Raw genomic sequence first — 72,089 nt, 5'->3', positions numbered from 1 at the left:
AAAAACTTATTTGGCACATTTAACATGGATATATATGAGAACTATAATGTGAATAGTGTTTTTTTTGTCTTTTTCTTAAATATGACCATACGGCATCTATATATGCTTGGTTGAAAAGAGCTCTTGAATCATCCAATTTGCATCCTAAATGCTTGGTTTTAAAGTGGCAACTCTTGAATCATCCAATTGCAATGCATAAGCAGTAAAAAACAGCAACTCAGAAATTTCATAAATATTCAAGCATCCAAAAGTCAGTTTTTTGGTCTAAAAAAGCAATTCAGATCCAACAGTCGATTCCTAGAAAATGGATCATGATGAGGGTCTACTAATAAATATCTGATTCACACTTTAGTTTTTAGATTCTAGTGTGCGTGCATGTGTGCACGCACGTGTGTGTGGGTGGGTGTAACTATGGATGCCCAAACAGTGGATGCAGGCGTCAGACGAGTGCACGTGATCAAGGGCTCATCTGTGAATTTGTGAAAGCGTGCATTCATCAATTTTACCCTTCACTATTATTCTCTATCTCTTTATATATATATATATATATATATATATATATATATATATATATATATATATATAGAAAAAGCTGTAGTTGCGCACTGTTTTTCTGGCTTACCACGAGCAAACAGTGATTTTGGGTTGTTTTCTCAAATTTGATCCTGCAGATGTGTTTGACATGGCTGATTTGCTTAGAAACAACACTTGGATCATATTTTTTTGATAAAAAACATGATTTTTTAGCCTTGAATATTTATGAAATCTTAGAACGTTAATTTTTAAATCTTATAAAAACCTACCAGCTAGACAATCTAAGAGTTGATTCCTATAAAATCAAGCATGTACAATGCATATGTATTGTGGGATTTAAGGAAAACATGAAAAAAAAATTATTTAAAAGTCTGGTAGGCAAGAAAAGTGGTAGCAACTACCACCTACTATATACGTGATAGCTGCTAACCACATTTCTAGCTGATCGCCTTGCTAATTAGGGTTTTGAAGGATTTTTTCATTTTTTTCTTAAATCTGTCCGTATAGATGTGTACGTCCTGGTCGATTTACTAGGAATCAAAACTTGGATAACATTTTTTGGGATAAAAACATGCTTTTTAAGCCTTGAATATTTAAAACAATCTTAGGTCGTTGATTTTTTAAAGCTTCTAAAAAACTGTCTGCGTCGAATGATTCAAGAATTTGTTACTATAAAATCAAGCATGCAAAATACATTCATGCGATCAAATTTAAGAAAAATATGTAAGAACTCTTCAATCTTAACATGAAAATGATTGTACTAACCTTATAAAAATGACATGTTTGACAAAATACCTAGCAATTTAACAAAATCTCTTGCATATCTAAAATTTTGATTCTCGATTTTAGGATATTTTTACCCCTTTGTAAATACAATACGACCTTCACAACTCTTGGGAATGCCTCCAAAATGTGCGAACCTCCTTTAAAAAAAATGGCACAAGCCAGAGAACATTTACAAATGCAGCATGACATTCACAACTATGAGTATTTTAATAATGTCGCCCTTTGGATGCCATCTTTTTTACGAGAACATTCGCAAATGTGCGAGGACATCCACAAATGTGAGGGTATTTAGTTAAAGGATGTCCCCACATTTTGGGGACCTTCGCAACTCATGGTTGTGAAGGTATCAAAATGTAGAAACCTCTTTTAACTAAATACTGTCACATTTGCAAAAAGTAGTAGTTTCTTAATCCTTAGCTACTTAACCAGGTGTTGACCAATGGATGGTCAACGTGCAGAAACATGAAATATCAAAAACATGATGGATGCTATGCTTTAGCGATGCTTTTGAAGCGTAGTTAAAGGTCCCACTTCGACTGGCACCTTTAGCAGCGCTTCAAAACACTGCTAAAAGCCCATGTGGGGATGCTCTCATCATTTTTTAATTGTTTTTAGAAGCATTTTGAAGCAATGCTAAAGGTTCCAATGGAACTAGGATCTTCATGGACGCTTCAAAAGAACTACTAAACACATTTGTGAACGTTTTTCTTAAAAAAAAATGATATAGGCCGGACATTCGCAAATACAATAATCACAACCATGCAGTTGCCAAGGTCATATACTATTTGTGAATGTCCTCTTGCCTGTGCATTTCTTTTTATGGGGGTTCGCACATTTTGGTGACATTCATAAGTAAGAGTTGCAAAGGCCGTGCTGCATTTGCAGAAGGATAAAAATATCTTTAAAAAACAGAGAATCAAAAATTTGGATATTTTGAGGATTTTGTCAAATTGCGAAGTATTTTGGAAAACATGCCATTTTTGCAAGGATTCATGTTTTTGATATTTTGATTAAATCTGAGCTTATAGATATAATCTATGGTATGTTTAATAAGAATATTCTTTTGAATCATCTGATTATGACATGTGAATAGGCTTTCATAAGAAGTAAAAATCATTGGCCTAAAATTTTTATAAATTTTAACGCTCATAAAAAACCATATTTTCATGGAAAAAGCATGATGCAATAGTCGGTTCCTAGCAAGTGGATCATGCTGAAAACACCAAAGGTGTCTGATTTATCCAACATGTCTCGGTTTGTGCTTTTCTAATGAAAAATTGTATTTTTAAGATGTGAAAATTTTGGGTCATTGATTTTTGAAACATTATAAAAACTTGCTCACACGTCGTACTCAGATGATCCAAAAGTCCATTCTTACTAAATAAACCATTTAAATTACATCCATAAGATCAGATTTAAAAAATAAAAGAAAATCGAAAAAAGAACAAATCGAGATCAAAGCTGTCCAGTCCCTCCTAGGAACCAAAGACTCCTGTGGAGAGTTGTTTTCATAAACAAGAAGCAACGCGCAATGAAGAGACACATGACAAGAACCCCAAGGGGTCAGGTCAGCTTTTGTAGGCGGTGGGCTTACGAGGGTTTGTCCCCCACAGCCCACACTCCCCACCTGCTCTGGTCCTCAAAAGTCCACTCTCCCACTCTCATCTCCGTACAAGCCTTCTCTTCTTTTTGTCTGTTTTGGTACTATTTTCCAACGAATCACGTGATTCAAAATCGTGATATATGTCCCCCAAAGAGAGCTAGGTTCTTTTTGTGGAGGGACAGAAAGGGCCTGACCAGGACAAAGGGCACTCTCCTTCACCGTGACAAGGCGGACGGAGGATAGGGTGCAATGTAATTGCACATTTTTAGTATGCTGCTGCACCTTTACCCTTTATCTTTAGGATGCAACCTGTCAGTTGGGAGCTCAAACAATGGATGAGGGGTGATCAGGCGCAGCAGCACACCAAAAGTGTGCAAATCACACTGCACTTGGTCCTTTTCCTAGACATTATAGGTAACGTCCAGTTGGCATTACATTTTTTTTTTTGCAAGGCTGACAAGTGCGAGCTTTACGTGATAATATGACCTCACAATGCGTTCAAATGGTTCGTTTATTAGGAATTGCTCTTTAGCTCGTGTGATTTTGATGTAAAAAAGTGAAATTTTCAATATTAAAGTTTTAATACGTTGTACCTATCCGAGAAAAAACGTCTTAATTCTGAATCATTGATTTTTAAAGCTCTTAAAATAACTACTCATACAACACAATTACACGATCCAAAGCGTGTCTTAGATAAAACAAACCGTGTGGAGCTATACAACAAAGATGGGCTTACGGCTCACATGCAACAGGAGCACGACTTGCAAGTTCAAAATCTTAATGATAAAAAGCACAAGTGGCTCTAATAGTGTCTGACACAATAACTTGTTAAGATTATTCTAGGGTTGTTAAACTGGTTAATATATATATATAGTTAATTTAGCAATAAACTAATTGTGTTTAACATTAGATGGATTCAATCTTATAAAAAAAACTAAAATATTCTTAAAATAATAATAATTTTTAAAATACAAAGTTACTTCTTGAGGTAAAAAAAAAGTATTTTTTTTAAAAGAGATAAAAAATGTATCTTTGATAGTTTCATAAAGTTATTTTTTTTAATAAGGTATTTGACTTTCAAATTCTCTTCAAGTTCAAAAAACCAATAATGCCAAAAAAAAACATTATTTCAAAGGTATTTTAATAAGGTTGATTTCTTCTAATGTTCAACATAACTAGTTTAATGTTAAATTAAACCACATATACATGCTAAATGAGTTTTTTTTCATAATTCTGATGCCACAAATGTCTTGAGCACGGTCAATTTACTAGTAATCAACACCTAGATTCGATTAAAAAATGATGTTAGAGCCTAAAAAGTTTATAAGATTTTGAACAATTGATTTTTTAAACCTTATAAAAACCTATTCATGTGTTGGAATTGAATGTTCCAAGAGATGATCATATTAAATCAAGTACGTAGATCACATCTCTATAGGTTGAATTTAAAAATAAATAAATAAAAACCAAAAAAATCTATTTAGCATGTTTGCATCACACACACACACATATATATATATATAGATAGATAGATAGATAGAGAGAGAGAGAGAGAGAGTATGTGTAATGCCCCAAGATTTAAAACCCAAAAAAGTAAAACTTTTGTTTGTATGGCAGCGAAAAGATAACCTTTTTTATCCTGGTTGAAAACCTCAAGCAGGTTACATAATCGATTGATAACAATAACACAGAATAACACTTATATATGATTCAGATCAAACTAAGAGTATTTTCATTCCAAAATAAACTATAGGATTTTTATAAAATTAGTACAAACAAGTACTCAAAACTCTAGTTCTTGGAAAATGATGATGACTAGCTCTTAATGTCATGACAGTTTTTCGCTATTTTCATGTACTTGTAATTTATAGTAGGTCAATATCCACAAACCCTAAGTAGAAATACAATAACATAACATAATTGCATAAAAAGAAGCATACATCAAATGACACTATTTTTCATGTAAATAAACAATTTTCAGTACAGTCAATAACTTAAATGTAACAATTCAATATCATATGCAATAACCATACTCATGCATGATCATTCAATTCATACATGGCTTACTTGTGCAAGAGAACGTTCACAATAAACATGAATAACTTATATTTCTTTCATTTATGTTTTGCTTTCTTAAATGATTTATGTCATGCTTCACTATATGCACAATACACTTTTTGTTTCTTTTTCATAATACTCTGTGGGTACAACACAGACAATATTTGAATTAGAGGCACAACCTAGGAAGTACATTCAATCAATTGGTAGCTTATTACTCTGTCCTTGCTCATCTTTTTCAGTTCTAAGTGTGGGACGACAGTGTCAAGAGAGGGCTCCCACCACCTCTAACCTGATATATCAGATTTTTTTTCCAGTTAAAATAATCTCACTACCACCCGCGATACCAGTGGCAACTATCGCCCATCCTCGTGGCTGGAGAAGCAACTCTTTGTGCTTAACAATATCCCATGGAGCCTAGTGTAGCACTTACTCTCTCATTGTAAGCTATAAGCGAATTAACATATACATTCTTTGTCATTTAATTTAATTCTCTTAACATACATGCATAATTTACATATTTTTAAGCACATATGATTTCAATTGACTCATCATAAGGTTCTCGGCCATCCATCTGAGACACTTAACACATATCGGTCCAATTGACCGTGTACAAGGTCCAAAGCCCATTTGAGCTCGAGCCTTCGTAAAACAATAATTGCATAACATGTGTTTTTTATCTTGGACATTATGCAAATCATGCATCATTCAATATTCATTTCTTCAAACATTATGTCATGAGTATGCTAGCATATATCATAAATCTTTGTTGTACTCATGCATCAAAATCTGGTCTTTCATTCATATGTAGGCTTTAAGACAAATATGATTGTGTAATAATTCATAAATATGCATATTAAAAAGCATGAACCACATACATACATTTGTTCATAAAATTTTGAAATACACTCGTTGAAATATGTTTGTAAACTTGAAAATATATGTATTTTCATTTGAAACATATTTGGAATTCTTGCGTATGAAAAGTTTACAAACTTTTTGCACACATACATAATTTTACTAGTAAAAATTCAATGGTTTCATAAATATACCTTTTTCTCGTAAAACATGCAACATGAATAATTTTTGAAACTATATATATATATATATATATATATATATATATATATATTAATGCTTGTAAAATCTAATAGTTTCGTAAATATATTTTTTTCTCATAAAGCGTGCAATACAAATAATCTTTTGAAACTATATATATTTATTTATTTAAATTCACACATGAAAATCAAGCATTTCGAATAACCTAAAACTATGCATGTATGTAAGTTATCATAAACCTACCTCATGATTCATGCGAAGAACAGAGAAATTTTGAAATACCCTTAGGGATCCTCTTTGGTAAGCATATCATGGATTGTATACACCGATGGTTCGAGCATGGGCTAGACTTTGCATATGTCTTGGAATCTGTGACATAAGCATGGGAGAGAATGTGGTCTACAACCACAAAAGGGTTCAACGATGGTGGCGAAGAACGAGTTCACAACGAGGACGATGGTCGCTAGTAGAGGTTCAACAAAGCTGAAACAGAGGAGGATCAAGGCTGAGTGCAACTCAGTCTAGCCCGAGTTAGGCTCGGCAGAGCTGAGCTATTTAATCTAACAAGGAGGGAGAAGGAGGTGTGTCGCTTAAACACTAGAAAAAAGAAGAAGAAGAATCAGAAGTGGTTTTGGGTCACCGACTAAATAAGAAGCAACAGTCTGCTGCTTGCCAAAAACACGAGGGAGAAGGCATAGCCGATAGTGGTGTTGTTGAGGTAGAAGTAGCAGTAAATGTAACACCCCAAAATTTTAACCCCAAAATTTCAAAGAATTTTCTTTTAAACAGCGAAAACAACATTTTTCTTTGGGTTAAACATTCTGGGCGGGTAACAATACAAGCGATTATCATAACTGAATTAAAATGTAAACATTAAGATTTAATTCAGTTTCAATAATTTAAAATATGTATCAAAGTATTTTGAAGACAATAATTTTTTTTTTCAAAACTATCCTTGAGAAAAGGAAAAGACTAGCTCTCGACGCTGCATAAGCATTCTGCATCCGCTCTGCAGTTGCACATCATAATCTACCTAAAATCTCATAAAACGTGTCAGACTCATGAAAGCTCAGTAGGAAATAACATACTTGCAATAGATGCACGATATCAGAATACATTCAAACATAGCCTCATATATATATATCAATCATGTAACACATATCTTAGTAGGCAATAATATAAAATCATGCTATCAACAAAATAACAGTTCAATTTAATGCACATTCATTCATGCTAAGATTTGCATCAATACAATAATGTATGCACATGCATGAACATATACAAGATGCATGAACTTACCATTTCAGTGATGCGAGTCCTTTATGCATGAATAAGTTTTTATCTTCAATTAGGGGTGGCAAAATCTGACCCGACCCACCAACTTGCTTCTTAGTCGGGTTAGGGTTTGGCTTAAACGGGTTCATGTCATAAACGGGTCAACCCGCCTAACCCGTTTATTAAATGGGTCATGTTCGTGTTAGGGGTATGCCAACCCGTTTGACCCGTTTAATAAACTGGTTTGGCGGGTGGGTCAACCCGTTTACACGAACCCGTCAACCCGCAACTCGTTTATATATAAACTTATCTAACCTTAACTCCTAACGGGTCGGGTCAACTCGTTTACACGAACCCGTCAACCCGCAGCTCGAGACCTCTCCTCTCCAGTGGTGGTGTGTGCCTGTGCAGTTATCGTGTCTATGTTATCGGGTTGACCCATTTAATAAATGGGTCATCGTGTCGTGTAATCGTGTCGTGTCGACCCAACCCGTTTATTAAACGGGTTAATCGTGTCATGATGGGTTAACCTTTTAATAAATGGGTTGTGTTCATGTTTGCCACATCTGACCTGTTTAATAAATTGGTCGTATTCATGTTTGCCACATCCGACCCGTTTAATAAATGAGTCATGTTCGTGTTGAAGTATTCTGACCCGCCGACCCGACCCAATTGCCACCTCTATCTTCAGTTATTGTTTTCTTGCTTAAATGATGCATGCCATCTTTTATCTATATGCAATTTACAATCCTATTTTACTTGCCAGTATTTGTATATGGGTACAACACAAACTCTCTCAGTATGAAGGTATGACTCAGGTTTGTATTTTCAAATAATTGTGTCTTATTAACGTGCGTGATGCCCCAACTGTGCATACTTCGAAAAGAGAATATAATTTTATAGAGAGAGTTTTCAACTCTTACAACCCGATATATAAGATTTTCCTCATGAGTCTTACCTACTACACCACGAAAAAATTATGATAGTTCCTCCGGTTACGGGTCTTGTGGATGGAGGACAAAAGCAACCTTTCGTACTAAGCCAATATTCCACAAAATCATCAGTACCAAGCTTACTCTCTTAATAAGTCATACGAAAATTAATTTTATTTTTTATTTCTTAATTAACTCATTTATTAATAGTGCAAATGCAAATATGCAACCACATTCAGGGTTCATATTCAACAATATTCATGGCACTCAATGCATGCTTTCAATTAGTCTCAACCATAAAATCAATACAATAATACAATCAATATGCATGTACACAGTCAAGGTAGGTTAATCATTTATATTTAGGCATTCCCAATAAAATCAATAATAAAATACATTTAGTTAAGATGCATATCACTCAAATATCTCATTCAAACATCAATAAACATGCTGCACAAAATAAGATACAACCTGACATCAACACGTCATATTGTGCAGTTCGAATCCCTATTAACCTAGTTTTGGAAAACCCACCAAAAATCACAGGAACTGAATTTAACTCTCAAAAGTTTACTAAGATTGCCCTATCATCTTAGGAACACAGTCCAAGAAACATAATTGCAAAATTCATTATAATAAAATATGGAAAATTCCAAGACAGAACCCTGTTTAGAAAAAACATCACACAGATTATGTCAACTGTAAAAATTTATTCTGGTTTGAGGATTTTCTCAAGATTTACAGAAAAATCTTTTGACAATTTTTTTTTTACAAAATCTTATTATACATATTACCTTTCACCCAGATTTTTCATAATTTATTTTGATCAATTTTTATTAGGGTTTTAGAGCTTTCAAAATCTTTGATCAGAACAGTCTTGCTGACAGGACAGAAAATTTGTGCTCTCTTGCAATAGACGTTTCAGCCTTAAAACGAAACCAAACGGGATAAAACAAGATTCAAAATTCCTAGATGTGTAGAACACTCTAATATTTTTATTTTTATTTATTGAACTTGTTTTCATAGAGATAATGATTTTTTCTGAGACTGATCGAAACAAAAAATGAAGACAAAATAACTAAGATCAAAACTCATGCAAGATCTATTAAACAAGAACAATAATCATAGTGAAACTCATACAATGACGATTTTGGATACTCTAAACACATTTACAACATCATACAAGATATCTTTGATCATATTTATGTTAATCTTTATTAAAATATTAACAAACATAATCCAAAAATCATAAAACCTTCATGGAATATCTCCAATACAATTTCATCTATGCAAGAATTATAATAGACATAAAAATAACATAAAATTATGAATTATTTATGCAATAACATGATTTTTAATCATATTATACATGTTCTAGTCTACCATATACGATCATATTAACTTTCTTTATCATAAAACATCAAAACCCTAAAATATTTTTGGCAAAAACCTTCTTCAAAATGATTTTCACATATTTTTAACCAAGATCTATGCAAAAGACATATTTATAGCATCAAGATCCATGAAAAAATACTCAAAAACATGCTTCTATATTTATTATTCATGCTAAACAGTCAAATAAAATATAGATCTATCTATTCACATGATTTTTGCTTTTTAGAGTTTTGAATCTAGTCTTTTCCAAATCAATCTTCCCAAAACACCATTTTAGGTTTTCAAAAATCTTTTTCATGTAAATCTAATAGCCATAGATGTTCTAGGCCTAGATTACATATAGATCCAAGCCCTTAATAAAAAAGAGGGTATGGTAATGCATCTCAAAATCAAACATCGTGAAAGTAGAGATTTCATACCGAAAATACGCTTTTCGCAATGAAACGGTTGTTTTTTCCTCCACACGCACCTCTTTTCAGGATGGTTTAAACCTTCACTAAGGTAATTGCAGGTCTCTAATGGAGGTTTGGACTACCTTAGTGGTTAGGTAGAAGAAAAAAGAAGAGATACTTTTAATAGGGAGAGGGAGAGATAACTAACCTTGTTAATCATCCTCATGATGATCTCTGTTTATAGATGGGCTTAGGCAAGAGTCACATCTCTAATATAAGAGGTTAATATTTATTAATCTTCTTTGTTAATAAAATAAATTTTGGGTCATAACTTATTAAATTTCAAAATTAATTAAGCTAGTTATAAAACGTGAAGACTTCTTACCCAGCTTTAGGCTCTAGTGACATAGTAACCTTTCGGGAGGCCTATAAACTCAAAGAGTCAACAAAATTCGACATAGTCGATTTGATAGCCCTAAAAATATAGATCATTGTGGCAATTTTAGATTTAATTGTGAGCACATGAATCAACAAGAGAATTTAGTCGACGCTAAAAAATGTTAATTTTTGACCTACAATTAGGGATGATCTATCGTCGATGATAATACTCAAAGCAACACCAATTTGGGCGTGTAGATAGTCAATTTTAATGCCCTCAAAATAATGAACGTCAAGGTCAACTCTGATTTAATAGGTGAGTTATCGATTGATTGCAATTTCTGTCGAAACAATAATGACGTTGTTCAGAGCATCCCACCCTATGGGTCCAATCCAATAATATTGGATCCAAATATTCTGAGTTATATCCAATCCACTTCATCCCTAAATTGATCCAAATGTCATGGGTTATATCCAACCTATTTGGATTGGATACAAAAATATAGTCTGATCAATTTAAAAAAACCAAATTCTAAACCTTATCAAAGTTGAAAATCAAACATAGTGGCTGATCAATTTTATAAATTGTATTTTTTGAACTAACTCATAACTGAAATCACCAAATTTGATCTAATACGAGATCTACGGCTCGTAACAAACCTAACTAGAGTTCTAGTTCAATTTAAACTCTTGAATTTTGCATGAATGTAACTTGATTTTTGCTCGAATTTAAAAAATAAAACAAAATTCACAGGGTGTTACAGTGAATGTGGCTGGTCTACGCACAACAGAGTAGCAGAAGTGGTCGTCCAGCCACTATGTCAATACCGAAGAGGGTGGTGTTCAGTTGGACTAGGGAGGGTGTCAAGTGACAGGAGTGGTGTTCAATTGGTGGGCAGTGGGGCAAGGAGGTGTTGGTGGCAGAAATGGGGTGGTGAAAGTGGCAGCAAGATGTTGCTAGTGTTGTCTATGCACAAACCGGAGCTGGGAGTGATGGTGGCGTAGGAAAGTGTAGCTGGGTTCTTTGGTTGGCTGTGGTGGAGGCAGCGATGGTGGGTGGTAATGGAGCGATGGTAGGTGGTAATGGTGGGAAGAGGTGGAAGTAGTAGGCTGGGGTGAAGGTGGAAGCGTGGACCAAGGTTGTTAAATGCGATGAGGCAAAGCGAGGCGTTGAGCCTGCGCTTCGCCTCTGAGGCGTACGCCTCTCACAACTGGTATGAAAGTGAAGCGGTGGGAGGGGAGGCAGGGAGCAGCGGTGGAGCAGCTGGCCGGCACGTGGCGGTGGATCCACCGGCACGTGGCGGTGGATCCACCGACACTTGGGGTTAGCACAGCCGACAAATCGGGCGGAGGAGGAAGACTTGGGGATGAAGGAGGGGGTTCTGGAGGTTGATGAGGGGCAATTTGCGCATCACAGCACGCCTCAGTACCTTGAGCGTGCGCCTCGCCACTGAGGCGTACGCTTCAGGTACTGAGGTGTATGCCTCTCACAACACTGGCGTGGAGTGGAGAGGGAGGGAACTACATAAGGGTGAGTGAGTGAGTGATAAGTGAAATTGGTGGGATGGGTTTAAAGGAAGGAAGAGGGGGGTATATATAGTTTTTAAAAGGGAGGGAGAGTGAAATAGTTAAGGGGAAATTTGAAATGAATAAGGGAGGGAGAAACCAAAACTTTTGGTTTGATTTTTGAAAAACCCATGTGCGTGGGATGTTTTTGAAATAGGAGAAAAACCAAAACGTTTTGGGTTTTGAGATTTGGTTTTTAAGGGGGAAACCAAAATAGGTTTGGATTTCAAGAATTTGTTTTGAATTCATTTTGGTTTTAGGAGAAAATCCAATGAACTTGGATTTGGATTTTTGTGAAACCCATTTGGGTCTCATCAAATCCAAATCAACCTTACTAATATTATATATATATATAATTAGATTTATTTGAGTCTCGAGTGGACCCAAATCTTATCCATACAAGTAGGATCTGTTTGGACCTTAGGTGGATCCAAATAAATTTTATAGTACACTAGGAAGATTCATTTAGATCTTAAGTGAATCTAAATCGTGTTTTCTTAAGTAGGATTTATTTGGATTCAGATTCGAACAAATTCATTTTTCTTTCATAAGATCTATTTGGGTCTTAAATGGATTTGAAAGTCTTATTTGTGTACTGGGATCCAATTGGGTTTTCAAATTGACCTAATATCTTATTTTAGTAGTGAGATCCATTTGGGTCTTTAAATGGATCAAAAATAACTTTTACTTAAAGAAATCCAGGGTCTCCAAATGAATCCAAAAGTCACTTTGCTTAGGGGGATACATTTGGTCCAAAATGCTTTTTAACATTAGAGGAGATCCATTTGGGTCTCAAATGGATCTCAATCTCTTCTAGGTTCGGTCCAAACCATGATATGGGTCTAAATTCTTCCCAAATCCATTTGGGTTAACCGAAATCATATTGAGATCCAAATATTCTGCAAAGATTTTATAAATTTTCAAATTAAACATTAAATAACTTGAATAAATGTTGAAATATTATCGATAATGAATTTGCTAATTAATCAACAAATAAATTTTTAGAAAAGTGGTATTTAATCATAATGATTCACAAAAATTCATTTTTCATTCATTTCAAAATTCTGAAAAATCTGCAGACTTTACAAAGAGAGATGAGCAGATCCTAATCAGTTTATGTATTAACCCCTCTTAATCACTTCTTAAAAATATAACTACACATATTTCTTGTATAATCCTAACATATAGATGCATTCATCATTTCTTATTTACCGAAAAGGATGTCAAATTTATTCAACAAGAAAGTTTGATTTCTATTCTTTCACAATGATTCTTGCACTCAGAACGTGGGTTTCACATTCAACTCACAAGTTCAATTTAAAAAAAAAAAATGGGACACGAGAACATGATTTTTTTTTTTAATCAATAAAAACATTTTAAAAAATTTAACATTAAAAATAGAATTTTATTGAAATAAAATTAAAATCAAATAAAATATTATTTAAAAGTATGAAAATAATGCCATGTTGGCATGTACCAGCATGTTCACTCGTGTCAGTGTGACAGTTTCTATTTTGCCAAGTTTTGGTTTTATATGAGCCATCGTTTTTTGTTGGATCAAGAGGCACATCTAAACACGAAAACTGCCTAATCTAATGCACATTTTTAATACTAAGCTAAAAAGAATACGGGTTGGAGTAGTTAGTGTTGTGGTGGGATGTTGTAAGTTCAAATCCCAATGATACGATTGTATGACGGGTGGGGGTCTGCCTAACCCACCCGTAACTTTGTCCCTTTGAAGCTGTTTTAGAATGATATAGGAGATAATATTTTTTTGAGCTACTGATCATTTTATACACATACAAACTCTCCAAAGCATCCACAATTTGGTTTAGTAAAAACCAGCCCTTTGAATCATGTTACCTGTGTGCACGTTAAATTTTACATGGGTTTCAAAATCAATGGCCTACACTGTACTGAATTTTCGACCCTAAAAAAGTCATATTTTTATGTCAAAATATTCCTATTATTTTGACCATATTGAGCACTCATGGGATTAAATTTGGTCAAATGAGAGAAGCAAAAAAGATAGTGTTAAAAAATAGTATGAAATGGGAAGCAACCAGGGATTCACACGAGCTGAGTTTGAGCCAAACTTGGGCTGTTCAAACTCGGCTCACTTCAAAATGCTCTTGTCCAAGCTCGGCTCGGAGCCGATCCTGAACGACATTGCCCATACTCAGCTTAGTTTTGAGTTCGAGCCAAGCCAAGCTTAAATGGCATTCTAAAAAGGTTAGATACGGTAAAAAGTTTTGAGGTGAGATTCAATCCTCAACCTCTCCCAACGTTTCACAAGTGACCCACCACAATGCCAGAACATGTATGTTGTTTACTATGATCGAAAGACCTTATAATACTAAAAATTCTTTAGATTAACGTACAACGAAAAAAGTAAAAGGCACGAGATTCAAACTTAGCACCTTTTGAAAAAGAAACTAGCGCCCTACCCGTTACGAAAATAATGACTTTTTTTATTTTATTTTGCAAACAAATTATCTATATACTTTTATTCGAGCTTTATTGACCTCAATAGGCCGATCAAGCTGGGCTCGTTTGCTTGTTTGTGCCTCGGAGCCATGTAGAAGCTCAGCTCATTTAAAGCGCTTAATTGAGCCGATGGAGCTCGAGTCGGCTCAGTTGGTTGTGCATCCTTAGAAACAACATATGTCTATGAAGCTATTGTAGAAACTCTAGGGAAGGAATATAGAGAGCGTGTGGGGGAGTACCAACGGGTGCTCCAGTTGTCTTGTAGGAGCAGTGAGTGCATGTCACCTTGTGCTAGGACTTTGCAAGTTCAAATCTCAATGGTATGATTGTATAACTGGTGGGGGCTTTGCTTAACCCAAGCTTGCCTTTCAAAAAAAAAAGCTGGAGTGGAAATAAAAAAGAAATGATCATAAATTAAGGTATAATTAGTTGTAATAAAATATAATTATATTAATACAAAAACAAAAAAGAAGCGAGGGGAAGAGAATGAGAAGCTAGAAGGCAAAAAAAAGCTCTCTCTCTCTCTCTCTCTCTCTCTCTCTCTCTCTCTCTCTCTCTCTCTCTCTCTCTCGTGCACACACACACACACACACATATATATATATATATATATATATATATATATATATATATATATATATATATATATATATATATATATATTGTAGGGCGTTACATCAGACAGTTTTGCGCCGCTGATCGGCACAAAAAATTTTGCTCAAAAAAACTTTTTAGCAGTAGTCATAACTGCCATTAAGAGGTCAAAAATCACAACAAAAAGGATGCGCTGCAGAATGCCATGCATCCAACATGAGTTTGAGGCGTTCGGTGATAAGCTCAATTATATATATATATATATATATATATATAAGTAACCTTGTATTTTTAAAAATATCATTATTTTAAAGGTATTTTAGTTATTTTTATAAGGTTGAATCAATCTAATGTTAAACACAACCAGTTTAACGTTAGATTATATAATGTTTGCTACCCTTGTGCGTAAGAAACCCTTAACAAAAAGCATTATTATTTTTAACCTTTTGATATTTTTTTTGTACATCTGACCCTCCAGATGTGATCTATGTGTTTGGGACCGGGTTAGTGTAAATTGGTACTCTGATAATGTTAATCCAACATGTACGTGAAATCTTGTAAGGGTTGAAAAATCGACTGCCAACAGACTTATGGAAGTCAAAAATAATCTCATAAGAAAAAAAATGGGTTATGAGAAATTTTGATGTGAGAACTTTTTCAAGTGAGAGAGACCTAAAAATGAAAGTGCATTGGAGGAAGATGAAGAACGCTAATGCAAATAGAAAACTTTTGATACCAAAGACTCCTCCATCCCTTTAGGTGAAGGAATTTTCTCATAAAAACGAGTTTTTGAAAAAACTTTTCTTTTAAAAAATTCCTTTTATTTGAAATAAATTAAAAAGTTGCCACTTTTCTTTCGTACTTACAGTTTTCCTGCCATTTTCTCGCTTCCAAACATGCCCATAATGTACCAAGTTTTCAACCCTTACAAATTTCTTTTTTTTTATTATCAAGCTACGGTCACGCAAAACCCTACCAGTTACATAACTTCATTACAATTTATATTTCACTGACTGAAGAAAACCAATTGGTGATTTGTCCTTCCAAACACAATCAAAACCCATGACTCCCAAATTCACTAAATTTGGAAGAACATAATTGCATTACTTTGGAATCCAGAGTTGTTGGCATCTCAGTTTGGGAAATATTAAACCGTAGATGCCTCTATTCTTGCAAGACGACCTTGACCCTTTAAAGCCCAATTAAAAAGTTGCACTATGTAAAATCGTATTTTTACTTAAAAAAAAAAGTATGATCCAAGAGTTAATTTCTACTACTATGTTAAATACATCCGTCAGGTATGATTAGGTCAAAACCTTCTACTACGAGTTATACAACAACAACTACGCCTTCATCCCAAAACAATTGGGGTCAGCGATATGAACCAAAAAAGAAAATCATTCTGTGTCTTCCACATGAATCCTTCTCCTCCAATCATTTCTATCCAATGCCATGTCCTCGGTGAGGTTCAAAGCATTCATATCCTTTCCTATCACCTTTATCCATGTCTTCCTAGGCCTACCCCGACCTCTTTTAACTAATATATTTTCTCATTTCTCCATCCTTCTAACTAGAGCATCATTAGGCCTTCACCGAATATGTCCAAACCACCATAAATGATTTTCTCTCATCTTATTTTCAATGGGTTCAACGCCTACCTTCTTACGTATCTCCTCGTTCTGAATCTTATCTTTTATTGTATTTCTACACATCCATCTCAGCATACGCATCTCAGCTACACTCATTTTTTTAATATGATGTCTCTTGGCAGCCTAACATTCCTTACCATATAGTAAAGTGGGCCTAATAGTCGTCCTATAAAACTTTTCCTTCAATCGCAATGGCATTCTACGATCGTACAACACTCCAGTTGCACTTTTCCATTTCATCCACCTAACCTTTATCCTATGATTTACATCTCCATCAATTTCTCCATACTTTTGAATGATAGATCCCAAATATTTGAAACAATCATCCACCGGTATTTCTTGCTCACCAAGCTTCACTACACTCCCATCACTACTTCGTTGCTTACTAAACCGACATTCCATGTATTCTGTCTTACTCTTACTCAACTTAAAACCTCTTGCTTCCAATGTTTGTCTCCATAATTCTAACTTAGCATTAACCCCAGCTCTAGACTCATCAATCAAAACAATATCATCAGCAAACAACATACACCACGACACATTTTCTTGAATTGATCTTGTAAGCTCATCCATCACTATAGCAAATAGGAAAGGGTTTAGAGCAGATCCTTGATGTAACCCAACCGTTATAGGAAAATTGGTTGTCACCCATCCACAAGTGCGGACATTGGTTATTACTCCTTCATACATATCCTTAATTATACTAATGTACTTGAGAGAAACACATTTCTTCATCATTGTCCACCAGAGAACGTCCCTAGGTAATCTATCGTATGCCTTCTCCAAATCAATAAAAACCATATGCAAATCTTTGTTCCTCTCTCTATTTCTCTCAATAAGTTGTCTAAGAAGATGTATAGCTTCCATAGTTGATCTTCCAGGCATAAAACCAAATTGATTCTCTGATATCATGACAACCTTCCTCAACCTAGACTCAATCACCCTCTCCCAAAGTTTCATAGTATGACTCATGAGTTTTATACCACGATAGTTTGTGCAATCTTGTATATCACTCTTATTCTTATATAGAGGCACCAAAGTACTCTTCCTCCAGTCATTAGGCATCTTATTTGTCCACCAAAACTTGTTAAAAAGATTTGTCAATCATTCTAAACCTTTCTCTCCCAAGCATTTCCAAGGCTTGATAGGTATACCATCTGGGCCTACTGCCCTTCTTGATTTCATTTTCTTCAAAGCCTCTGCAATTTCTTTCTTTTGAATCTTGTGCATGAAGTCACAATTCATCTCATGAAAAGGAATGGAGAAGTCTCCAAGATCTTGAGCATGACTTTCATTAAATAGCTTATCAAAATAATCTTTCTATCTCTCTTTAATCTCCTCATCTTTGACTAAAACCCTTTGTGTTTCATCTTTGATACATCTAACCATACCCAAATCCCTCAATTTCTTATCTCTCATCTTTGCAAGCATATAAATATCCTTCCCGCCCTCTTTGGTATCCAGTTTGTCATAAACCTCCTTATATACCTTATCTCTCGCGTTCCAAACTACTTTTTTAGCTTCCTTCTTTGCTATCATATACTTCTCCAAATTCTCATTAGCACGACTCTTAAATTTCTATAACACTCTCTTTTAACCTTAATAGCTAATTTGACATCCTCGTTCCACCACGATGTATCCTTACCTAGCGGTGCACCGCCTTTAGACTCACCTAATACCTCCTTAGCCACATTTCTCATGCCACTCGCTATCTTATTCCACATTGATTCTGAATCCTCCTCGAGACACCAATCAGCTTCCTTAACTACCTGCTCTACAAACATTCCTTGTTTAGCTCCTTTCAGTGCCCACCACTTAATTCTAGGATCTATCTTATGTCTATCCCTTTTGCGGCATTGTCTAATTCTAAGATCTAAAATTAAGACTCTATGTTGTGTAGCTACACTTTCTCCCGGTATAACCTTACAATCGATGCAACAACCCCTATCTATCTTTCTAAGTAGGAAAAAATCTATCTGACTCGTATTAACCCCACTTTTAAATGTTACTAGGTGAGACTCCCTCTTCCTAAACCAAGTGTTTGCTAAGATCATATCATAGGACAAACCAAAATCTAAAATCTTTTCTCCACTTTCGTTTCTTTCTCCTATACCATAGCCTCCATGGATACTCTCAAATTCATCCCTACTAATGCCTACATGCCCATTAAGGTCACCGCCGATGTAAAGCCTTTCTCCATAAGATATCCCTTGTACTACTCCATCTAAATCTTTTCAAAATTGACGCTTAATGGAATCATCTAAACCTACTTGAGGTGCATAAACACTAATAATAATAATAATAATAATATCCGAACATAATACTAATTTAATGAGTAAAATCCCATCACCCTTCCTATGGACCTCAACGACATTATCTATAAACTCACGACTCATAACAAACCCTACTCCATTCATATTCCTATTTATTCCTGTATACCAAATTTTATATCCTCAAGGTTTTATCATTTTTGCTTTCTCACCTACCCATTTGGTCTTCTTTAGACATAAAATATCAATCTTTCTCCTCCACATAACATCTACTAACTCTACCAACTCACCAGTTAAAGATCCTTTGTTCCAAGTGGTTAACCTAATTTTATGGTCTTGGACTAACTTCTTTACCCCCACCCGTCAAACAAAGTGAGGGAACCCTTGCCTATTTGACACCACACCCGCGCGCCGGTGTTACACATCGCTTTCAGGCGACGACCTAGCAACCCTTGCCCATTTATCACTGCCTCCGGGCTTATAGAGTACAACGTGTCGCTCAGTAGAAAATGTCCCAACTAAATTCTCATATTGGTTTATATTCATAAGGTATGACTAAGTTTTTTCATATTCTACTACGAGTTATAGCAATGGGGGTAATTCCTTACCCATGAGGGTATCAAATACTTAAATTACAAATGTTTGAGATCTCCATAATATATGTTGTTTTGATATGATCTGATTTCATAAACTGATTCAACATGTCCAAAATAGTAACGGACAACTTTTGAATAATATTTTTTATATAAAATATGATTTTATACCTATAAAAATATTGCAATTGTAGGGCATTCATTTTTTAACATTTATGAAAACCTAATATGTCACAATGTGATGCTAAGTTCTATTAAAAAACATGAGATTACATCTGTAATGTTAATTTTATAGAAAAACAAAACAAAAACTTTTTTAGGGACGTTTGACTGGGTGTCCACCAGGGATGAACGGGATGTACAGTCAAACGTTGGATACGGAGTTTCGCGTCCCCTGCAGGACGTGTTTTTTCGTTCCTACTCTACTCCCTCCCCAAAACAATGTGGACGGGGAGAGGAGGAATGACATTCAAAAAAATGAAAATCTCTTTGGGATAGTGTGTCTTGAACAAGAACACGACTGTCCTTGTCTGTACGGGATAAGAACAGTGTATTCTATGCAAGCTTGGACAAACAGTCAGACACCTTAGCAACGGGGTTCCGCTTCACCTTGTGTTGGGACGTTGTTGGTATAGTTGTATAACTGTTAGGAGTCTGCCTAACCCCAGCTTAATTTTCGAAAAAAAAAAAGGGAGTGTCAAAGGGGGTCGGGTTTGCTTCGTGCTCAGGTGGGACCAACCCTGATCTCATTTGAGATGCTAGTAGCACCGAACTTGGGTCCAATCGGACCCATCGTAAGGGAAACCATACTCAGATCCTATAAGGACTATATAATCTGGATCTTACCCGATTAAATAAAAAAAATTACATTAAAAAATTGTAGATTTTAGTTAGAACTCGAGTCAGGCCGGGGTCTGGTATGAAATTTCAGAAACCTTACCTGGCTTCGTATATTAATTGAAATATTTTATTTGGACCCGGATTCTAATGAGACCTTGTTTACAACTTTACCATCAAACGATTCAAACCCTTATTTTATAGAGTTTGTTTCTGGTCAAACCCGACTCATTAACACCCTTAGTTAGAGGGCTCTTAAAAAGATGAAGCAATGTCACGCGCACGACAGGGTGACGCACGACTAAGGAAGGTGCTCAAACGGGGGTCAGGCGTGACCCGACTAGTCCGCAATCACCGAAATGGCGACATGAAGCACTGTGCAGCAGACCCATCATCTGCCTCAATGACACCACACTCCATACCGAATGGACCGTACTGGGGAATAGTCCCCTCCATGGGCCCCACGGAGAGTGCCATCTAGGGGACAAGACAAGGCCTCTGTCTCAGTCAGGTTGTGGTGTGGATGGTTTTGGTCCTCACTCAGCCACGAGCTCCCCCAACAGACCGTACCATCAATGCTACGCCTAATGCCGAAAGACAAAAAAGTACGTACCTGACAGACAGTCTGAGACTGGTGAAAAAGTAATAATGAAGACATGGAAAAGAATGGTCCATCTCCCTCTTTCAGATCATGATGGCTACAGTATTACACACTGCCGCACCTGTCTGTCCTTCCTTGATTTCACAAACCACCAATATCAAAATCTGCAATCCAGACACAACCACTCGATACCAAAATATACTTCAACTATTACAACCATGGTTCGCCATTTTCTTCAAAAAAAAAAAAAAACTGTCCTCGCGATCAAAGACCTAGTCGCATTGGCTCTACCTGCCTTACGATCGTTGTTCTGACAGCATAAAACTCTCTGAGCTTACCTCTTGACCTTAGGGAGTTGCTAGGCTTGAGCAAGGGTTGATGCCCATAGAATTTGAACTTAAGACCAACTGCCTAGCGGCCAGGCCTTACCCCACTGCTTCAAACCCCTTTGGAGCAGTGACCAAAGAACCTTGCTTTGTCATTTCTGTTTTAAACTAATGTGTCAATGTGGTTCCGAAAACAAATTAACCGAGCCCCAATTAGTGTTCATGTTGGATGTAAAATTCGTCATCGGATTTACAGAGAAAATCTATTCAATTATAAATTTATCTAAGAACATTTAATAATCTATAGAAAAACTAAAAATTAAAATCAAATGCAAGAAATGATAGGAAAACAATCAAAAACTTAAAGCCGAAAATCATCTCATAATCCAACTATGATTAAACTCCTAAATTCTCATCTATTTATAGATGAAAATTTTCTAATTTTGATAATTCAAATCTCCAATATTTAAGATAGTTTCTTAAATCAATTTAATTTCTTAGTCGAATATGAGTCTATCGTTCGGACTCAATATCCATGGTACAAACTATATATGTACGTAACCCTATTTTGGTTCAATATGAAATGAACTTCCCATCTAATGATGAAAATGTGGGGGGAAAACCAACCCTTAATCAAGAAGTACTCAACCCAAGAGAGAAATCAGGGAAGAAAAGAGATACATATTACATATATTTCACTGGTTCATACAAAAATACAAGTCTCACACGTATATACGTATTAGGGCTCTTTCTCAACAATTCTAACACAAATCTATAAGCATTGGGACCCTTTCTATACACTTTTAAAATAATTCTAATGACTTTTGGCTTTTTTCTCTTAGGCCTCAATCATGTTACAAAAATTAATTTTTAATCACTCGCTAATGCATTGTGACTGTTCATACCAAATTTTTACATTCCTATGCACTTTTAAGTAAGCCCTCACATATCTTAAGATATTTATTACACATTAAATAATTTAATATACCCATTATAACCACACACTATTATGTAAATGCCAACTTTATCCATAAAATCTCTACACAAGGCTTGTCGACTCAAATGCCCCAAACGCATAACTGAAAAACAAAATTGATATTTGACTAAAACCCAAGCACACACTACATTTCAGGTCATTATTTGTCATATAACCTCATATAAGACATCTAAAGTTCCAAAAGCCGCTTGAGTTTCATTTATTGATTTAATGGATGTAGCCAATTTTGGATTTGGTTAAATAAACCTTGTTACGACATGAATTTCAAAGATGGGACGGATCTGAGCTTTAGAATCTACATGTCTTTCTCTGCAAGCTGTGAGGGGGCGTTCAAGCTTAGGTGAGACCCATAAGGGTGGTGTGACAGCTGAGGCATCATCTTTACAGGTAAAAAAGTTAATGGACACATGTTCATACCAGAAAAAAAAAAGCATGACACTTGTCCATACCAAAAGTATGGAGAGCTAGCCAGCAGAGCCCATATGAGAGGGTGTTAATTAAGAAGTTCATGGTGAACGTCTCACCTCTTTACAGAATTCTTTCATCTTTAAGGAATATGATTAAGAAAAGTCTAATCAGGTATTAAGTTGATTTTAATTAGGAATTTTAATTAGAATAGGAATCATGACAGAGATAGAACTCTAGAATCATCTCTCTAGTCTACTTCTTGTTTTACAGTAGAACTCTTTATGGCTTATATGATTAACTAAAAACTCTATCCCAAGTCTCTCATTTATAAATAGAGGTCTAAGGTTTCCCATTAAAATAATAAAATAATATTAAAGTTTTCTCAAAACCTTCACATGAGGCTAAGCCTTTCTAGACTAATCCTTCATTCCTTCTAAGGGCTCAAGCTCTTCTTGTACCCTTGTCTTGCAGCGAAAAACTTTCTTACATGTTGGAGCTAACGTTGAAGCCCTATCAACATGGTTCTGTCGATAAGTTATCCTCTCAACTTTGTCTCAAGTATTTGTATACTTCATACCTTAGGGCCAGTCTCTAACCCTTCCTAAAGTCGCCAAAGCCGTCTAGATCAATACTATGCCTAAAGGAGCAGTGCGGTCCTGTTCTACAGGCCATTTTGCATATACTCTAACCACAACTAAACATGTAGACCCTTTGTTTTTAGCCCAATGTGAGTAGTTTTGTGGCATACATTTGTCTCGGAGATACAAGCAGGTGTTCGATTTGTAAGGAGCGTATACAAATTACTTTATCTTGGGCATGATCATGAGGGATTCACTGCATTAATTATTTTGCTTAATAACTCTTTAAAAAAAAAGAGAGAACATTCAAGCTTAGTGTCGGTCATCGGTCAAATAATCTATGTGCCCGTAGTTGCTACAATTAGAAGCAAATCAATGAAGACGCTATTCCCATTGTTTTTTTTTTAAAGGCAAATTGGGTGTTGCACACTAAGTCTAAGAGAGCCTTGCAGCGTGCCAGGGTGTGGATTTTATTTCAATTTTTACTGTTCCTACTCAAAAAATCAAATACCTGCTTGTGTGGATGCTCGAGATGCTGGTGCCACAATTCTTTATTTGCTGATAGAAATTTGGTGGAAAATAACTTCTTTGACTGCTGGTCTAAATCCGAACAGATCATCAATTCCATCGTCCAACATCACTACCTTGGTGTATAAGCAGTTAATTGACTAATGAAAATCAAGTTTTTCTTCATTTTTCAAACTACAAGCACATTATCTAAAGATAAAAAACTTATCTTACCTAAGTAATGTCAAGTTTAGATCCATCTCCAACCATGTTTTTTTTTCTAAGTCCAAATATTTATAGAGTTCATGGTTTTGATGTCACATGGGTGGGGTGGAGGCACCTGTGTCAGGAAACCAAGGTTGGTCTTGAGTATCTCAAGCCTTCCTCACAGCCAATGCTTGTGAAATATCATCATCATCTTGAAAAGCTTGAATGAGTTTATGCCAATAATTAATGGGTTTATGATTTAGCTTATTATACATTTGGGCTTAGATTGATTAGAGGTGGTTCCCGAACCTCCAACTTGGTCACAGCATTGCCTTGGTTATTCGTGGACCAAAGGAAGACGTTGAACGAGCAAGAACGATATTTGAAAATTTTCATAAATCTAGCACTTTTTCGATAAAAAATAAATAAAATAAATATTAAAAATTTTATGTTTTATAAAAAATATTTAAAAATAAAAACACACATTTTTTTTTTACGATAAAACATAAATATCGTGTTTAAATCACATTACTTATGTTTTTCATAAATCTCGCAATATTTTGAAAATCTCAGAAGAAATTGCTGTTTTAAACTTTTGGGGCAATCGAGAGATTTTTATAAATCTCACGATATTTCTGAAGCATATGACCCTATTTCTGAAATTTTAGAAAAGCAGCGCCAATCTTTTGGATTAGACGCAAAAGGTTGGCCTTTAATCCGACTTTCTTTTTTCCTTTTTACATAATTTACGAAAAAGCACCTAAGTGTTTAGCATATTAACAAAAGTAGCCTAATGTTTTGGAATTTACATGTACTCGCTTCGCTTAAGAAACGCGTTTTCAAACAGCCGCCTGGCTTATGTGCTGAGAAAATTTACGTTTTTTTACCCTTATTTGCAAAAACACCTTTCTAACGGATTTTTGAGTTTTTCACTTATGCCCACTCAAACCTCAATTTCCTTTTCCAGCAGAGATTATCCCATACGATATGATGAAATAAATATCTCGGTCAAGTTTGAAAGAAACGCATGACCCTCATTGCTTTTTACTACACGGAAACATAAAATGTTTTTTTTTTTTTTACTTCTGCAATCTTGTCTATTTTGTTTTTCTTTTTCTGCTTGTTTGTCTTTGTGCGGGATTAGAAGGATGCATAATTTGTTGTAATGGGTCAAAGGAATATTGATTCGGAACGAGGAGATACGTAAGAAGGTAGGGGTTGCACCCATTGAAAATAAGATGAGAGAGAATCGTTTACGGTGGTTTGGACATATTCGACAAAGGCCTAATGATGCTCCAGTTAAAAGGATGGAGAAATAAAAAAATATATTAGTTAAAAGAGGTCGAGGTAGGCTTAAGAAGACATGGATGGAGGTGATAGGAAATAGGAAAGGATATGAATGCTTTGAATCTCACCGAGGACATGGCATTGGATAGAAATGAATAAAGGAAAAGGATTCATGTGGAAGACCCATAATGATTTTCTTTGTTGGTTTATATCGTCGACCCCAATTGTTTTGGGATGAAGGCGTAGTTGTTGTTGTTGTTTGGGTCAAAGGAATATTGAACAGGCAACCGTCCAATTAAGGCGTGCGTTCAAGTTGAACACCGTCACAAGTTCGATATTTGGGGTGGGTGTCCTTTGGACACAAAGATGAAAGGAGCCCGCTAAAAATTATCTCTAGAGGAGATTGACATCATCAAACAGGGGAACAGGGCCACAGTCAACGGGACACCTCTAAACTCTTAATCGGAACCATAAAGACGGTTTCTCACCCAGAAAGAACAATCGCAGTAGTAACCCATTCGAAAAGGTGGTCCCCACCTAAATGGGCCCCACACTCTGTGATACTATCCGCATTCTAGATAAGCAGCATTAATGGCGGAAAAAATGGCGTATGAAGATTTTGGTAAGTTTTGGGTGTCGTTCATCATCCCGGGGTACCTTGGACAGTTCTGTCCCAGCCGGTTCCTTAGAACAGTCTCTATTAGGTCATTTGTCAAATGAGATTTTTTCTCAGTTGACAATCCTGTCCTTGGAATTCAATGGCCGATACAAGCCACGTGGCATCAACGTTCCCGTTCACAATTGGACAAGGTATTTAATGTGACATGATACGATGATGTATTTACATTCCCGTCAATCAAATTAAACAAAGTGATTGATTTTCTCTCTCTTCTTCCTCCATTTTCTCTCTTCTTTTGTCTCTCTCTTCATTTTTGTCCGAGGGACCTCCATTTTTCGGTGCCGATCTTGGCCAGAGAGATCTAGACGCGCTACCCGATAATTCCTAAACCCGACCTCAGTTTGACACGTTAACATCCCTAATGCAGATAAAATTGCCAAAATATGGTTGTCAAGTTTGACACGTTAATTTAATGCTCATTCAAACAATGGACCTTAGATCATAGAACAAAAGATCGCCAAATCCCATTTTTGGTTCGACGGGATCATATCTTAGATTGCCCTTGATTTGATAGTATAGTCCGTCAAACACACCTTTAGTAATATTTTTTAAAATGTCGTGATATTTTGCCAACCACTTAAAACATTTAAAATATTATTATATTTTTGTTCTTATGCAAATATCTCAATTTTGTTGAGATAGTTACATCTTTATTGGGTGTATCTTGGGAAAATAAAAATTTGATTTGTTACTTTTTTTATTTTTTATTTTGTATATTTTCAATTAATTTATTTTGGTTGATATTTTTACGAATAGAAACACTAGAAAAATAAAAATTTCAATAAAAAATTCTTATTTTGCATTTTTTTAACTTTTGTCAATATGTTCCAACGAACGTATCTTTTTTTCTTACCCTGAAAAATCGCTTAAATTTCCTTTTATTCATAGAGACTTGGGAAATCAACAAAGATCAAAAGAAAGAGAAAATCTCTCTGTAAAACTAAGAAATTTACCAGAAAATTCCTTTCCTTCACACAGATTAAAAAAAAAGAGAAAAATTGCTAAAAAATACAACTCGTTAAAAGGTTCGGGTAATTGGCCCTTTAGGGCCATATCCAATCAAGACCAAAGTACTTTTTTGCCTAAAGTTCCTGTGATTATTTGGATTCATTAATGGGTTATGAGAAATGATAACGGGTCACGACTCCTCGGATTCCGTAACGGATCCCTTTCACATTTTTGTAACTGTTCATAGGTTATAAAAACGTGGTTAGGGCTGGGTTATGCATATGCTAGACGCACAGAATTCTGAAGAAGGACTATCTAGCGGAGTGCACCGATCCTGATCATCGAGGCTATTGTGTCATGGGGGAAGGACGCCGGACTCTATTTCCACTGTATGTGGGGCCGAATCTTCTCTAAGGGGAGTACTTTCGTACACCTTAGCCTGCTATACAATATTAACATATTTCCGTTATTCTTATTGTGTTTTCTGCATCTATTTGTTTATATGTTGTTGTTTGGATTTTGGTTTTATGCAGAAATCGATATGCTTGCTCCCTGTTCCTGTTTTGATCGATTGTTAATCATGATTTTCATGTTGTTGTATATCCTACTTTATGTCATGATGTTGATTGTGAAACTGTGTGATCTGAAATATGATCCAACAGTCTTAAAGAAGATTCTAAGCATGTCGACTTCTTCTGCTTTTGTACCAAAAGTGGACATGTCCGGTATACCTAAAAAATTTGTCGGTTAGAATTTCAAGCGTTGGCAGCAACGCATAAAAATCTGGTTCACTATGATAGGGTTGTTATCTGTTCTGAAACTTGATTGCCCTTCGGTTTTTGAAACTGACCCTGATCCTAATATGATCAATGTGGTTGTAGAGTGGAAAGAGAAGGACAGTATATGTTGTGGTTGCATATTGTTGGCTTTGTCCAACACGTTGCTCGATGTATATTGTTCATCGTCTACCACTACTAAAGCATTATAGGATCAACTTGACAAAAAGTACAATACCGAAGACCAAGGTCTTGAGAAGTACTCGGTTGCCAAGTTTTTGAAATATCAGATGGTAGAGGGCAAGTCGATCACTGAGTAGACACACAAGTTTCTGTTGTTGCTTCACAGTTTGGCTGAGACTGATATGAAACTTCCTGAGAAGTTTCAAATAATGACCATCGCGAAGAAATTTCTTAAGTCTTAGGTAGACTTTGGTATGTCTCTCAAGCACCGTAGAGGGGAGATCTCCCTGGATGATCTTATGGTAGCCATAGCCATTAAAGAAGAGCATAGGAGCCAGAAACAGGTTTGATGCCAACTGAACAACCTAAAGTGAACATGATGACCAGATCATTTAAGGGCAAGGGACAAAAACCAAAATCTGCAATGAAAAATCAATTTACACGTAAGACTAAAATCTAGAAAAAAGGCAAAAAACAAATTATGTTGGAACTGTGGGCAGGTTGGGCACTAGGCTATGGAACGTTCTTCTAAGAAGGCCAAAGCTCATGGAACCACAGATGGAACACCTCAAGTCAATATGGTGACTGAGGTCGTTGGGACCAATACTGGGTATGTCTCTATTAACCCGCAAATCTATCATGTTTATGAGCCAACTGAGTGGCTGGTTGACATTGAGGCTAATGTGCACGTTTGTACTGATAAGTCTGTCTTTGTCTCATACCAGGTTGTTGTAGGCAGATCCGTGACTATGGGCAATTCAACGACTGCAAAGGTGTTAGGGATTAGACGCGTGGATCTGAAGTTTCCTTCAGAACGAGTTCTATCTTTACACAGAGTGCACCACGTGCCTGTAGTCAGAAGGAGCATTTTAAGTGGTTTATGTCTCATTAGAGAGGGTTATGAATTTAACTTTAAATGTAATAAAGTTGTTATTTTACATTCTAAAACTTTTATTGGCAAGGGGTATTTAGATGATGGTTTGTTTAAACTTCGTGTTGAACATATTTGCAGCGATAAATTAGAGAATGATGTTTCTTTTTATTCATTGTCTAATGTTGCATATAACATAGAATCATTTGATTTGTGGCATAATAGATTAGGTCATGTGAATTTCAATTCTGTGAAATGCATGATGAACTTGAAGATGATTCCTGAGCATTCCATAGATAAAACTAAAAAATATGAAATTTGTGTGCAAGCAAAAAATGTAGGAAACCATTTCATACGATTGTTAGAGATTCTGAAATATTGGATCTGGTGCATACAGATATCTGTGAGTTTAATGGAGTGTTAACCAGAAATTATAAAAAGTATTTTATCACTTTTATAGATAATGGCACTAAATATTGTTATGTATATCTGCTAAAATCAAAAGATAAAGCTTTTGATAAGTTCTTTATTTTTAATAATGAAGCAGAAACACAAACTGGTAGAAAACTTAAAAGATTGAGGTCTGATAGAGCGGGAGAATATACCTCTAATAAACTCGATGGATATTGCAAATCTGTTGGCATAGTTCATGAGTTTATTGTTTCATATTCTCCTCAATCTAATGGGATTGCAGAAAGAAAGAATAGAACCCTAACTGACATGATAAATGCTCTACTTGAGAGTTTTTTATTACCTACCTATATGTGGGAGAATGCTCTGAATACGGCTTGTCATATTATGAATAGAGTTCCTCAAAAATATAAGGACAATATCCCTTTTGAACTCTGGAGAAATAGGAAATTGAGTTTGAAATACCTTAAAGTGTGGGGGTGCCTTGCAAAGGTACTTGTCCCAGGGCACAACGGGAAGAAGCTGGGTCCTAAAACCGTAGATATTGTTTTTTTGGGTTATGTAGAGAACAGATATGCCTACAAGTTTTTAGTAATTAAGTCTGAGATATCTGGCATAGATGTAAACTCTATTATTAAGCTTCAAGAAGTTAAATTTTTTGAGGATATATTTCTCATGAAAGTTGGTGTACCTCAGAATCTTTCTTCTTTAGATATACTTTCAACTTCTGGTTCCATTCCCGAACATGTGGAAAGGATGACAGATGTAGGGGTAGAACCATCTTGTTCTCATCCTAGACCCATTGAGTTTGAGAAAGTGGTTGAACCCAGAAGGAGCGAAAGACCACGGATTACCAAAGATTTGAGAAGTAATTTTATCACTTACCTTATCGAGGTTGATCCTTCCACTTTTCGAGATGCAATGGTTTCACCTAAAGCAAGGCATTGGAAAGAAGCCATAAAGAGTGAAATGGACTTCATTGTCTCTAATGACACTTAGGAATTGGTTGACCTCCCTCATGGTAGTTCCACTATTGGGTGCAAATGGATCTTTAAGAAGAAGTTGAAACTAGATGGATCCATTGACTAGTACAAGGCAAGACTGGTTGCCAAGGGGTTTAAACAAAAGGAGGGAATAGATTATTTTGATACCTATTCTCCGGTTACCTGGATGACCACTGTTAGAGTGCTTATTGCACTGGCTTCCATTTATGATCTCTCGATCCATCAAATGGACGTGAAGACTGTCTTTTTGCATGACGATCTTGAAGAACAGATCTATATGGATCAACCTGAAGGTTATGTGGCTCTTGGTAATGAAAACAAAGTTTGTAGACTTGTTAAGTCATTATATGGACTAAAACAAGCCCCTAAACAATAGCATGAGAAGTTTGATAATATTATTTTATCATTTAGCTTTATTGTCAATAAATCTGATAGATGTGGTTATTGCAAAGTTAAAAGTGATGGTTGTATTATTTTATGCCTGTATGTAGATGATATTCTATTATTTGGTTTCAATATGGGAATTATGTATGAGAGAAAGTCATTTCTTATTAGTAAATTTGATATGAAGGATATGAGTGTTGCAAATGTGATCTTCGGCTTAAAGCTTACTCATTCAGCTGAGGGGATAGTCATTTCTAAATCTCACTTTGTTGAGAAAGTACTTGAGAAATTTGTCTATAACCAAGGAAGATCTGTAGCAACTCCATATGACCCTTCTATTCCTCTTCATAAGAATACGACTGGTGTCCCTGTGTCTCAATTAAGGTATTCCCAAATTATTGGAAGTTTGATGTATCTTGCAAATTGCACGATACCGGATATTTCATTCTCCGTGACAAAATTAAGTAGATACACAAGTTGTTCAAATCACACCCATTGAAAGGCATTGGATAGGGCACTTAGGTACCTGAAAGGAATTATTTTCTTGAGTTTGCATTATAAGAGATTCTTTGTTGTTCTTGAGGGATATAGTAATGTGAGGTGGATAGCCATGAACTCTAGGAGTTATGGCGTGACAGGGTATGTTTTTACCTTGGGTGGCAGCGCGGTCGCTTGGAGATCAGTAAAGCAGACCATCTTGTCACGGTTTACTTTTGAGGATGAGCTCTGTGTTTTAGATATCACAGGATTGGAAGCTGAATGGTTAAAGGGACTTCTTGAGGAGCTTCCTTTAATGAGCAAATCAATTCTTGTTATATCTGTGTGTTGTGACAATATGGCTACAATTGCAAAAATCAAAAGCACAAAATATAATCAAAAGCAGAGAAGACACATCCAAGTCATAATAAAATTTGTAAGGGAACTAGTGTCTCAGTTAGTAGTTGTTATGGACTATGTTAGATCCAAAGAGAACACAGCTAATCCATTAACGAAAGGACTAGATAAGTCAATAGTCCTAAAATCTAAAGAGGGGATGGAACTGAAACTCATCAGTAGTTCATCTATAGTAGCTACCCAACCTATCTGAGTAAAGATCCAACAAAGTAGGTTCAATGTGATAATAACAAGCTGTAGGGTGATCTGGATAGCACCTTATTTAAGGGATACTATGTATCTGTGTTTGTTCCCCTATTTACTCTGGAAAGGTGTTGTAACCGCTAGTTAAGGAAGAGTTAAAACTTTGAATGGGTTCAAAGCCTTATAGGCGAGATGTTAGCAGTGCATCTCTGGAGAAGCCCACCTATGTGAGTGTGACTGTGTGGCCGCAGTTTAAGGAATTGGGTTATTTCTAAAGTCACTCATGAAACAGGATTCAAGCGCATGGCCTTTAACGCACCGCCCCTAAAGATTACAATCAGAACCTTTATCGTGTTGTTGCTAATGGACACGCCTACATCAAAGGTTCAAGTTCAAGACTTCAGTTCACTTCGTTCTTGTGGGGGTAAAGTTAGTCAACTAAGATAGTGGTTCAAACCGGAAGGTACCATTATTGAAAGCATGATATGTCCTGTTGTAGATTATACCATCTTGTATCTTGGTTTCCTTTCATTTTTATTCTTTGAATTTGTGGGGGAATGTTGGATGTAGGAAGAAAAGGTGAGAGAATTCAAATGAAGAAAACGTGGATTGTTTTCCTTTTTTGGAAAAAAAGGTTTGGACTTGATGATATGGAATAGTCTCATATTGAAGAGGATTGAGTTTGTTGTGGGCTTTATAACCTACATGTAAACTCTTACACTTGTTCCTAAGAACAAGAGGATGGGATGACTACCACACACACGCGTGCGTGCACCCGCCCGCCGTGTCGTGCCGAGCTGGGTCGGGCTCGGGTTCAGGTAATTGGCCCTTTAGGGCCATATCCAATCAAGACCAAAGTACCTTTTGCTCAAAGTTTCTGTGATTATTTGGATTCATTAATGGGTTATGAGAAATGATAATGGGTCACAACTCTTCGTAGTCCATGTCCGTTAACGGGTCTCGACTCCTCGAATTCCGTAATGGTTCCCTTCCACATTTTTGTAACTGTTCGTGGGTTATAAAAATGTGGTTAGGGCTGGGGTTACACATATGCTAGATGCACATAATTCTGAGAAAGAAAGGCTCTGCATTTTCTCTCTCCCTGCTGCTCTCGCTCTCTCTCTGCGTTTTCCCAGAAGGGACTTTCTCCAAAAGCGGTTCAAAGAGGTTGTCTTTGAAGGACGATCCGTCAAAGTGCACCGATCCTGATCGTCGAGGCTATTGTATCCTAGGGGAAGGACGCCGGACCCTATTTGTACTGTATGTGGGGGCAAATCTTCTCTAAGGAGAGTACTTCCATACGCTTTAGCATGTTATACAATATTAACATGTTTTCGTTGTTTTTATTATGTTTTCTGCATCTATTTGTTCATGTGTTGTTGTCTGAATTTTGGTATTATGCGGAAATCGATATGCTTGCTCTCTGTTTCTGTTTCAATCAACTGTTAATTATGATTTTCATGTTGCTATATATCCTGCTTTATGTCATGATGTTGATTGTGAAACTGTATGTTCTGAAATATGATCCAACAGAAATGAACAAGAAGAAAATGAAGAAGAAAAAGAAGGGTACGTTAACCTTCTTGGGGTTTATTGGAGAAGGAAGAAGGGTTGTTCCTTTGTAGTTCCATCATCTACAAACGGAAACCCTCTTTAATTGTGAATGAGAAGGAATGGAGGCATCGAACCTATAACAAAAATGGTCCAGACCGGCATCGGGTAGCGCACTGATATCTCTCTCATCAAGATCGACACCGAAAAATGAAGGTCCTCTCTAGCATGCGTCTGCAGACAGAAATGGAGAAAGGAGGGAGAGAAGAAGAAGAAGGGTGTCAGAGCTATCGCAGACGCGGTGGTCCGAATAGCACGCCGAGATCTTTTCGAACGAGACCAACAAATCTTAGATCTAACCATGAGGATGTGATTAGCATGCTTTATTTACTATGATAGAATGTTATTATCATGTCTAATGCACCATAAGATGTCGCTTTTGAGATGGTAAAAATCAATGTCGCATAATTCATGAAAATAAGGGTGGTTTATAAATAGCTTAATACACCATATTTGAGTCAACTGTAATACATGAAAAACAGTAAATAGAAGGTGCTAAATATGATTTAAAAGTCAGATTTTGCATTTAGAACTGAGATTTTGGTAAATCAAATTGTAGATCAAATATATGGATGTGATTTATAAGGTTTTTTTGATAAAAATGAGTTTGAATTATGTGACTGTGATATGTAAGCAGTTTTTTTAAGGGCTTCAAAACTTAAAAAAAACTATAATGCATTAAAATTTCACGACTGAAAAAGTCATATTTTAATTTTAAATAACACGATCCAAGGTTCGATCCTTAGCAAAAAAACCATGCTGAACATGTCTTTGTAATCAGATTGAGGGAATAAAGCTCAAACCAATGATTTCCATCTCAATAGTTCTGTGCCTTTAATAGCAACAAATATGAACCCCATATATATATAATGTTTTTATTCATGTTTTTCTCAAATGTAACTGTCAGGATGTATTCTACATGATTGATTTTATAAAAAAAATCAACTCTTGGATCATCTGATTCTAATACTTGGTTAGGTTTTTATAAGGTTTGAAAATCAATGGTATAAATTTTTTATAAATATTCAAAGCTTAAGAAATCATATTTTTTTATTAAAAAAATGTCCAAGTATCGTTTTCTAGCAAATTGGCCATGCCGAACACATTTTCAGGGTCAAATTTGTAAAAAACATCATGAAAACCCTATATATATATATATATATATATATATATATATATATATATAATACCATTCTCAATAATGTGTACACACATACACACAGTGAAAAATAGCTCTATTTAAGATCCCTTCAAGAGAACTTAGCTTGCTAATATAAAAAATATTTTAAATGAGTTGGTGGCAATTTGTCTCATTGAAAAGTTACACACACTATGTATGCATACACGCATATAAGCAAATAAGCCAAGTGTACCCAAGCTTTAAATTGCACTGGCCCATTTTGTTAAGAAACGTCAAGCTCATACTGAAGTTCAAGTTTCCATCAAGCCTCAACTGCATGGCAAGTTTGAATTTGGATCATTCACACACTATTATATTTAGTTCATGAAAAGGGTTTAGGTAGAATCTAGATCAAAAACCCTAGGCACAAGCTGTATCTACTGAATTTGACCTTAAAGATGTGTTTAACACGGTTCCTTTGCTAATAACCATGCTTTGGATCATTTTTTTTAATGTAAAAATATGATTTTGAGTTATAAAATTTTGGTACATTGTAAGTAGTTGATATTAAAACCCCTTAGAAGACATGCTTTTATATTGCAAACCATAGTTACCAGAAAATAAAATGAACATGAGATACGATAAGATAAGTAAAACCAAAACAAAAAACAATTTTTTTATTTTTATTTATTACACGAAAAAACCACATCCGGCATGAAGACCTGGCCACGCTGGCTCATCCTTCCATACCTACGGCCATCATGCCATCAGCGTAAAACTCCGAAGCTAGGACCCCCGAGACCTACGCTATGCAGTGGCTTGCTTGCCCAGAGGTGAGAATCGAACCTTGACTGCCCGTCTAGCAGCCAAAGCCCTACCCACTACGCCAACCCCTTGGGGGCAAAAAACAAAGAGGTATGAAACAAGAAGCGGGGATACAGTCGCTCGCTAAGCGATTGTAAGAGTACATAAAAAACAAAAGGGGAACTCATCGGAAGTAGTATGATGCATGCACGGAATCAAGCATGTTAAAAATGCATTAAGCATATATTAAATTGGTGCTTTTGAGCTTCCTCCAATTTGCAAATGTGTAACATTTCTTGTCTAGAGTTGATTAATTTTTTCCTTGAAAGTAAAAAGGAAATCTTTATTAAAAAAGTCAGTATGGTACGCAAAATCTTATCCTAGCAACCTTTCTTTGTCTTAACATTTCCGTTTTAACTTTTCTACAACATATATTGTTGACATTTGGTGCAATTGAAATCCATAGTTGGCAAAATTCCATTTGAATCACATCTTTTTAATAAAACTTTGAAAATCCAAAAAGAAAATGAAACTATGCTTTTTACAAAGAATATGTAAAACTTGTTTTTTGATATTATATTTAGAACACGAAAATTTATATTTAGACAAATACTTTTCCGAAAAGCTCTATTATGAAGCCAATTTCATTGGTTATTGAGCGCTGATCAATCGAGTCATAAACACGGCAATCCAACAATTTTTAGGGAATTTCTTTTGTCTATTTGCAAGGTAACCATACCAAATGTAACTTTGCAATGAAAATGATTTTATGACAATAAAAAAATATGACCCAAGAGTGGTGTAATGGATAATTTTTTTCTCAAGTTTTTCATACTCGTGAAAAACATGTTGTGCGTGTTGATTCCTAGAAAAAATCGAGCATGCCAAACACATCTAGGGGGTCAAATTTGTGGAAAATTTTGAGAGAGACCAATTTCACTGGTTTTTTTGCACATAGTTACCATAAACTTCTTGCTACATGAAAAAACTCTCTTTCCTTAGAGCTTGCTTCAAAAGCAGAAAACGTCTCACTTCTTGAAAGGAGGGGAAGCTTTGGGAATCTTGCTTCCAAAATATGAGAAACTCAATTTCCTTTAATGGGAAGTCCGCTTTCAATTCGTTTCCCCAAATCGACTCCCTTTCACTTTCATAGTATTTTTCCCTCGCTTTTTGTCACTTTCCACTTGCTTCACCTTTTACTTTTGACAATTTTCATAACAGAAAAGTGTACTTTTTTTTAACAAGTTTTCATGTTGGTTTTAGATTTGTATTCGTGTGATTTTTTATTTGCTCCTGCCTTAGCTTCATATTGCTTTTTATGCGTCACCTTTTCATTTTTCATGCACTTGCATAATCAATTCAATTGTGTCATACTTTTGGCTTTATACTACTTTTCAACATTGGCTTTTTCTCGTATGCATTGCATCTTGTTTAGATATGTCTTTTTTATTTTATTTTTCTTGATTTTCAGTTTAGGTAGTCAAAAATAGCATAGAACAAACAAAAAAGTATAATGGGGCATGTTCCAGTCTGCAAAGCATGCTTCTATTTCGGTTTTAGAATTCTAAAATAAAAACCTTACACAAGTTTTCAGTTTTGACTCAAAACAGAAAACTGTCTATATTTTTCAATGACTATAAAAATGCAAGTTTTTAAGATATGAGAATTCAGGCTATTCTTCCAAAAAATAGTCACATATTTGAGAGAAAAATCACATATATTTAAAAACTTCTCGTATACAAAAGGTAAAAAGATCTTTTAAAACCAGATATTTGTCATTTTGAACATGAAAAGAATAGTGAAATTTGTGGGGCAGTGTCAAATTAGCCTTGATATTTCTTTTGGCTTAAATCTGACTTTATAAATGTGATCTACATCTTTTTGGTTAGACATCAAATTTGGGATTTCATTTTTTCAACCTGATCCTATATCTTAGCTTGAACCCTCAGTACGGGCCATTTGGATGGTTGAGTTGCATCCTGATCGATAAAAAGCAGTTTTATATTGCAATTGCACCATGATCGGACAATATTTCTCTGTTCAAGCAGAGAATATTAGTCAGAATTAAATGACAACCCAGACAGCATGGATGCATTCGAATGCACCCGATTGGGATTAAACGGTTTGGATTTGGATTAGCTATAGCCAATACCAAATATGTTTAATCTGAGTCGCATTTGGATTCAGATTTTGATGGAAAAAAAGTAACACCTAATCAGAATCAATACATCTAATCAGATTTGGATGACCATCAGGATTGGAGAAGAAAAAAACGGAATTTTTCAAGTCATCTCATTTAGGCACCAGACCAAAGTCTTGATTTGATGTTAAACCCACATCACTTATTTAGTCAATCAGTGACTCCTTTGACCGGTAAACCGTGGTCAGAGCAACGATGGGTGGAGAAGAGAGAGGACCAAGGCATTACGGTCAAAGGTCTCTCTTGTGCCGTTCGTTTAGAAGATGAACGGCATCCAACCACTATGATTGTTTCTTTTGTTCTGTTTCATATGACGAAAAAAAAGGTAGTGTTCAACTTATTCATAAGCAATCCCACCACGATGGATGAATGCCATTCATTGCAAGGGCATGGTGTCTGAGGGACTCCTTAGGGTATGTTTGATGTGCCATTTCCAGTGTGATTCTGACAAAAATCACGCTGGGAACGATGATTTCCAACAAACTTGGACGCGGCGGATGGTGTTCCGCTCGTCCGCCGCATCCACCGCATCCTTATACACATGACTTTTTCGTTTCACCCTCCCCCTGTTAATGTTCAGTTCATCCCTTTTATGAATACAGGCACATGATTTAAATTTTCGAGACAAAGCATGCCTTTGAAGAGAATAAAATATAGAATGGAGAGAAAAATGGAGAACGATGATGAAGAATGACTTCTAATACTTTTTACTCAAAAAGGCTTTTCACACTTGGATTCATACAATGACTCTTAGACTAGGCTTTTATAGCACTAGTAAGACCTTTCTAGATGTATTGAGATTTCAAAAGACTCTTATAAACTTGTACCTACTTAATAACTCTAGAAGACTCTTAAAAACTTGTACATACTCAATAATTTTAGAAGACTCTTAGAAACTTGTACATACTCAATAATTCTAGAAGACTCTTAGAAGTTTGTATATGCTTAATAATTCTAGAAACATTATTCAAGTTTAATTTATTCCCAACAATGCCTCTTCTAAATTAAACTTGCTCCTTACGCCCAATCTTTTTGCATTTCTCTTGAAGACTTGTCCATTTAGTGGCTTCGTGAAAATATTTGTCATCTGATCTTCCGTTCTGCAGTGCTCCACATGAACATCACTTTCATTCACAAGTTCCCTCAGAAAATGATACCAAATCCAAATTTGTTCGTCCTTCCATGAAGAACTAGATCTTTCGCAACCGAGATAGTTGAGTTATTGTCACATAAAAGAGTTGTTGGCTTATTTTGCTTCTGCTTCAAACTCTCCAAAATTCCACGCAACCAGATTAACTGACAACCTGCAAAAGATGCAGCAATATATTCTGCTTATGTAGTAGAAAGCGCAACAATTGATTGTTTCTTTGAGCTTCACGAAATTGCTCCACTTCCAAGATTAAATACATAACATAAAGTACTTCTGCTATCATCAGCACTCTCTGCTAAGTCACTATCAGTATAACCAATAAAGTTGACTGCAACATTAGTTTCATAAAGAATTCTATAATCGATAGTTCCTTTTACATATCTTAGAATTCTTTTTGCAGCTTCCCAATGATTTGAATATAGCTTCTCCATGAACCTACTCACCAAACTGACAGCATACATAATGTTAGGCCTTGTGGATGTGAGATACATTAGATTTCCAACCAAACTTCTGAACATAGTGGAATTGACAAGTTTTCTTTCACCTTTTTTAGATAGCTTCAAACCTGAAATGCATGGAGTCGAAACTGGATTAGCATTCTCCATCTTGAACTTCTTCAAGATCTCTTTTGCATAACTCTCCTGCGAAATAAAAATTTCTTTCTTGGTTTGATAAACTTTAATACCAAGAAAATGATGCAATTTGCCCAAATTTGTCATCTCAAACTCTGTCATCATTGAGTTCTTGAACTCATTCAACATCTGCACATCATTCCCTGTGAAAATTAGATCATCAACACAAAGACTTACAACAATGAATCTTCCTTCCGAATTGACTTTGATGTAGAAAGTATGCCCATATGGACATTTCTGAAATCAACATTTTTTAAAATATGAATTGATGCGGCTATACCATGCTCTAGGTGATTGCTTCAACCCGTACAAAGCTTTCTTCAACTTGTACACTTTCTTCTCTTCTCCTTCCTTGACAAACCTAGGTGGTTGGTCAATATAGACTTCTTCATTAAGAATACCATTTAAGAATGCAGATTTTACATCCATTTGAAAAAGCTTCCAATTATTCTGAGCAGCAATAGAAACAATTAAACGAACAGTCTCAAGTCTTGAAACAGAAGCAAATACATCTGTAAAATCTTCTCCTTCTTTTTGCATGTACCCTTTTGCTACCAGCCTTGCCTTGTGTTTGTTGATAGAGTCATCAGGATTTATCTTTGTCTTGTACACCCACTTTACTTTAATAGAACTTTTGTGCAGTGGTAAATCTACAAGCTCCCATGTATCATTGTTTTCAATTGAACCAATTACTTCTTTCATGGCTCTCATCCATTTTTCTTCTTGACATGCATCATCAAAAGAAATTGGATCTTCACCTACAAAGAAGGCAAAAAATATGGCATCATTTTGACTAACTTCTTCTATGATACCATATAATTCTTGGATGCTTCTCATTTTTTTTATAGGGTTAATTGATGAAGAACTTGGGGAAGCAGAAGAATTTTTTGGTTGGGCACCATTTTCATTATTTTCAAATGCTGGATCATTCTCTTCTTCTTCAAACTCAAAGGGAAAGATAGGCAAATTTTCTTTTTCAACCTCTAAGTCTTCAAATATGGAATTTTCATCAAATCGAACATCTCGATTAATCACAATCTTCTTTGTCACTGGGTGTACAACTTGTAAGCCTTGCTTCTTTCATTGTAGCCTATGAAAATACACTTCTTTGATTTATCATCCAACTTGTTTCTCATAGCATCTGGAACATGAGCATAAGTCACGCTCCATCTCTATAATTGTCTGATTCTTTTTTTCACACACATCATTTTGTTGTGGTGTATGTCGGACAGTCATTTCATGTTGAATACCATTGTCTTTGCAATATTTTTCAAACTCATTTGAAAAATATTCACCTCTGCGGTCAGTCCGCAAAGTATTAATTTTCAGCCTAGTAAATGTTTCAACTTCTGCCTTGAAGTCTTTGAATTTCTGAAAAGCTTCAGATTTTTCTTTGACACAATACACCCAAACTTTTCGTGAGCAATCATCAATGAAAGAGATAAAATAACGATTACCTCCCAAAGATGTCACCGTCATCGGACTACAAAAAACTGAATGAATAAGCTCCAAAGGTCTTGTTGCACACCATGATGATTAAGGAGGAAATGGATTTCTGTGTTGCTTTTCGAGTTCGCATACTTCACAAACTTCATCAAAGATGATCAATTTGAGGCAAGCTTTTGACCATCTTTTTCTTTGAGAGCAGCTTTAAATTTCTATAATTCAAGTGTCCATATCTATCATGTCATAGCCTAGAAACTCCATTATCAATACTAATAAAACAAGACATATTTTTATTTTGAAGAGTGAGTGAAAAAAGATTATTTGAAGCAACTCCAACCCTTATAATAACTTGCTTTTTCCTTGACAAGTAGCAACTCATGTCATGGAAATGAATGTTGTATCCCTTCTTCAAAAGATTCCCCACACTGAGCAAATTATTTTTCAAACCAGGAACAAAATAAACTATAGACATTTTATCTATTTTTCTTGATTTTATCTTGAACTTCATTTCACCAACACCACTAACTTTATAAGTCTTTTCATCTCCTACTTTAACTTCACCATAATTAGATTCAAACAACTTAGAAAATAAATTTTTGTTACTTGTCATATACTTGTTAGCACCACTGTCTATATACCAGACATCATCAAGATCTCCACCATGAGACACAAGCAATAAAGTGTCATGATTTTGCTCTTGGTTTTTGTTTTCATACACCAAACGAGCATCATGCCTTTCTTCCTCCTTGTACCAGCATTCACTTGCCATATAACCAGGTTTGTGGCAAACATAGCATTCAAAATAGCTATAACCTCTCCCTCTTTGATTTCCATAACCTCTTCCTCTTTGCGAGCTTTTGAAATTTTGATTTTGATTCAAGTCATTCTTCTTGCTTGAATAATCGCCTCTTCCACGAGCATATGAGCATCTTCCTCTAAAGCTTTCACTTTTTTCACGACCACGTCCTCGACCTCTTTGGTTTTTGAAATTCTCCTTCTTCTCATTTAGAGACAATTTCGACTGGAGTGCTTGATCCAAAACTATTTCTTTCTTCTTTTTTTTTAGCCTTTCTTCATTAGCTTACAACGAGCTCGTAAGTTCGTCTATGATCATGGTATTCAAGTCCTTTGATTCTTCAATGGCTACCACAATGTAGTCAAATTTTGAATTCAAAGAACAAAGAATTTTTTCAATGACACGAACATCGTCAATAGTTTCACCATTTCTTTTTAATTGATTAACTATAGACAATACCCGTGAACAATAATAATAAACTGATTTCGACTCTGTTTTATGCAAACCTTCAAACTCTCCTCAAAGAGTTTGCAAACTGACCATTTTTACATTTTCATGTCTTTTAAATGAACTTTCCAAAATCTCTCATGCTTGCTTTGAGGAAGTAGCACACGCAATCTTCTCAAAAGCGACTTCATTTGAGGTTACTCCTTGGTATATTACCACAAGAGCTCTCTTATCTTTCTTTCTCGGCACTTTTAGACTCTCTCTCTTTGAGCTTGTGGCATTTCTTCTTTATTTTCAACTTCAACATAACCTTTTTTTACTATCTCCCACAATTCTTGAGATCGAAAAATAGCTTTCATTTGGATACTCTAATTGCCATAATTTTCTTTGGCTAATTGGGGGACGAAAGAAAGAGAAATAAAGTTGTTCATTTTAATCGAACCCGACTTTGATACCAATTTGAAGAGAATAAAATATAAAATGGAGAGAAAAATGGAGAACGATGATGGAGAATGACTTCTAATACTTTTTACTCAAAAAGGCTCTTCACACTTGGATTCATACAATGACTCTTAGACTAGGCTTTTATAGCACTAGTAAGACCTTTCTAGATGTATTGAGACTCCAAAAGACTCTTAAAAACTTATACCTACTTAATAACTCTAGAAGACTCTTAAAAACTTATACATACTTAATAATTCTAGAAGACTCTTAGAGACTTGTACATACTCAATAATTTTAGAAGACTCTTAGAAACTTGTATATGCTCAATAATTCTAGAAATATTATTCAAGTTTAATTTATTCCCAACAGCCTTCATGTCTTCTCTGTGAGTTTGAAATCCAAGAAATCACTTTCAGCAAATGGGTATCGAGTTTGCATGTCTGTGCAACAAGCAAGTGGGGTCAAAGTCTCAGTTTCACCCTTAGAGCTCGAGAAAGCGAAAGAACCTCCTCTAAATGTTTACAAACCCAAGGAGCCTTATATTGCTACCATAGTTTCAGTTGAGAGGAGTGTTGGTCCAAAATCTCCCGATGAAACATGCCATATTGTTATCGACCATGGTGGGAATGTGCCATACTGGGAAGGACAGGGCTATGGTGTTATTTCTCCTGTAAGATCCTCATCTTTTGTATAGTCTTTATTATATATAAATTGCAGACTTGTTAGATAAGTTATTGAATGTGAGATAGCATGCTTAATTATGCATGAAGAACAGAGAATCAGCTACTCATCCTGAGTTGATGGGAAACCAAGACTTGTGCCCTAATTTGGCTACAATTGCAGGGAGCAGAAGAACAAAAATGGTGGAAAGATGAATGTACAGGATAAGAGCAAGGAGTACAACGATGAGATCTTCATGCTTTTGGATCAAGGAGCTCACATATATTTCTGTGGGTTGAAAGGTATGATGCTTGGAATTCAAGAAACACTGAAGAGAGTTGCAGAGGAGAGGGAAGAGAACTGGGACCAGAAGCTTTTCCAACTTAAGAAGAACAAGCAGTGGCATGTTGAGGTGTATTAAAAGATTGGAGATGGAGTTAATTGGTAGCTCAACAATCTTGAGTAGTTCTTTCCCAAATGTTGGAAGGAAAAGATTGGTCTTTGTAGAATTTGGTGGATGCTATGGTCATTCTGCTTTCTTAAACTGCTATTGGCCCTACTAGTATTATTTATCTATGTTATTGCGTTCGAATGAATGAGGCTATTTTTGTTTTTGGTGTTTGCATTTCATTTAATATACTTACGAGTAAGTATTTCATTTTGATTGTCGTTCCCTATCTCCTTGTATACTAGTTACACTGAAAACTTTATAAAATGATTGTATCCTTTATCTTTAGTCATATCCATGTAACATGATGGAGAAAAAGAGGTATTACACTATCTTTTTTCACTTATCAATTCCATCAACCTTATACACTATCTTTTTGTATAAGGGTATTACAATACAAATAAGCTCACCAAAAAAGTGATGTTTTGAATAGTATGACCCGATTCGTCCACCATTTTATATGTTTTAACAAGTTGATTGTCATTTTTTGCCCAAATATGAATCCAATTACAGAATCAATGTTTAGTTCCCTCTTTTTTGTTCATTTTGTCCAATCGTGAATAAGCCATCAAACATGCCCTAAGGGTGTGCCAAAAGTGAGTAGTATCTACCTTTTTGTCAACTTTTTTTTTTTACTAAGGTAAGCCAACAGACTTTTAAGCTGCCAGGACAATGATAGTAAGTACGGCAAGCAGAGTCAGCATAGCGTGGTCTATGATTTTAAGGGCAGTTTCTTTGTGTAAATATATAAAAAAAAAAAAAAATCCATTTCTCATCAGCCACGACCAAAAAGGGTGTGAACCCACCACGACCAGGATGAGCGTGAGCCCACCTGACCCTAGTGGAGTCCTCCATCAATAAGGTCCATCGTACGTGTCGCCAGCAGTATTAGTTAGATGCCTTTCAGAAAACTTTCCTTGGATTTCCAAATTCCTTATTAGTAGTGATAGCAAGAACAGAAAATCTAGTTAAGTTTGCATTTTCAGGTATATCATGGCACTTCCACTATCATGCAGAGCAGAAGAAATTTATGGTCACCGGAGCCATAAAAAAGACTCCTATACCCATCGAGAAAAAATAAACAGTAATTAAACTAGTGAAACTATACCACGATATTTTTCAAAGGCTGATATTCTAACAAAAAACACGATATTTTTAAAATACTGCCTATTTTAAAAGTACTGAAATTTCAACCTGAAATTGATGAGATAAAATCACTTTTTATATTATTGTATTTTATTAAATATTTTTATATATTATACATATTGTATATTTTTATACATACCGATTTCTGGAAAAATTTTCTGTGAAAAATTAGGTTTTCCAAAATATTGAAAGATTTTTTTGGAGGACGTGAACCTACCCTCGTGTGGTGTCCACGTACACACTATTCTTAATGGGAGATTAAAAAAAAAAAAAAACGTATCCCGTGTCCTTTGAGTCGTGTCCATGTGACGAGGTTAATAATAATAAATTCATTAAAAAAGTAGTGCCTCATGTGCACCGCTTTATACACTGAAAAATTATAAGAAAAATAAGAAATAGCTAATAAGAAAATGAAGAAAGGGATGCAGGGCAGGCTCACAGCTTAACAAGATAGCGGTTGACCATTTCGGGATGGTTCATCCATGGTGACATCTGGGTCTTTTCTCAGGCGCAGGTTGGTTTACCTATCAATATAAAATATGCAAGCAAACAAGTTACTGCAATGGGAGCATCTGACTTTTGTATAAAATAATCCAAGCATTCAATACGATTGCAGTACAAGGGAGGAAAGAGATTAATGCTAAATGATCAAAGAAGTAATTAGCATCTCTCTCCTAATCTATTAATAGAGCACGTATACTTTAGGTTATCGTAATTGTATTAATCAGATGCCTGCTAACCTGCTTTTTAATACGTAGAAGGTCATATTATAATCATGAATCAATAAGTGAATAAAAAATAAATAAAGGGTTTTGTTCTTTTTTCAGTGAAAATGTGTGCTAGCAATAGTAGCATGCTTTTTTATGTAAAAAGGCAATGGGCTTTGGGGGGAGAGAAGAAGAAAGAGCCCTATGGCTCTAAACAGAGGAAGAAGAGGAACAGGAAGAAGGATTCGGGTGTTCCCCTTCACATGACCCAAAGGACAGAGGAAGTTTTGGAAATACCATCATTACGAAACACCATAACATTCACTGGCATGGGCCACCATGATTGCGTAAAGAGTCACATGTCACTCCCAAATGCAAATACAAAAAGACAGCCACGGCTCATCCCCCACTTTGCCTATCACTTCTTCCAAGTCCTCATGATGATTTTCTTGCAGGGAGGCCAGACAAGTGACTGTCACAGGCCACTGCTACCACTTTCTCACTCTTATTTCCTTCCTTCCATGTTCTAAAACGGCACCCTCCTTACAACAATATTACTTACCATCAATGTTCATGTTAGTTCCCCACTTCTTTGTTTGATCCTTCCCTCCGACCAAACCCTAAAACCGTCAAAACATGCAGATTATATGACAAGAATTATCCAACAGATCAAAAGAAAAACAGATATCAATAACGTATCAAATTTGATCTTACTGAACGTATGGCTATAATATTTAAGGAATATCTTACAGAAAATTAATAGGGAAAAAACAAACAGCCAAAAGGGATTCTGTGCAGAATAAAAACTGACAATCTTTTGTTGTTCATTCTCCCCTTTAGGTAGAAGGGACCAAACATAGTCATCTCAAGCAATACCGTGTAGACACTAATCAGATGAACAAATCCAAGAGTCGACCATCCCTTCCCCTCTCAACATGCCTTCTGATCCCTTCTCCACGTGAACGTCCAAAGAGGACGTGTTGTAGTTCATCTTGCAGCTACTGCCACCACCTCTCTGTGGATTGCACAAATTACTGGTACCAACTCCGGGCGGCCGAATGCCCACTTGGTTGTTGCCCTCATCACTACCACCCAGAAATAGTCGAGAGGAGCCACTGCTCATATTCATACTGTTGCTCATGTGGGCACCAATGTTGGCTTGGCCACTCACACCTACATGAATTAGGTTGCCACCAAATTCGCCCAAAACTCCGCCACCCGCGTTCACCTGTGCACCTACCGCCATCGTCGGTGCCAACATCGGTGGAGAAGGAAATGGCGAAAAGCCCTGAGTCGACGGCTTCCCGGGAAGGAAATTCGGCAACTGATACTTGGGTGCTGAGTTCATGAGGGATTGGAGGTTGAAGAGAGTGTTGGGCAAGTTGGGGGTATGTGGATGGCAGGCGCGGAACAACAAGTCCGACGATGATTCCGTGCTCAGGGAAGCAGCAGTAGAGGAGGAGGGGTTGTTAGAAGAGATGTCTGTATTGTTACCGTTGTTGGTGTTAGCCAGAGAGAGGATTTGAGGTTTCTCGGGGAAGGGGCGGAGGAGGAAGGGAGGAGGAGAAGGAGCACCTCCGACTCCGCCGGCCGCGGCGAGCAGATCCAGCCTGGCGGCCCGAGAGAAGGGGGATATGGAAGCAAAGGGTGGTGCAGGGATACCTGTGAATTCCTGCACCATCTGCCGGAAATTGGTAGTGTCCGTGGTGAGGACGGTGGTGGGAGCCCTCCGGGACGCCCTCGACCGCTTCTTGCCGCTCTTCGCGCCAGCGGTCGTAGCCGGCCCCCAAACTCCGTCCCCGGCCCTCTGGTACATGCTTCTGGCGTCAGAGGGCTGAGCTGCTGCCGAATTGATGGTGGTTGCACCGGCAAAAGGCGAGGGGAAAGAGGAAGGGAGGCCGGCGATAAGAGAGGGGGCTGGCGTCTTGGCGCTCCTCGGACAACTGGGATCGAGATTTGGGGGTAGCGGAAGAGGGTCGATGAAGGATGAGAGGGAGGAGGAGGAAGAGAACGGTGGGTTTCGGCCGGCCGGCCGTGATCTGCCGGCGAAGATCCGGGAAGTTGCCGATGAAGGGGATGATCTGAGGAGAGGGTCGTCGTAGTCTTCGTCGGCACTAGACACCAGATCGACGTCTCTCGAGGATTGCACGTCCCCACTGTTGCTGCAATCCATCGGCTGCTCTTCAACTCCCCCAAGACCAGACAACGCAGGAGCAGCAAGTAAGAAAGACCACCAAGAGTGGTAGAGAGAGAAAAGGGGGAGGTATCTTGTGTTCACGTTTCCACTTAAAAGATTTGGTGAAGATTGGGAAGTGGGCTCCACATTGTCCACCAATGAGAGCATGCCACTTGGGTAAAAAAAGAGACAAATGGAGAGATGGGTGGGTGTCTGGTTTCAAGGTAGAATGAAAGGCGAAGGGTGGGTTTGATTGGTTGGGGGCAGTGAACAAAGATTGTAAAATTTTATGGGGGAATGAGGTGGGCAGGCGAACAAATTGAGGATGCCGTGGTTGTTGATGAAATAAATAAAAAAATTAAGAGGAAACCAAATAGTAAAACTAGAAAATCACCATGGGAGTTAAGAGGGTTTTGTTCAGTAAGACCATAATCTTCGTATTTTGAATTGGTCAAAAATGGCAGCCCCCCCCTCCACCACTTGGTAATTTTGTTTTACCTGAATTATTATTATTATTGTTATTTTTCATATAAGTACGATATAGTCTATGTACAAGAATGAATGCTCCTGCTAGCAAGTTGACCCAGTGGTCGTACATGTGAAAATTTGAAGTTTCAAAAGAGTGGGATTGAGCTGAAACAAAGTGTGGCCTCGGTCTTGATGGGGACGAGATCCAACCGAGGCTTTAACTACCTTTCTCGACGTACTTGGCCACCTGGAAATCGACATCTGTTTCCCTCATCCCCTCCTTTTCTCTTAATGGTGTCTTCCTCTAAAATCGTTGAAGTATCGAGCAATTCTCATAATTCAATAATTGCTTTCATGTTCCGTGATTTTCTGCAAAAAGATGACTGGATTATTCAGTGGTTATCAAAAGAAAAATCACACTTTTTTCAACACTCCAATAATAGCTGTTTTGCATAATGATTTTGATTGAAACAATTCACTGTGCCTTTAATGAATCTGTGTGTGCCCCAAAATATTGAGCCATCCAATGTTTTTAAGTAGAAGACGTTGGTAAGGGGTCTTTCGTGGGAAAAAGGCATAGATTTCTAAAAAAAATACTGCCAGTCAGTCAGCCTTTCCTTGAAAGTCCTTTCATACGGGGGATTTGAGAGAGTTATTAAGTGATTTACACGTGAAAATATCAGGAAGGCGGTGGAAAATCTGGCTTATGCTTGCGGTGCTTTCTCACTATTATGCTTGGATGTTCGTTTCATCCACGGTTGGAAAAGAGAGGGAAAGATGTCATCTCAGCAATTTTTTATATGAAAACTACATTAAACAAATGAGCAGAAAACGCAGGGAAAGAGGGATGAGGGATGTGTATCACGTTTTGGGTTTCTGAGAGCAGCATCCCGTTACGTTTATGTCACGTGTATCACTAATGTTTAGAAAATACCTCAAGTCAATATTAGACAAAAAAAAATGCAATGTTTTACTTAATATCACCTCATGTTAACATGATACACACACTTTCTGCAACATTTTTATATTATTCGCTTTATATTTTTTTAAGATTTCCCAGAAAAAAAAGTAGATTTGTCATATAGCACAAGATTTTTGATTGCTGATATATTTTTTTATAACGAGATTTTTTTTTTAACATTAGTTCATCGTTGGAATTTCCGCATGATCCGGATGACAACCATCGTCATGAGAATAACTGAATTGGCTCTGAAGCCCGCGTTGTGGCACTCTTAAAAGCGGCAATTTCCTTTCAGGTAGAAACCAGATGCAAAAGAATGAACTGAAACTTTGCTCCTGAAATACAACTGAGCCCGCACCTTTTCATTCTTTTCACAATCACCTTTAGTACTAAGACAACCAACTACCACAATAGAATTACCCTTAGCAGCCCCCATAGAGAAAAGGAAATCATTCTTGGTACAAGAGTGAAAAGAAGAAGGAAGAAGAACAGAGTCATTGTACATGGACTAAAGGCTAGGGTATATATAGAACTGGGTTAGTTGGCTGGTTAATAAGTCCTCAAAAGTAGGGGTGGCAAAACCTGACACCACCCGCCAACCCGTTTATTAAACGGGTTGACCCGCCTAACCCGTTTATTAAATGGGTCAGGTTCGGGTTGGGGGTATGCCAACTCGGCTGACCCGTTTAATAAATGGGTTAGGTGGGCGGGTCAACCCACCAACCCGACCCGCCAACCCGTCAACCCGCCAACCCGACCCGTTGACCCGCCAACCGAACCCGTCAACCTGACCCGCCAACCTAACCCACGAACCTGAGAACCCGTTTACCCGACCCAACCCATTTATTAAATGGGTTGGCGGGTCGTGTCGGGTTACCTGTTTATTAAACGGGCCGGGTTCGTGTTTGCCACAACCGACCCGTTTAATAAACGGGTCGGGTTTGGGTTGAGGTATGCTGACCCGCCAACCCGACACGATTGCCACCCCTACTCAAAAGTCCATTGATTACAATATTTAGCATGCTTCGTAATGACTCTTAAAGTCAAAAGTCATGCATGTTCCTATTAATGACTCTTAAGGATAGCCATTAAGGATAGGTGGCGCACTTAGTTATAGTCCAGAATGACCCTATTGCCTGGTTAACCTTTCAAACCATTTTTGGTATTAAATCTTTTTAAGAATACATCAAATATCTTTTTAAAGAGGTATTAATAAGTCTATAACACTCCAAAAATGAGTGATAAAAAGATTGTTCAAAGTCAAACCAAGACTAAGATAAACCAAACTAAAATGAACCAAGTCAGACCAGGGCGAATATAAATTCAAGTCAAAGTCCAAATTTAAATTCAATTGACAAGTTTATTGAAAGCTTTACCCTTTAAGTCAACTCTACACATTTTAAATCCAATGTGTTTGTAAAAAATGTTCAATACTAACTAAACAAATTTCATAAAGAGGACTTTCCCTCCAAAACTCATTCCCTAAAACTTTAGGCAAAGAAAGGGTTATTTTGTGAAAGTGTTTGGTTCAAAAAGCTACTAATTTTGAGTCAAACAACATAATGACATGAGTCAAAATTATAATACAGAAAATATGAAGCTACTTGTAAAAGTCATTTTCATAAAATAAATATATTTTTGGGGTTCGAACATTCACTTAGTGTGTACAGAATTTAGATTATCTCATAAACTAAGTAGCTAAGTTATGAACATAATCTCTATTGTGGACATTCGAGGCTCATTCACACATGCATTCATTTAAGGTTATCATATATGTCATCAGTGTATAGAAGCAATATATATTATTAAGGGTTTTACGTAGTAACCCATTTCCTGAGTATTCTACAAAAAACCTAAATCTCATAGAAGGCGACCTACACCTTCGCACTCATATAAGTAAGTCCATCAAAAGTTGGGACTTGTTTGAACCACTTCATCCAAATTGGTTTATGGATATCATGAAGAGTCTTGAGACTCATAGTTGTCACAAGTTTTCAATCACTTACATTAGAATGGAAGACAAATGTAATGACCTCAACTGACCCTCATAAACATAATTGATTTTTTTTAAACAATTGTGAAAACTCACTCAAGGATCCAGAGCATCATGGATTTAATATGTCATACCACAAACCATATCGTGCATTGAATCAATTGAAGAAATAAATCAAACTTTATTAATGTAATCAAACTGATAAATAGTCTAGAATAAGAAAATCGACTATATCAATCGAGTCATCCTGTTAAAAATTAGAACACCAGTGACAACTCTCGAAGCCTCCAGCTAGCCAGTCTGAAACATCACTGAGCATTTGTGCCTATAAAATAATTTTAATAAAATTAGTAAGAACCAAACTTTTTTGTACGAATTCATCTAAAAATCTAAACAGTAAAGGAAATAGGATAAACAAATTCATGCATAAATTTCAGAGAAATATCACAATCAATAACTTACCACAAATACTTTATCATTCGAGCATTCAACCAAATATCATGCAAAAACAAATATTATGCAAACACAAATATTATGTAAAGCCAAATATGCATAAATGCATGAACTAATACTGAACAGTAAAATATGCATGATTCAATATACATGTATGAATAACTTATTAAGTTATTTATGAGAGTTTTTTTTTCATGCATGTCCCTATTAAATGCACACAAATTTAATTTTTATTTTTTCTTAAACCTGTGGATACTCAAACGAACACAATCTCTGAAGTCCAAGTTAGGTTTTCAGTTGTAGCTTAACACACAATTTATAATTTGTTACTGGGTTCCACACTTTTTCCTCGATCGATATAAAAAATCCTCACATTTCATCGAAACATTAGAAATTATCACCTAATGTCAAGACATTAATGAAAATCAACCATTGACTCCACTTTCTTAGTATACCAATAACTACAACTGAGTCAATAACACCATCCCTAGAGAAAGTGGTTGAAATTCCCTTATAACAGTGGTCAGGAGGTGAACCACTATATCGAATTTAGGGGCACAATCACACGCAGAGTTTTAGTATCCTCACGGTCTTTTATGACCGTCATCCATGATTCTCACATTATGCAAGGGACATCAAGAAAGAGATTAATTAAATTGTTTCATATCTTTTACCTTTTCAAATAAATTTTAAGTTTTTTACACAGGAACCGTTTTGCATATCAACATGCAAAACCAACAAATTTTGAGCCCTAACCCTCACAATTTAACAACATAATTAAATTTTAAAAACCAATAAATTTTAAAAATAAATTTATAATGTATAAATAAAATCAATAACAATTTGAACAACACATGCTTCTAGCCTACACGGCTTGCGGTGATTCACATCTGACAACCAACACATCTCAAAGGTAATTTATGCATATTTGTAAAATTTTAGTAAACATGCAACACATATATTTTTTTCAAACATGTTCACAATGCACATTCAAAACATACAAAATGAATGCACATTAAGCCAAGCACATATGCATGCGAATACAATGCTTCAAAACATGCATGACAACCAAACATGCATAAGATTACTGTCATGCAAACATCAAATAAATTTTAGGTTCATGTGTATGACATGCACAATTGCAATTGATCAAATCAAGATCAAGTTTATGTATCATCTAAAAAATAATACATGGATCAATCTTAAACATGTATATGACCAATTTCATGTACTCAAATCAGTTATGTAGAAAATTTTACCTCTATAGGTCTGATTAACAAGCCAACAGTTGGAGCTAATCCATGTACATGATAAAAATCATGTACACGAGTCGGCCAGACCTGTACCATGTGAGAAGCATGATGGTTGATCCATGTACATGATTATAATCATGTACAGAGGTCAGCTAAACCCAAAAATATGCATATAATAGCCTGTGTCATATGTTGACTGCATATATACATAAGTTTCAAATCCAATAAAACTGGAAATATATAATTATATGCAGATCCATGAGCATGTAATTCGGCCAATATGAATCAAAACAACACATTCGGTTGCATGAGCATGTAACTGGATAGATCTAAATCAAAACAATATGTTCTGACACATAAGCATGAAACTCGATAGATCTGAACCAAAACAATTAAATATGTAACTCGACATATCTAAACCAAAACTACAAGTACATATACTCAACAAATCTAAAACCAAAACTGCATATATATGTACTCGACATATCCGAACCAAAACTACATCTACATATACCCGACAGATTTGATCTAAATCTGCATGTACATGTACTTGACAGATCTGATCCAAATATGCATGAGCATGTACTCAACAAATTTGATCCAACTCTACATGAGTGTATACTCGACAGATCTAATCCAAATCTACATGAGCATATACTCGCCGGATTTAATCCAAATTTGCATGAGCATATACCTGGCAGAATTGAATAAATAAATAAATATATATATATATATATATATTCACATGCAGATATATGAAACTCAATAAAATATGAATATAAAGAATATATTTTTAGATGCATGTGTATGCACTCATTAAGTCTAAAACAGTAAAACATATTCAGATGCTTGTATACTAACTCGCCAAGTCTGAAATAATATATTCAAGTTTATAAAAGTTGACCAACTTGAAATATATATGTATATACATATATATCTAGGTTTGAGGGAACAAGAAAACTCGTCACACCTATATATATATATATTGAGATTTGTGTGAGCATGAGAAAATCAACAATATAAATTCAGATACATGGTTTAAAAATTTGATATGCATACGTTTAGCATGGACGAACTAGGAAAATAATAAAAACATTAATTATACCTATATATATAGCTTTAAAACAAATCAGATTTCCCTTTTTCTCCTTAAATCCAAACCCAAATCGATTTATACCTAATTTTTTTCATAAGAAATTAGAGAGAAACTTGTACCTTGATTTGTAGCATGAAAAACTCAGAAAAATTGATGGATGCTTTAAGAAAAAAAATATTTTATTCTTCTTTTGCATTTTTTTTCTTCTTTCTTTTCTTCCTTCTCTCACCACACTACTTTTGCTTTTTGTTTTCTTTCACCTCTCTCTTTCTTTCACTCTCTCTCTCTCTAGAGTACTAATTTTAAAGAGAGGGAAATCCTAATCCCTTTTTATATTTGGATATGGTTTAACAATATGGTGACTTCTCCTCTAGAATTATCTTTAGAGAGTAGAGTTCTACATTAAGTAAAATAAATATCTAGAAGAGGAGTAGAACTCTACTCTCTAACGATAATTCTAGAGAATATTTCAGAGGGTGACGCCCCCTCTGAAAGACTCTTTATAGGGTAGAGTTCTACCTTATCCTATTTTTAATTTAAAATTTGATTTTAAAGTTTTAAAATGGCTATGAATGAATTTTGAACCCATATCTGTATTCAAGATCCAAACCCATATAAATCTATATGCATCCAACCTATACCAGATCCTAGTCAATATAGATCATGGACAGAGTTCAAATCCATATTAACTTGGATCAAAATACAGCAAATCCGGTTTGATCCAATCTAGAAAAATATCAAAATTAAATGCAGATCATTTTTGAAAAATATATATTTTAGGCCAACCATAATTCAATTTTGGAAAAACAGATCACCAACGCGATCTAGATTCTGAGGTAGATCTAACGGTGGTCATACCTGGATTTTTCCTAAATTTAACCCAATTTTTGCTTAAATTTTGCTCAAATTTAAAGTTTACAAATATTTTTTTTCCAAATTACAACTAACTCAAATAGATTATGTCAGAGAGCTCTGGGCCACGCCCAGACCCTATTGACGTTACCTATATTTTAATTACTTTTTTTATGATTTATCAATTTTAAATAAATATTTAAATTTTAAGTACATCATATCCTATACTAGAAAAATCTAGTGGCATCAATTATATTCATATAATCAAGTGGGTTATCGCAATGTGTTTAGATGTCTAAAATTCTTAAACATTTATATATACTAGAGTAAGATTCATCCACTCATGAAAGTAGAACTATTATTCTCATCATTTTACTTTTAAGTACATCATATCCTATAATTTTAAATTTTCAAAAGTCTGGACGTTATGAAATAAATAAATAGCATTTATACTGCTCATCTTGCTTAAGTTACTTATGATATGATTAGTTTAGTTTCAGTCACAACATAAAAAAAATTTGTCAATGATATTCATATATTAAGTTACTTAAGTGAGGAACACTAGGATCATACTCTCTCTCTCTCTCTCTCCATATATATATATATATAGAGAGAGAGAGAGAGAGAGAGAGACGAAGGATTAAACTTTTTTCTAAAACTTTTCAATATGAGTGAATTGTGAGAGGCTTAAGTGATAAAATAGTTATAACACTATAAGAAATAAGGGTTTTACTGGTGCACTTAAGCGGTAGCGCCATTGTAAAACCCTTGTTATTGACGTAGAAAAGGGTTAACAAGGGTTGCCACAAAAAGATAGTTTTTCAGGCTCAAGTCCTGTCTGCGCCACTAAAGTTTTTTTTCTGGCGCAACCTAACACTGCTAAAAAAAGACTTTTCTTGGGCTCCGTTTTCCTAAAGCCCCCCCCCCCCCGCCTCTCTCTCTCCTACGATGTGTTCTCTCCCTGCAACTCCGGTGTTTTTCCTCCTATTTTTTTCATTTTCCCTCAGCCCTACCATCTCTCTCACGCTGCTCACCGGAGCTGCCCCTACCCGTGCCGAAAACCGCCCGAGTTGCCCCTATACACATGTCGGATGTCCGTTTGACGCTCCTCTCATCTATATCCAAGCTGATGACGGGAGGAAGATCGTTCCTTCCCTATCTCTGCAAAACCTACCGCGCATGAAAGATCACAGGAGGAAGTTTATTAAGGTTTGCCACATAATCAATTTTGTTATGCTTATATTTTAGGGGTCTGTCTTTTTATCTATGTTTTTGCAGTTTATTGGGCGAATGCATGCTAAATCTTTTTTTTTAGATTTTAAAGGTTTTATATTTTAATCCTTATTTTTTGCAATTTTTTGGATGAAAGCATGGCAAATCCATTTTTTTTCAGGTATGCTTAGACCTTAGGTTTTTTTTATTTTAATCCTTATTTGTGTAATTTTTGAGATGAATGCATGATAAATCCTATTTTTTTTCAAATAGACTTAGATTTTAGTGGTTTTGTCTTTTAATTCATGCTTTTGCAGTTTATTGGGTGAATGCATGCTAAATCCTTTTTTTGTATGCTTAGATTTTAGAGGTTTTATATTTTAAATAAAAAAATTACAATTTCTTGGATGAATGCTTGCTAAATCCTGTCCTCTTTGTGCAAAGTTTCATATCTGTTTTATTTCATTTTTTTTTGTTTTTATTTATTGATGAAGATATGAACACATTTTCAGATATCAAGTTATGTATGCTATTTGTCTGATTTCTTGCTTCGTTTGAGTAGATACTGTTGCTGCATGTTCTTTGGAGTGATTTGTTGACATTTATTGGTATGTAGACCGGTATACAACCTCATAAATGAAGAGGTCAGATTTCTGAAAAAACTGTGATTTGGTGTCATTAGCTTGCTCTTTTTAACCTTAACTGGCTTGGCAAAAAAAGGATCATGTTCTTTTTTTGTGACAACTCACTGGAAAGAGATGTTAAAGAGGAAGTTGAGTTCAAACTTCAAAACAAGGGTGATAGTTAAAGCAAGTGCCTCTGTAGAAGTTTCAGCTGGCAAAATGCATGGTAAGATAGGATTGATATTATGTTCATCTAATACAATGGTGACTTGCCATACTGCAATTGGGGAAAGAACATTGCTTAATTACTTTCAGACAAGGTTCCCTAAAGGTTAAATGGGGATGTTGAGTAACATGCAATGTCATTTTCTTTTTATTTGATTTGTACCTGAATTAGGTGTTTATGTCGTGTTGCCATTACTGATTAAAAATAAGCTGTTGGTTATTGATAAAAATCCATTAGCCATCAAGAACACATAACCAACAATGACTATTCCTGCTACTTCTGTGTTTAGGCTATAGATTATGACTTCATAGCAAGGGTACTATTTTCTTGAATTAATCTGGACCTTATATTGCTTAGAGAGAGTACTTTTAGGTGATGATCTTTGCCTCATGTTACAGATCATGGGCACTCTGTCCGACTTTCAAGAATGACATGATGATGTGAGGGACCTTGAGAAGATACTTCTTGACTTAGAGCAGGTGCTTAAAATTTTGCGTTCTCTAATTCTTAAATTATAGAATGCTTTCTTCAGTTTTCTTCATTAATTTTGTTATTCCTTTATGCAGATTTTCCTGGACATGGCAGTACTAATTGAGGCTCAAGGTGACATGCTGGAGAATATTGAAATTCAGGTTTGTTTCATTTTGTTAGCAACACTTTTAATCAAATCATTGTGCCATTTATAACATATTTACTCATATTCATAGGCCACCCAAGCTGAAAGTTTAAATTTTGACTGAATGGCCCTATAAATTGAGTTATGGTCATTTAGGACCTTTTTGGGAAAGGTATAGCAGCACCAAGACCTGAAGAAGTTGAGTTAATGTCAGCTCAACTAGCTATTTAAGTTAGACTATACAGCACAGACCCTCTGATAGAAACACATACACACAATTTTTCTGGACATTGTCATCCTTTGTGATAGATATCTCCTTAGCCTGAGATATCTCTATTAGGGGATTGTAACCAAATTCCGCTGCTTGCTGCTTACAAACAGTGTAAATTATATGTTGGCTATGAACTCATTTGCCTCTAACTCAAACATGGTGACATCTCACGTTTTATCAGTTTGTGTGATGTACACCTACTAGGACTAATTTCTCTTGGAGTCTTTAATTATTTATCTAATTTGCATTCAAAGGCAGTTAGATAACATTCTTCAATATCTCCTTTATTGCAGTGGGGCAAATAATGGCCAATTGCCATCTCAAATAAAGGTTATATGATCAGCATTGATGGGTCCAGCATATATGGCCAGAGGATCTAAATGTGAGGTTTATTTTTGTACATATTTTTTAATTGCTACATGCTAATGTGGATCGTCCTTATTTGTTGTGCATGGGCTTTCTCTGTTGGTGTCCAATATTTGTTGTGTGTGATCCTTCTTAGACTCATGCAGACTGTAGTCTCTGACTAGATAGCTCAGGCAGTGTTCATTCTGTATACGTGTTCTTTGGTGAAGGATTCTCTGTAAGTAGCTGCTCTACCTTCACAGATTCAATGGTGTTACATGCTTTAGGAAAGTCGGCTGGTCATAAACATGATTTTGATGCTTTTTCTCAAGGATTGATTGAGATCATGGTCCATCACTTGCCATTTAATTTCAGGTTATTGGATGCAAGTCTTTCCTTGTTCAGATTAATGGGTTGCAGAGTCTATTCTTCATGTAGCTTACATTTTCAATACACTTGCACAAGATTTACTTTAATGGAGTACTGGGTAGGTGCATTTGAGTCAATGTTGAATTATATTTGTATTTGTTGTATGTGATAGGAAATATAATTTTAAAAAAAGTTTTGTGCTAAAAAATGCGCTATTTTTATATTTTTTCCTACACTTTTACTGGTGCACTAAATAAGTGCAACAGTAAAAGTATTTTCACTGGCACAGATTCGGCACCAATGAAAACTAGTCATTGGCTAAAGATTTTCACTGGCATTGAATTTGCGCCAGTGAAATGTTTTTACTGGCGCTGTATTTATGCACTTTTCACTGGCAAATGTAAATTGCTCCAGTAAAACCATTACCAGCGAGGCTTTTAGTGGCATATCTATTGGTGCAGCAATTGCGCCAGTAAGTCTTTACTGGCACAAAAGTTGATTTCTGTTTGGTGGGTGTCTTGTTAAGGCATTGTTAGGCCTTTACGGATCCACATATTCATACTTTATTAAATGAGGGTGAGGAAAGGTGGGTGTCTCTCTCTCTCTCTCTATATATATATATATATATATATATATATATATATATATATATATATATATAGAGAGAGAGAGAGAGAGAGAGAGAGAGAGAGAGAGAGAGAGAGAGAGAGAGACTACCCACCAAAAACCATGCCAACCCTACCCACTGAAAAATTGTTGGTATTTTTTTTTCAAAATTCTGACCGTACTGATGTGTTCAGCATGATTGATTTACTAGAAATCAACACTTGGATCATGGTTTTTGGATATAAAAAATGGTATTTGGAGCCTTAAAAATTTATGAAAATTGTATGCCGTTGATTTTTTAAACTTATAAAAACCTATCCATGCATCATAATCACATGCTCCAAGAACTGGTTCCTATAAAAACAAGTATATAGATCACATCTGTAGGGTTGTAATTTTGAAAAAAATACCATAAATCTAATAAAACGTGTGGTGGGTAGGTTTGGTAAGGTTTTCAGTTGGTAGGTTTTCAAAATCCTATATATATATATAGGAAAATGGTAAGATACTCAACTCTATCCATGCCCGATGTGTACATGAGTTTTTTTAAAAAAAAATTTGTTTTTTTTTCTAAATTCTAACCTTACAGATATGTTCTACGTGCTTGTTTTCATAGGAATGGGGTCTTGAATCATTTGATTCCGATACATGGATAGGTTTTTATAAGGTTCCAAAATCAACGGTGTATAATTTTTAAGACTTTTGAGGCTCCAAAAACCATTTTTCATCCAAAATGCGTGATCCAAGAGTCTATTCTTATGAAAACAAGCACGTAGAACACATCCGTAAGGTCGGATTTTTGAAAAAGGTCCCTCAGGTACACGGTGTTAGAAAGTGACTTGAAATACCTTGGGTTCAATAATGAACCCATACTTATGCACGGAAAGTGCAAATATACCCATTAAAGGGAAACAACACGCGCACATAATGTGCCAATACATAAAACCCATAAAAAGGGAAAAATATGACTTAAAGTCATAAGTTACATATCATTGAAGAATAATGGAGAAGGGGTGAAAACCCCATTACAATGGAGCATAAGCTCCCTCAAGAATACCAAATACAAAGGGGAAATCCCCTATTTATAAGCATGAAAAGGGACCACCTTGGGGGCTCCCAAAGGGGACGTTGGAGAGCCCCCAACGGTCACATTTGTGACCGTTGGGGGCTCCCAACGTCACTTTTGGGAGGCCCCCAATGTGGTACGAAATCCAAAAATATAAAAAAACAAAAAATAAAAACAAAACAAAAATTACAATGCATATTCCAATTGGAATATGCGTAAAATGCTAATTTACAAGAATACCCTTGAGGGTATTTTAGGAAGATAATATATATATATATATAAATAGAGATATGTATACATATATATATATATGTATACGTATCTTTATATATATATAAATATATATATGTACATTTAAGGATCAACATATTTTAACACCCCCCCTCAATCTTTGCGGGGAAACGAAAAGATTGAACAAAGGGCAAGACTCCAAGAGGCTCCGGCAAGGATGCAATGGAACTTGAAAAGGCCTTCCTCCTATTGTCTTCAAATTTCCCGAACTATCCAGGGTACTTCTCTTTGTCCTATCTCCAAGATCCTGTGAAATAACAACAAAGAAACAAGTAAAACAAATCTTTGTACTTTTATTCAAATGGAACATTTCTAACTAGCACAGGTTAGAAGAGATGCACATTATGCAAAAATGACACCAAAGTTTCAAAAATCATATATCATGTTTAAAACAAAAATGAGCGGAAGCAAATTATGCAGAAATAAATTGCAAGAATGCATAGTGCATTCATAAGGTCCAACGTTGGACAAATATAACCCCATAATGGGGAATAACAAAAATGGTCCACTAAGGGACACCACAATAAGCCTACGAAGAGGCATGATATACATAAACATTATTGAATGAGAGCCCAAAAAAGGCCATAAAGAGCATATGCATATACTTATCATTAAATGAATTAATACTCAAAGAACTCATTAATGATCATGCTTCAAACATGTAATGAAGTGCCAAACAAGAGAAACGAAGTCTCCAAGCATACTTTAGGCAAAATAAACCCAAGAGTTCACAAGGTTTTAAAATCATTTATGAAAGACATACTTAATACACATTTTGCATATAAGGGTGGCAAAAACCATAAGCACTTAATATATAGATTAAATGCTAAGAAATCAACTTGATATGCATATCAAAAATATGATTTGCTTGAAAAAACACAAGTCATGAATGAAATTTTGCAAATTTCAACAATAGTTTATCCATTACAAACATCTTCCTCATTAGTCCTCCAAAACCCATAAATCAAGTGTATAAGCTACTAGATCAAGAATATAAAGCCATTAAAGGCCAAAGACACACACAAAGGTGTGTAAAAGAACCTCTTGTCTACATATAATAATACTTGAAATAAGTGCATCTACGACAAGAACAAAAGAATACATGCCAACATGGACTAAAAAGTATCTCTTGTCTACGTAAAAAATACACTTAAAACCAAGTATGTTCAGCTACTAGAACAAGAGTAATAAGCCAACCATGGGCTAAAACATAATACATCTCTTGTCTACATATGATAGCACTTGAAATGAGTGAAATAAGCCAACCATGGGCATACATCTTAAGCGACTAGAACAAGGACACAAACGCCAACATAGGCTAAAAATCACACACCATGGTGTGAATCAACGTGCCTTGTCTACATATAAAAACACTCAAGACAAGTGTGTTCAGCTACTAGACCAAGAGAGCAAAAGCCAACAAAGGGCTAAAAACACACGAAGGTGTAATAAAATTCTTGTCTACATATGATGATACTTAGATAATGGGCATACAAGGAAAAGACTTTTGAGGCAATAAACTTGTAATGAAAATAAACCTCGAATGAAACAATATTCCTTTTAAAACATGAATACTCATAACAATAACATTTTGGAATAAATGCATGTAAAAGTATTTTCAACAAGATGATAAAATAATATTCTTTTAGAACAAATGTGTGAACATACACACACCAAGAACACTTGTGAAAAAACACAAGAACACATGTGCACAATAAGCACAATATTCAGAATCACAAATGTGCAAATGCACTCATAAGATTCATAAATAAAAGGTTGGGCTATAATCCCATAACACCTTGATTTTAAATATACCTTAAAGCATTTAAGGTTTCAAACACCATATGTCCATCACATTTACATAGAAGCATCCATAATATCAATGGCCACAAGAGAAAAAATGAGTGACCCACTCATAATTAGAGATCAAATAACAACTCATTTTAGAGTCCCAAGGTGCCCATAACTCACCTCAACAACCATCTATAATATGGAAGGTGGACAATCTAAAATGATACAACACGAGGTGCCCATAACTCACCTCGACAAACATCTCTAATATGACAATAATAAAGCCAAATAAACGATGCATTAAATAACATGTGATGGACAAATATAAATGCCACAGAGGGGCAATAAACACATAAGGAATCATTTTCCAAAAAGTTTTTACAAAGAGGACCGATTAACAAATTGAATCAAAGGTCCAATATAATCCATCAAAAACAATTTTGCATAAACACGAATTATGCCTAATCTTTAAAAGAAGTCTTGTATCAAAAAGACCACAACATAAAGAATTCATCAAGAGAATCAAGCTTTTAATCAAAGAAATCATAAGAACCGTAATGGTTCACAAAGAAGGCTTTAACACAATACTCAAGGAAAATGTACTTGAAAATTTATAGATTTGGGATTAAATCCCATACAACAAGTTTTAAATATTCTTTGATTGAGATGAGATATGCGGAAACGTACAAAGTGCTATAAGCACTTACAAAGATTTAAAAAGGACTCAATATTTAAATTCATTATGTTTTTCACAATAAGAAATGTGCATAAAGGCTCCATAATGCAAAAATGTCTACGAAGAGACAATACATATGTAAGCACACAAGGCTTTATAAAAGATGTGCACGAAAGCACTCATACAATACTTGAACAAATACACACCAAGGTGTCAACAAACATGCACTAAGGCATGTATATCATAAAAAAGAGGGAATGCATACAAGCGCAAATATTTTGAGAAGCAAATGTGCACAAAATACAAAAATACACAAAAGTGAGCAAGTATGCACTTTATAAAAAGAACAATGCTTGAAATTCTCAAGTTTTAATTATGTAATTACATGCTTGACAAGTGCAATTGAGGACAACTAAAACTATATTATGGCCAATGTAGGTTTTTTTAAAGATTTTATTAAGAGATTTCGAAACCTTATGAAAAATACAAACCAACAAGTTTATAAGGATGAAAAATGAAATCATTTATACCAAAAAAGGATGCAATAGATGAACTATGCATTCTATGTGGGAAATTCCCTTTTAAAAACAAACTTTCCTAATGGTTTATCATAAAGTTTTTCAATGTTTCTTTTTTTGAAAAACTTTTTAGGAGTTCTTATAAGTTATCATTAACAAGAACTACTTTAGGATTCAACAAAGATTTTAGATGTGAGAGATTCTCATATAATGATTATATCAAATTTTTCAAAAATGCACTAAAATCCATAATCAAGAGAGGAACTCAAATCAAATTAGGGTTCATATGAGAGTTAAGAAATTTTAAGCAAAGATCATTTTTTTTTTGGCAAGAGATCATATATAATTTTAAAAGTTAACTTATAGGTCAATCATGAAATACTTATTTAAGAACTATAAATCTCACATAATTGAAGGTAATTTTTAAAAACATAAATTACTATTATATGCTATGAGTAGTTCGATAAATAGACACGAATTTTATATTTGGACAACAAACGATTTCACCAAATTTAGAAGGAGATATTTTCAAAATATATGAGCACACGAAATGTGAAAAGAAATAATTCAACTATCATGACCATCAAACGAACAAACTATATGCAAGAAACATACTTTCAAATGCATAATACTTTTTGAGAAAAGGGATACATACCGAATAACTTCAAAAGCATAATACTTTAGGAAGAGCAATGAATACTTCACCATTTCTTGAGCGACACGCTTTCCGTTGCACCAAGAGACAACCCCATCGTAACCTTGCTCTGATACCATGTTAGAAAGTGACTTGAAATACCTTGGGTTCAATAATGAACCCATACTTATGCACGTAAAGTGCAAATATACCCATTAAAGGGAAACAACACACGCACATAATGTGCCAATACATAAAACCCATAAAAAGGGAAAAATATGACTTAAAGTCATAAGTTACATATCATTGAAGAATAATGGAGAAGGGGTGAAAACCCCATTACAATGGAGCATAAGCTCCCTCAAGAATACCAAATACAAAGGGGAAATCCCCTATTTATAAGCATGAAAAGGGACCACCTTGGGGGCTCCCAAAGGGGACGTTGGAGAGCCCCCAACGGTCACATTTGTGATCGTTGGGGGCTCCCAACGTCACTTTTGGGAGGCCCCCAATGTGGTACGAAATCCAAAAATATAAAAAAACAAAAAATAAAAACAAAACAAAAATTACAATGCATATTCCAATTGGAATATGCGTAAAATGCTAATTTACAAGAATACCCTTGAGGGTATTTTAGGAAGATAATATATATATATATATATATAAATAGAGATATGTATACATATATATATATGTATACGTATCTTTATATATATATATATAAATATATATATGTACATTTAAGGATCAACATATTTTAACACACGGTCGGGAAGTGTTGTTTGGTTAAGCAGTGCCAGCAAATAAGAGGGTGTTACCTTTGGAGATTTGGTTAAGGACCTCTCGACTTGAAAGATAGTCCCACGTGTAGCAGTTGGACGCACGCGGGTGCGTGTGGGTTAGGGTTGATTCCCCAAGAATCACACTAAGCGATTCCAACTGATTATGATGACTTGGGGCTAGGCGAGTGAATGCCTAGGCGTCAACGAATGAGTCTGGGTGGTGCTCTTCGCTATGGTGTTCAATCATCAACTTGTCTTCGAACTGGAGCCCACAAGGTCTTGTTCCTTCAGTGGTGAGGTTTCCTTATGTTGTACGCATGGAGCTGCAATATGCTTCATGACACGCAAGGCTAAGGCAAAGTTTGTGTCTCTTTCGAAAGTGATAGCTGGTATGAGACGACCATTCATTAAGCAACATGAACTACATGGAATGCGCACTTGATCAGCTTCTGTTAGGCAGCTGCGCACGGGGTGGTGCGCAGGGCCAATGAAAATGATTCAACACATGGAAAGGTGTTGGTACGCGACCTTTGGCCGTTAGGCTGGCCAGTTTGGGCAGCTTGGCGCATCGCGGGTTTGCAAAGCATTCTATGCCCGTGACAAAGTGATAGAATAGCTTGCAGTGGTAAGGAAGGATCGTCGCGTTGCACTGGCTTATTAGAAAAAGTAAGCTCGTGACAGTGGGGGTCTTATTTATAAACCTTGGGTGTGGGCTCTACCCCAAGGGATAAGTATACCCCTTCTTTTCATTTTGTCGTTACCTTCTTTGATAAGGATTGATATATCCCTTGTGGGGCCCACCTAGATATTTTTATGAGATATTTATGTGGGACCCACAAGATATTTTTGTGTGAGATATTTATGTAGGGCACATGAGATATTTATGTGGGGCTCACATGTTTTTGGGGTTTCACTGATATTTTTTGCGAAAAAGTGAGTACGCCGTTCTTTGACTTTGCGAAATTCTCTCATTTTGTCAAATGAGTGTGATATGACTCCCTGGATGTTTTGAGCATATATCCCTGAGGATATATACGTCCTAAGTATAATTGACTTTATGAAATTATTTTGTTTTGCATTCTCGGTTAATATGAAATTACATAAAAATACCTCTTATGTTTTATTCAGAAGTTTACTAAAAAATTGCTGATCTTACACCATGGTACATCAACATCAATATTTTCTAAAGTTTTAATATTGTATGACTCATTTTCAATATACTTGGCACTAGTATCACCATGTAGGTTGTCATCTTCATCAACTCGTCTGTCCATCTCAAAAAAATCTTTAGGCCTTATCCTAATAACAATTTGCTAGTCTTTGTTGATGTAATCTTGCATATAAATGACTTGTTCGGCCTGAGATGCAAGTATGAAAGGTTCATCTTTCATGCATCTACATTTAGAATTTACATGTGTGAAACCAAAATCATTTTGTTTAATGCCCTTGCCACATCGATTGAGGACATCAAACCATTCCCATTTGAATAAAACAAACCTCAAGTCTACATGATATTCTATTTCGATGATGTCTAAAACGGTTTCATAATATGTAACATCACTTCTATCATGGGCACTTGAATAACTGGATGTTTGTATGTAACAACATCACTATTTTGAGTTTTCATTATTTATTCTCTTTGTTTTGTACAAAACTGAAACCCATTTATCAAAAAAGTTTTATATCTTCTTGTATCCTTGTGAGGAAACTAATACAGCTATATAATCTTATCGGTAATCTCTTCTCTCTCACTTAGCTGGCGAATCTATTACAAAACAAATTTACATCTAATAAAAAACTGAACAAAACAATCATAAAATTTATAAAAAATCCAAAATTATTATCTTATATAATTTCTAAACCACTCAGAAAACCTTGCTTTATGAATTAACTCAATTTAATGAGGCCTAAGATGCCTCGTACTGGTATGGTCTAAGTGTTTCCTACGTGCCACAATAGTGAACAATTATTAAATGCATATTGTTACTATTAAAAAATAGTCAATATAATAATTAAAAAACTATCCTTACTGAAGATATGGTGCCATGGAGCTATATGATTGAATCACCTAAGTATGCACCTGATAACAAGTTATATCATTCATTGAGAATAATTCACATGCACCTAGAATACAACCTTTTCTCCATAAACCCGAATCATGTGTTGTAGCATAAGCAACTTCATTATAATTTCTTTTCGGTCGGTTAAAGCGTGTCTCTATACCATGCAAATATCTTGAATAAAAAGTTAGGCATTCTTCAGCTAAGTACCCATTTACAATGGAGCCTTCTGGTTGACTTCTATTCCTCATATAACACTTGAGCTTTAATAAGAACCTGTAACAATTAATGAATAAAAAATTAATTATATTAATAATCTATGATAATCAAAACATAACAAATCTTTTTGCATACCTTTTAATGGGATACATCCAACGATATTGTACTACCCCTAGGTGAATAGGTAGATGAACCATTATATTAAAGAACGAAAGCAGAAATATCCTTTTCAGATGGCATAAAACCAATACTATTTGTTTCTCCATTTGTCTTATTGTATCATCTTTTACAACTGTAGAACATAATTTTTTAAAAAACCCACACAACTCAATCAGCGTTGCACTTATCTTTTTTCGTAAAGAATGTCGTAAAGCCAATAGAAGGAATTAATGCATTAGCATGTGACAATCATGACTCTTCAAACCTGACATCTTGCATTCTTTTAGTTGCATACATTGAGAGATATTTGTTGAATAACCATCTGAAACCTTCAAATGCTTCAACACTTTGTAAAAAAATAGACTTTTCTTTCATAATCATTGCAAAGCATGCAACAATCATTTTTTTTTGTTGCATGGTATTGTGGATGAAGTGCATGCCTTATATTCATTGTTTGCAAATCTAGATAAGCATTTAAATGGTCCTTTGACTTCGTCTAAATTCAATAGTGTTAAAACTATCTTATCGCATAGATTATTCTCAATATGCATTACATCCAAATTGTGGTGCAGTAAATTATGCTTCCGGTATGATAGCTAAAAAATATATATTTTTTCTTCCATTGATATGGTAAGTTCGTGTCTTCGCATCATAACTTATTTTCAATGGAACTAGGCATGTTCTCCAATTGATGTAGCACATCAATGCTAGACATTCTGGTAGAAGCACTTATCATTTCAATATTACCATCAAAAGACTATTAGTTCATCCAAAATATGTGGTTAGTAGGCAAAAATCTAGATATCTCATATAACAATTTTTTTTTGCAATTTTTAACTTATAAGAATATGTATCTTTATGGCATATATGCATGCTAATTTTGCTTTGGTGCTCCATCCTGATAGGTTTGCATATGCAGAAAAATCATTTATAGTCCACAATAAAGCTACCCACATTTGAAAATACTTTTTCGTTGATGCATTATAGGTTTCCACACCATAATTTCATAATGTCTTCAATTCTTCAATAAGCAGTTGACGATAAACATTTATTGTAACCCATGAGAGTTTGGTCTAGATATAAGCCGTGAAAGCATGGTATATGGTTGCTTCATGCACATCCACAATGGCAAGTTATATGCAACTATAATAACTGGTCATATGCTATATGATGTAATTAAAGTTAAAAAAAGATTAAAATCATCACTGGCTAACCCGAGTCTCACATTGCGACTATCTGCAACAAAAGATGAATACAACATATCAAAATTTTTCCAAGCTAATGAATCTGCGTGATGCCTTGGAATACCATATTTGGTGCGACCTTCATAGTGCCATCTCATTTGAACAACAGTCTTAGATGACATAAACAACCTCTTCAATCTTGGTACCAAGGTAAAATGATGCAAAGTCTTCATAGGATTTTTTTTGGGTTTCTTAGAAATCGAAGATGGTGTACTATTTGATTAACCTTCAACTTCTTTCCATCGTGAAGTCTTAGAAACATTACATACCTCCTTCGTAGCAGTTTCTTCGCAATATAACATGCAATTGCGAGGACATACATCTATTTTTTTATAACTGTGACCGATTTTTTCAATTATAGTCTTCGTGTCATGATATGACTTTGGCAATTGCACACCTTCAGATAATGCCTCTTTTAATAAGTCGAGCAACATATCAAATGATTCATTACTCTAGCCATTAAGACATTTTATATGAAATAGTCGAACAATTAATGACAACTTTATAAATCTAGCACATCTGAAATATAATTCTTGTTCAATATCACTCAACAATTTAAAATATGCATTAACTTCTGAGCTTTGACTTACAATACTTTCATCTATTCTATCATCGGGAGAATCATGTACTTCAAATGCATCATGTATTAATTCATCCATATCATCTATGTTATCTTCACATTCATTAACATGCTCTCTTGTAGGTGGGATCACCGATTCACCTTGATAATGCCATAGTGTACAACTTTGAGCAAAACTAAAACATAACATGTGATCAACAACACTTCTGACTGATTGTAATAAGCATTTGTTGTATCTTATGCACGTGCACCTTATCTTTCATTAATTGCATTGTTCTCTTGAGCAAAGGTGATAAAACTATGAACATTCAAATAGTTAGCACTCCTTTCTGTCAAAATTTGGTTCACAATTTTATCCCAAGTCTACCACAGAACAAGAAAGGTGAGAAGAAGATGGTGCACAAGAATACTTTGAAAATGTTCCTCTCAACTTGAGGAAAATGTCTGGCTGATCCTTTTATAATAACAACAATTGATAATTTATAATATTGCCCTGCAACCTTTATCTCTAATATGATATAAATAGAGGGAAAAAAGGAACATATAAAATAATATAAGGATTACAATATAAGGACACATTTTGGATGTGATTTGGATTTGGAATTCCAATTTGATCCAAATCTGAATCTTCAGGTCTTCACGTTCCAATAGCCTCTCTCAAGTTGTACATGGTATTCACCATGGACAACTTGTTCTTCAAGTACCAAAATCTCTGAACCATTAGGTCCTTTGTAAATATATCTGCAATTTTATCTTCAGTTCCAATGAATCTAGCCTCCAACTCCTTTTCTTCAATCTTCTGTCTAATGAAATGCTGGTCAATCTCAATATGTTTGGTTTTGTTGTGTTGGACTGGATTTATCGATATTTGGATTGCACTTTGATTATCGGAAAATAAAACAGATCTAGAGATTTTTTCTCTCAATTCTATCAGGAGAAATCTAATCCATGTCAACTCTGAGGTGACTGCAGCCATAGCTCTATATTTAGCTTTAGTGCTCGATCTGGCAACTACCTTATATTTTTTATTACTCCATGATATCACATTACTGCCAATAAACACACAATAACCATAAATGGATCTTCTTTCATCTGGATCTTCAGCCCAATCGACATTAGAGAATGCTAATAGTGACAAACATATTTTCTCCTTGCAATCTTCTTTTATACACCAAGCCATCTCCCATTATACCTTTAAATACTTTAATATGTGTTTTACTGCCTCCATATGAGTAACCTTTGGTTCATGCATGAATTGAGACACTTGATTGACTGCATATGTGATATCTAGACGAGTAAAAGTAACGTATTGAAGCATACCTACTAAACTTCTATATTCAGTGGGATCTCTGTATAACTCTTTATCTGCACTAGTCAATCTTTGATGTATGAGGCTTGGAGTAGATATTGGCTTGCAATTTTTCATTCTTGTCTGGCTAAGAAGATCCATGATGTATTTATGCTAAGTCAGAATAAGGAAACCATCATCCGCTCTATCTACCTCAACGCCCAGAAAATATTTTAAACCTCACACTCAAAAAAAGCTTGATGTTCTTGACTTGACTTTCTGAATTCTCTGTAACTATAATGTCATCAACATAAATAAGTAGGAATGTAATTATCCCATTTTCCTTGAAAATAAATAAGGAATGATCCAAGAAAGACTTCTAAAAACCATGTCTCTGGACTTAGAAACTTTCAAACCAAAATCTTAAGGTTTGCTTTAACCCATATGTAGCTCTTTTTAATCTGTAAACATGAGTATGTGGATTTATGACATCATAACCCACTGGTTGTTCCATATAAATTTCTTTGTTCAAATCACAATGTAAAAATGCATTTTTTATATCTAACTGATTTAGAGACCATTTATGATCAACGACAAGGGACAAAATCAATCGAACAATGCACGTTTTGACAATGAGAGTAAAAGTCTCATCATAGTCCAAACCTTATTCCTATGTATAACTCTTTGCAACGAACTTGTCTTTATATCTTTCTATAGTACCATCAGGCTTGTACTTTATTTTGTACACTCATTTTGAACCAACAATGTTCTTATCATTTGGTCTTGGTACTACATTTCATGTTTGACACTCTTGTAAGGCCTTCATCTCTTCATTCATAGCCTCTACCCATCTTTTGTATTTGACTGCCTGATCAAAAGATTTCAGAGTATCATGTTTAACTATTTCAGTTAAAAATAATTGATGCTCTGCAAAGAAACTGTCATAGTTTACCCATCTTTTAACTGGATAACAAATCCTTGTTGATCTCCTTGGCTCAACAATATCACTTTGAAGATATGGGTTTTCTTTTAAGGCTAATTGTGTGCTTGATTCTCTTGGTCTTCTAGTATCTTTGAAATTCAGCTTGTGGTTGTCCATCATTAAGGTTGTTGTCCTGCACATTACGCAGCATATCTTCAGCATTCAAGTTGGATTTGGTATATTCCTATGAATTATCCTCAAGACTGGGAAGTCCAGAAGGTTCAGCATTCAGCCATGGCTGATAATGTAATAAAATGGTGGTCTTCAACAAATGCACAAATAACTCACAAACAAGTGTCTATTGGAGACACTACAAGCATGACCCTTGAAAGGGTATAAAGGGAAGAACACTTGAAAAATAAATAATACTTTATTCATGAACAAAATGCTTAAGAAGCATTGTTAATTACATTGAAGGGGTTCACCCCTATATATACAAAAAAATGGGAGAGAGAGGAGAGCTCATTTTGAGCTCTCCAAAAAGAGACGTTGGATTCCAACGTCTCTTAATATAGCTGTTGGACTACAGTCCAACAACATTTATTATTATAGCTGTTGGACTATAGTCCAACAGCATTTATTATAGCTGTTGGATTACAGTCCAACAGCTACTTGCACAGTCAAGTTCCAACAGGAACTTGACTGGATCAAAATATCTAGTTTCTATTGAACTAGATGCTAAAAAAGAAAATAAAAAATAGAAAAATAAAATAATAAAAGAAAATATATATATATATATATATATATATATATATATATATTGCAGTTTACATTTTAACACTCCCCTTCAAACTTACGGTACAATGAGCGAAAGTTTGTCTAAGAGGAAGTGAAATCTGGGAGCAGCGAGAGGCTTGGTGAAGAAGTCTGCTAATTGATATTCTGATGTAACATATGGCAGATCAATGGTTCCATGTAAGTATTCCTCTCTGACATAGTGACAGTCCATCTCAATGTGTTTAGTGCGCTCATGGAATGTCCGGTTGCTTGCAATGTAGATCGCACTTTTGTTGTCA

The 72,089-nt window shown here is 35.5% G+C and overlaps 1 protein-coding gene across 1 annotated transcript; it reads right to left on the bottom strand.

The window, feature by feature from the left end:
- Window positions 1-45,974: 45,974 nt before the first annotated feature.
- On the bottom strand, window positions 45,975-47,607 carry LOC149841071 (uncharacterized). The gene has a single exon (XM_090005185.1). It carries the CDS (start codon window positions 47,605-47,607, stop codon window positions 46,150-46,152), a length of 1,458 nt encoding a protein of 485 aa, XP_089861311.1. The 3' UTR covers window positions 45,975-46,149.
- Window positions 47,608-72,089: the final 24,482 nt, after the last annotated feature.

Source organism: Nuphar pumila, chromosome 4 (genome assembly GCF_984573655.1).
Source record: "Nuphar pumila chromosome 4, dmNupPumi1.hap1.1, whole genome shotgun sequence".
NCBI classification, from domain to species: domain Eukaryota; kingdom Viridiplantae; phylum Streptophyta; class Magnoliopsida; order Nymphaeales; family Nymphaeaceae; genus Nuphar; species Nuphar pumila.
Note: the sequence above shows the minus strand (reverse complement) of the source record. Positions and strands in the feature narration are given on the sequence as shown.

Excerpts from the sequence above, each read along its gene's own strand:
- LOC149841071 (XM_090005185.1), bottom strand. The coding sequence starts at position 47,607 with ATGCTCTCATTGGTGGACAATGTGGAGCCCACTTCCCAATCTTCACCA.